Source organism: Malus sylvestris, chromosome 10 (genome assembly GCF_916048215.2).
Source record: "Malus sylvestris chromosome 10, drMalSylv7.2, whole genome shotgun sequence".
Lineage (NCBI taxonomy): Eukaryota > Viridiplantae > Streptophyta > Magnoliopsida > Rosales > Rosaceae > Malus > Malus sylvestris.
This window is the reverse complement of record NC_062269.1, coordinates 6,351,564-6,417,774: the sequence shown is the minus strand read 5'-3', so window position 1 is coordinate 6,417,774 and position 66,211 is coordinate 6,351,564. Positions and strand designations below refer to the sequence as shown.

The window sequence follows — 66,211 nt, the reverse complement described above, 5'->3', positions numbered from 1 at the left end:
GTTGCCTAAAAAGATAAGAGAGAGATATGGAAAATGGGTTTTCTGGAAAAGCCCAAATAGTGAGGTTTTCTAGGTTCTTGGGTTTCTGCATGTTCACGGCGGATGTGAAAAAATGAAAGAGAACCGACATAACTTTTTGTGTCGATTCCCAAAGACGGCGCCAAATGTTGATACACAAAACCGGAGGTCTTGGATCCGACCGTGAATCTACATGAAATGTAAATAACACAAGATGTATGTTGGTTCACCCCAAGGTTTGGGGCTACGTCCACACTGGTTATTTATTTATCTGAGGGAGAGAGAGCTCTGAGAGAGAGAGCTTTGAGAGGGGGTGAGGAGCCTTAGGAATTAGTCTCCCCTAATTATGAGGGTGAGGGGCCCTTTTATAGAATAAGGAATCCTCACTTATTACATATTTGCCCATTCCTTTATTACATAATTACATTTAAGTCCCCCGAGTATTTATATGAGGTCTAAATACGAGGTCCTAAATATGGTATAAACAAAAGTCATTCTCTCTTTCATGTTACCTACTTATCTTTCTCTTACATGTTCTTAGGGCTTTAAGCCATCTTTCACTGTATTTGTAAGTTTCTCATATATAGTGAAATACAATGAAAGTAAACCTAGTGGATGTAGTCGATTTGGCGAACCACTTAAATCTTGTGTTGTTTATGCATTTACATTTGGAGATCATTGCCATGAGAAGCACTTCCACCAAACTATCGAAAATCTATATTTATTTCCCTTGAGAATGATGTTCAAAAAGTGTGAGACAAATCCCAGAAAAATACATGAGACCTTACCCAACAAATATCTCCAACAAACTCACTGTCATTTTCATCTCTCCAACAAATCTCTCCAAAAGCACTGACAATTTGACAAACTGACAATCGAATCGAATGTGGTGGTGGTGGTGGTTGTGCGTTTTAAATGTGAAAGATGAGTTTATATGTTTATGTGGAGCCGAGGGGTACTGATATTTTCATAACTCTTATTTTATTTCTTGAGATATAAAATCAATAGTTTTGAGATTGTCGACTATCAATCATTTTAGTCTTTTTTGTAAAAAGTTTTGGTCTTAATTTAATGGAGATTTCTTACATAAAGACTAAAAATAATTGACTGCGGACAATCTAATGGTAAATTTCAGAGACAAAAGTGAGGAGTTATGTCAATCTTAAGGACTATTTTGGATAAAAGCCCGCCAACGAATTTGTTAACAAAATCAGGAATTACCCTTTTCCATAGATTTTGTTTTTTTCGAAAATTGATTAAAATAATTAGAAATTAAATTATAATTGTAGAACTGATCAAAATTAAATGTTGATTACAAATTAATTTATATTAACAACATAAAAATTAAATATTGACGACATACTCAAAACTGATCGGGAGTTAGGATTTGGAAACCTATCATTTTGACAAATTTATCAATTTCTAAGAAGATGGAGGAATTTGTTGTATTGCTTTTTAAATTGGGTTGCTTTATTCACACATCACATATTGTTGAATACACTTCACATGAATGTTGTTTACTCCCACGGATATCAAATGCAGAAAACATGACAAATGAGATATTTCATTTGATATTTCACAAATGCGAGATTTATGTCATCAATCATCAAATAAATACAAACAAAATAATAGGATGAATAATCATAAACGTGTAATTAATAATAAAAAACATGTGAAACAGCCTACAGCAAGAGAAACGAAAATTTCCTTCCATTTTTAAAAAAAATATCAAATGACTAGCCTAAATAATAATTCTTTTCAACCAAATAATAATAATAATCCTTAGATTTTTCTACACGTTTTGATTTCTGGCAATTTTAGGGTTTAGGTCCATCAATTTTGGGGTTCCACTGAATTAGGAGGTTAGGATTGAATTGATCACTGATGAATCAACCATGCCAACGTCACTTACATGTTGTTTGGAAAAATGTGTTAAAAAATAAAAAGGCAGATTTGGCTATTGCCTTTTTCATGGAATCAACAATGCCATTGACTAGATAACCAAAAAGCAGAGCATGATGAAAAATAGGATACAAATTGAACATGATTTGGGGTGTATTCATAAAATAATTTCTATTATAAAATTTATGGAGCCTAAATAGTTATTTTATATTAGAGTGTATAAATTATTTAATGTTGCAGTTCTATTTAGAATAGGAATGTGATTGTGTAAATCCTAGGAAATATGAGAATGTATCTTATATTCCTATTAGGATTAGATTACCTATTAAATGTTGTAATCCTAAAGGGAAATGTTTTACCCTTTCTACTACTATAAATAAAGGCACAATGGAGGAAGATAACACACCCACAATTACACATCTCTCTATTCTTCTCTCTATTGCCACACCCCCTCTCTCTCTAAGGCCTCCATAATTGTTCAATAAATTATGCATACAACACGTTATCAGTATGCTCTTGACGCTGTGCTGACAAGAGAGTTTGATCTTCAATCTGGGGAGTATTACGTTTTAATCATTCTTTTCATGATTAATTTATTATTTTATTAAATTGATCTACATGCTATTGATTCAATTTAATTTTTCTGTGTTGAACGTGATACAACGCATTGGAGAATTCCTGCTTTCAAGAAGGATCTTCTACAAATTCAAAGGCTTTTGTCGTTTTCTGCTACTCAGGTACGCTTAAAATAAAGGAAGATATTTGAAACGACCCATGAAGCATGAAAACATTTCCCATGATGCATGAACCCCCTACATTTATATTTACATTCCGATATATATATTGTATATGTTATAATATTTGTCAATATATATATATATTTGTTTCATGCATTACGCAATAATTGCCATGTGGAATTTGTGAGTCAAAGTATTAAATTAAATTAGAAGCATATTTAGGGTTTCCTAAACCCTAATGGATTTTGAAAAAAAAAAGAAGGGGAAATTGGACATTGCTTGGCACCCTCCTGCATAACCTTGGCAGCAGCCCTATGGGCTCTTGCTGCACCTAATAAGATCCCCAGGCCTTCGACCTGATTGAGTAGAAAGGGCCTGCAACCCTAGTTCTTCCTCTGTGGAAAGCCTGCAGCTTTCCTGGTCCCAAAACCGAACCCACATTAGGCCTCACTTGCTGGGTACTTGTCCCTGCGGCCGGTAGTCATCACGCCAGCCCATGAGGCTGGGACTTTTGTCCACCCATGCTAACCCACAAGCTAGCATCAACTGGGCTTGTCCCGTGCACCCTTCCCGCAGCCCAAAATCGAAACCCAGCTGCGGCTGGGGCTTCGTTCCCTCCCCGTATGGCCTGCAGCCTACCCCTTAACCCCTTGGGCCGTGTCTTATGCTTAAGACACCCACCCATGCCCAAATTATTTTTTGGGGCATCTTTTTTCAACCCAAATGCTATTATTTTAGCATTCTAAATAATTTAACATGTATATTAATATTATTTTACTTCTACGATCGACCCTGTATGGTCCCGACCTATTGAATTAATTAAAAGTGACTTGCAGTCCATTAATCTGATAATGAATCCAAAATTATTGACCTGAAGATCACTTTTGGACATTAACGATTCAATAATTTATTTTTATACTTTGAACCGTCACATACTTTCGTAGTAACGAAGCTCTCACACTTGAGTTCCCAAAGACAACTCAAATCCACTACACTAAGTTAGTATATTGCATTCTGAGTTTCTTGCAGGAACCTCTCTTTTATGAACTAAATGTTCATAAACTAAATCAAACCTGTAGTTTCGAATTTAGTGCCTTTGAAACCAGAAGTTTTCATAAAACAATACACCCATGAAAACCCGACGTTTTTCATGAAAACCATGTCTTAGAACTCGAATGTTCTAATTTTGATGCTTATGGATGATTCATTCCCATAGCACCAATCACAATCTTGTTCCCTCAAATTCAGTGAATTGTCGAACCGTCACAAGTTTGATTTTCCTGATTTGGACGTTTCTAATAGAAACCACTTTATGTGGGGTACAAGATGTGAATCTCCACATGACTATTAAGAAGCTGAGAAATCATTGAAGCCAACAATGGCATGGAAGAGCTGAATAATCCTCTGCCATGATCTTCATTCGAAGACTTATGCTCAAAGCATTACAAATGGAAGTACCTCCCGAACGAGGATTCCATGGCTCTTTGGCTCGCTTCTATAGACCGTCTAATCATGAAAGAAATTGCCCGAAGCAAACCATGATTACGTACATGAATAAGTACAATTCTGAAGGTTATAAATCCGATTGAATCTTGACTGGAGAATACTTTTTTCGTCATTCCATGTTCCTAACTCGCTCCTGAAGCAGTAGTGTAGAAAGTGGAAATTTACCAAATTCTCGGATCTGATTACTACCACACACGTGAGAGAAAGGTATGGACCCAGTTCAGCTAGAGTCTACCGAATGGCTCGACCCAGTTCGGTCAAAACCTAACCAAATGGTGATGCACTGCTTCGGCAGGGATACACTGAATGGCATATTCTTTCACAATACAATTTCAAGTTTGTGTTCACAAACATATAGTATAATCAGGGCCTGCCAAGGTGTGGCATCATGCCCGAAGCATGATCCTTGGTACATAAGACCTAAAACTTCAAGAATAAGGGCTAATATTCTCGAACCTCAACCTTGCAAGAATCTCCTCTTGTTTTGATGGAATAGATCATTGGTTATGCACATGTTCGTGCCCCTACCAATGTTGTTGAGGAGTACCATTCTAGTAGTCAATATGTGAAATTGATTTTGCTCCACCGAACATCGTTGGTAAAGCAAAATTTTGACATGGATGGCCTTATTGGCCAAATCCCCTTAGTACATTTACTTTGTGAACATTTTTCCATGTTCTTGGATTCAAGTTTAGTGTATGTTTTACTTATGGATAATCTTATTGATATTGTCCTCGAATATGAGTTAATTGAATCATGTTTCTTAATACATGTGACCAATTCAATTAACCAAGTGATTAGGTGGGAATGTGGGAAAGTTAGTTGTCTGGATGAATACGTACTACGCACACTAACTTTACACCTAAATCACATCTCTAACAACGACTTCAGGTCTATCCAACCTGATTAAGAGCATTGGCACGCTTCTCGTTGTATGAATGATATTGAATTATCATTTAAGAGACCTTAAATTCTTCCTGACGTTGAGTTTTTAAGGATATTTGAGATGACAATGATCATAAATGAAACCACTGAAAAAAATAGAGTGGAATATCTTTGCACCACCTCCAAAAATGCGCATGAAGCTTTGATTTGGGACCAATGGGTTGTCTCTCAACTGGGAATACACCACATGTGGCCGGCCTATAGCCTCGTGATTGAGCAGTTTACTTGCTTTGACATGACCTTTTGGGACACTTAGGTCGAACAATGATGCTACAACGCATCTCCTTATCTGAAGTAAGGATTTTGTGCCTACAAACACACTTTGCCAATCCTGCTCATTAGGGAAATTGATTTTCTATATCATTTCTTGCAAATATAGGACACGGCTCCATTTTCATAGTGGATTCAAGAGAATATATATGGACTAATCCAACCAAAATGCGGACCATATAAATATTTATGGTTTTGGTTGATGAATCGACAAATTGGTCACATGTTTGTCCACACACATTACTGCTAAACCTCTTGGCTGATTAAAGGTTCACCACCTTACTTATCCCTTAAGGTCTGGAAGACTGGATAATGTGAGAGAGTTTCTATCGATGGTTTTCGATAAAGTATTGCATGTCATTTTGGGTTTTTAATTGAACATCGCATTCCCATGTTCACCCCAAATAGCCTAGCTTAGAGATCATAAAACGCAATTTAAATGATCGTCCGAATTTTGGTAAACGTAGCAAGTTTTTGGTCTTTGCCTAGGGCTATACAATCTTGCACGCAACTATGTTGGCCTGCCTTGAGGCCCATTGCCACCCAACCTATATGACATTACAGTTGGTTACTGGGTACGAACCTGATGACTTTTGTATTTACGCATTTAGGTGTGCATTCCATGTGCCAAGTTGCGCCGCCGCAACGTACCACCATGGGTCCTCAAAGAAGGATGTGTATCTTTTGTCGATCATGATTCTCCTTCACACTAGCTATCTTCGAGCCCTTGCATGCGATCTCTTTACCGCTCATTTGCGGGTTGTCACTTTAATGAGATAATATTCCCGCCGTTAAAGGGAGATAAGAACGTCAACGTTCCTGTAGAACGACGCGAAATTGCGTGGACATTGCCCACTATGTCTCATCTCGATCCCCATACCGCACAAGTGTGATAAGCAAGTGCGACGAATTCTAGATTTCAGAATGTTGCTCCAGACGCATTTCTCTGATCTAGCTAAAGTGACGAGATCATATGCCAGTTGTAAACATGCCTGCAAGGATAGACGTATTTAACGGACGTCGAGTCAACATCCCTGGAGGGTGTGCCGCCCCTGTTGGACAGTTTGGACGCCCCTATTGGACGGTCTGGTACATCGGCGGATAGCCAATCAATATGTCTTGGCTTGGAGCACAACATATCATTTGGTTCGTAGGATTCACTTCCTTGGAAGAGGAAGACCAAGCACAACAATGAATCTAAACTCGATTGCTGTCTCAAATCATTTCCATCTCATGAGATTAATTCAGATTACTCCGGAGACTTGAAGTTCTTAGTCTAGTACACTAGTTTGGATGAGAAAATGGAATTGAAATGAGATTATCATCAATGATGTTTTCACTTATATGGTAGCTACCGACATAAATTAAAAACGACGATCTCGAACCGTATTCTGTTGATTAAGTGACAACGTAGAACTGATTGGACAACTAAAGTTACAATCCAGGTCAAATTCCTTACCAAAGTGTGTATTGGACCTGTCGTTCCTACACTGCCCAAGGTAACCCTGTTGAGTTACAAGTGGGAAAAGAAACGTTATGAGATGAATGAAATAGTGCGATATGATGCACGCCTTACGGCGCAAGGTTTCTCTCAAAACGTCCTGTGATTGATAGCAGCATTATGAAATGTGGTTAGTATTTCTCCATGGGGATATAAATACGGAGATTTACGTGTAAGTTCCTGAAGAATTACATGGACTGGTTCAAATAGTTCCAAACCACGGAACACCCTCTTAACTCGTTTTGAGGCGTTCACTTATGGATTGAAAAATCCGACAGATGTGGTATACTCGTCTAAGTGATTATCTGATCAGTCAAGGATATGAATTATGCCTTTACATGTTAAACTATGAAGTCTTATTCCAAATTGCTAGAGTTACAGTTTATGTCGTTAACACGAATCTCACTAAGACTCTGAAAGAGCTTGAGAAAACTGCCTCGCACCTGAAGATAGAATTTGAGATGAAGGATCTTGGGAAAACTCGTTTATGCCTTGACCTGAATTTGAAGCATTGTTCTGACGGTATTTTGGTCTACCAATCAAACTACACTAGGAATGTGTCACCTTTGAGTATACCCATGATCGTTCATACGTTATATGCAAATGAGACTCTTGAAGAGTTTATGGAATCCGAAATTCCATATCTAAAAGTTCAACTTTGCGCTTCGTTGTACTTAACTCATTGTATTTAGACAGGACATCTCATTCGCTGTTGATCTTGGTAAAGATGCAGCACGACGCCTACACGCAACCACTGAATTAGTAATAAAGACATACCCTGAAGGTATTACATGGGCAAATCCCAACGCATCTCAGCGAATCCAAACCCCCTGATCCTCGAAATGATGCTTGCCTTGTTTCTTATGCTGACGTTGGTTACTTATCAAACCCTTACAAGGCAAAATCCCCGAATGGTTATGTCTTTACCGTTAGGGATATCGCAATATCTTGGAGGTCCACGATATGACCTTAGTTGCGAAATCTTTGAATCGTTCCAAGACTCACCTTACTTCACTATGCCACAAGTGAGACATGGTTAAGAGTTCTTGTTGAGCATATTCGAAGTACTTGCTATATTTTCATCCATCGTTGAGTCCCAACGACGATCCATGAAGATTATGCCACATGTATCAACCCGACCAAGCCATGATACATCAACAAAGTCAACGCCAAGACATATTGCGTCTACATCTACATCAGCAAAGCATCAGGAGATTGAAGTCATGCAAACCGATTCCAGACAACCTTGCCGACCTCTACACGATGTCACTGTCGAAGTCAACTTTCCAGAGGCTTGTCCGAGGAATTGGTATGCCTAACTACTCATATGTAATGCTTGTAGTTCTCATTTGGAAGTTATGTCAAACTCAGGGGGAGTATCCATAAGTATACTCACTTGATCTTAATGTACTCTTTTTCCTTACGATTATGAGCATTTTTCCCACTGAGTTTTTGCTACCTAACTAGGTTTTAGGTTTTAACGAGGCACCCATCCTGGGCTGATCATACCCTTGAGAGCTCTTCTACTTGCGTCCAAAAGACGTATAGTTTTGACTTAATGCAACTTCTCACTTTTCTCCTTAGACTATGGGTTTTTCTCCCACCTTGGGTTTTACCATAGCGAGGTTTTGTGAGTTTTACTTTTTATGCATTATTCCGTTGATTTGAGACTCGCATTTGCACATTGTGCCGACGACTTCATCAACTGTACTTACTTCATCAATGAAGACTTGATGCGCCATTTACTTGAGTATTTACACACTCAAGGGGGAGTGTTGCAGTCCTATTTAGAATATGAATGTGATTGTGTATATCCTAAGAAATATGAGAATGTATCTTATATTCCTATTAGGATTAGATTACCTATTAAATGTTGTAATCCTAAAGGGAAAGGTTTTACCCTTCCTACTACTATAAATAAAGGCACAATGGGGTGAGATAACACACACCCACAATTACACATCTTTCTATTCTTCTCTTTATTGCCACACCCCCTCTCTCTCTAAGGCCTCCATAATTGTTCAATAAATTATCCCTACAACATTTAAGGCTTTTTAGCCAAAATGGTCCATGAGATTTGCATAACACATCACTTTGGTCTCTGAGATTTGAAATCAATAGAAGTGGTCCCTGAGATAACGAAATCATTTTAGTCTTTCCATGAAAAAAATTATGTTAAATAAGGGCCAAAGTAAAATGGTATCCTTGGTAGATGAATTATCTGGTTTTTGATGGGTAGGTTTAGGATAAAAGTAATTAGCCTTTTGATGATATTGTAAAGCTTTTGGGTTAATGGAACATTGCTATGTTGCACTAGGGTATGTTGTTCAATGTGGATTCAAATTTCACTCTTATTTTCTTTTAATTAAATTACATTGGTCTATGGTAATTAAGGGTGGTTTCAAAAAATCGAAAATCGAAAAAAATGGGACCGAACACCAAACTGAAACTGAAAAATTGAAAAAAAAAAAACAGAATCGAAAAAGAAGAAATCGAACCGAATCAGATCCCTTTACACTTTATGAATGTATGCCCATTTTGTGAATTTTTGTTGCCAAGTATGAAATTAAGCCTATGGCTTTTTCAAGAAGCATACTTCGTTTAATTAGGGAGGATATTTCATTGGTTATAGAGGAAAGTTTTGGAAGGCTTTGAAACTTGGAAGATATTATCTATTTGTTTGTTTTTTGAATGGATAAGGTGATTATTTTTCTTTGTAATTGAGGTTGTTGATAGCATATGATTGGTTTATATGATCTTGTATATGTACAACTACCTTCCCACTTTCCCACTTTCCCCATTTTCATATTATTAATATCCCAGCCCGGGCCCCCACCACATCCCGGGCTCGACTCCGTCATAGCACGATATTGTTCGCTTTAGGCCCCGACCACGCCCTCACGATTTTATTTTTGGGAACTCACACGAGAACCCATTTTCATATTATTAATATCCCAGCCCGGGCCTCCACCACATCCCGGGCTCGACTCCGTCATCGCACGATATTGTCCGCTTTAGGCCTTGACCACGCCCTCATGATTTTGTTTTTGGGAACTCACATGAGAACTTCCCAGTGGGTCACCCATCCTGGGATTGCTCTCGCGAACTTCCCAGTGGGTCACCCATCCTGGGATTGCTCTCGCGCAAACTCACACGAAAACTTCCCAGTGGGCCACCCATCATGGGATTGCTCTCGCGCGAACTCGCTTAACTTCGGAGTTCCGATGGAACCCGAAGCTATTGAGCTCATAAAATGCCTCGTGCTAGGTAGAGATGAGAATATACATATAAGGTTTACATGATCCACTCCCTTGGGCGATGTGGGATGTTACAATCCACCCCCTTTATGGGTCCGACATCCTCGTCGGCACATTTCCGGCCAGGGATTGGCTCTGATACCAAATTGTCATATCCCGGCCCGGGCCCCCACATCCCAGGCTCGACTCCACCGTAGCACGATATTGTCCGCTTTTGTGACATCCCACATCACCCATGGGAGTGGATCCTGTAATCCTTATATGTATATTCTCATCTCTACATAACATGAGGTATTTTGCGAGCTCACTGGCTTCGGGTTCCATCGGAACTCCGAAATTAAGTGAGTTCGTGCGAGAGCAATCTCAGAAACAAAATGGGACCGAACACTGAACCGAAACTGAAAAAAAAAAATTGAAAAAAAAAATAGAACCGAAAAAAAAAAATCGAACCGAATCAGAACCCTTTACACTTTATGAATGTATGCCCATTTTTGTGAAACTTTGTTGCCAAGTTTGAAATTAAGCCTATGACTTTTTCAAAAAGCATACTTCGTTCAATTAGGGATGATATTTCATTAGTTATAGAGAAGAATTTTGGAAGGCTTTGGAACTTAGAAGAGATTCTCTATTTGTTTGATTTTTGAATGGATAAGGTGATTATTTTTCTTTGCAAATGAGGTTGTTAATAGCATAGGATTGATTTATATGATCTTGTATATGTACAACTACCTTCCCACTTTCCCCGTTTTCATATTATTAATCTACCAATATAAGCCTATTTTCTAAATTTCATATTAAAAAATGATTAAGTTTTATAAAATAAAAAAAATCAAAACCGTACCGAAATCGAACCTAATAATAATAATAAAAAAAACTAAACTGAAAAAATCGAAAGAAAATTGAACCGAATCGAAACTTTGGTTCGGTTTTAGTTTTAACAAAAAAACCGGATCGAATAAAACTGACCTCACCCTTAGTAGTAATGGGAAGAAGATGAACATATCATTTTTATTTTATTTTTTAATTTTAATCCTACAAAAATAAAAATTATTATTTTTATTATTTAAATATTTTATCTCTATGTCAATATTTAATTAGATTTGTGAAATTCAACTATATGCCATATCAGAACATAACATAATTTTTAACAAAATTATAATGGAAGCATCATATTGATTTAGAACATTTGTTTTCAAAGACTAGTTGATCGATTTCCAATTTCAATAACTATCTTGACGGGTGAGTATTTTCGTACACTATTTGTGATGAAAACGGCCCCATATAAATTTTCTTACTTACATCTGTACAAGTTTGACTCTGACTCATTTAATCGGAATTATCGAATCCAAATGAATTGAAGGTAATAAAAAAACACAAATTAATAGGAAAATATGTGTGTGAATAGCAGACAGAACAAAACGTATGACTTAAAATAAAATCTACTTTGTATCAGCTCATCCTCAGCTCAGCTTCCTTGGCTTCAACTAGTCTTTCCATGGCGGAACGCGGATCGGACGCTCAGGGTCGTCGATTAGGTCAGATTTCCAATCTTTAATTACCCTTAATTATCTGGAACTTAAATTCCTGCTCTATCAGTTTCTGATTGGTTTGATTTCGTTCGTGTATGCAGACTTTCGGCAATTACTGGTTGAGGCCCAGCACCGATGGCTGCGCCCTGCCGAAATCTGTGAAATTCTTAGCAATTTTGACAAGTTCCATATTTCACCAGAGCCTCCGAACAAACCACTTAGTACGGTTCTTTGTTTATTGACCTTGTAATTAATTAACAATATATGTGTTTTTTTTTCTTTCAAATTTTATGTTTTGCTCATGTTTGCTTCTGCAAAGTTACATGTTATTTCCTCTTAATTGGTTTATTTAAAAAAATAAAATCTCCAATTTGTTAGGGTTTTAACAGATCAGCTATCTGCAGACTCGGGTGTAGCCAAGTTGGCTTAAAAAACGTAGTTTAGTTTAAATTAGATTAGATTAGAATGAATATTCAGTGCCCCCTGATGTCTCGGGATATCGTTTTCGTATGTTTTCTGTCGAACCTCTTGATCATGTTAGGCAAACTCACTAGCTCTTTCTGTACATAAAACGTGGTTACGGGTTGTTGTGTCAGTTGTAGTATTTACACACAGAACATTCTGGTGTGGAACTTTTTCTGCCATGCCAGGCGGTTCGCTTTATCTTTTTGACAGGAAGGTTCTGAGATACTTTAGGAAGGATGGACATAACTGGAGGAAGAAACGAGACGGCAAGACTGTGAAGGAGGCCCATGAGAAGCTAAAGGTATCTGGAGTTTGTGTGTTTGTAATAAATTTCCTCTTAAAGACGATACTTTTTCTGTATGTACTGAAAGAATGCTCATGTATAATTGGACCCAAACTTTTTTCTTTATCGGATGTTTTCTGAAGAGAAATATTAAAATCATCTTCAGTAAACTCAACAAAGAGTTACTGGAGTCTGCGAGGTAACACTCTTCAGTTTATTTCAGGTTGGCAGTGTAGATGTTCTACACTGCTACTATGCCCATGGAGAAGATGATGAAAAATTTCAAAGGCGCTGCTATTGGCTGCTCGAGCAGTAAGTCTGAGTTAGATACGTTTATTTATTTAAATGTGTTCTACGTTTTGGTCTAACATTTTGTATTTCACAGTTGACTGTTCATGCCTTTCCATAAAGCTCCAAATTTATCTGGTTATATTTCTTTTTGGAATGCATAAATATAGTTAGGTTTTGTACAGTTTTCTGCCTTTTAAAACTTTTCTTTTCTGTTTTCACGGTTTCTGTTTTTAATTTTATGTACTTGTTCAATTTGCAGGGATTTGATGCACATAGTTTTTGTTCATTACTTGCAAGTAAAGGTATTACTATTCTCCTCCTTGTTTTTTTATCTACTTTTCATGTCCTTTATTGTTTCTGTTATGTAGACCAACTTTCCTCCACTTAAAAGTACTTGCTCATGCTAGTCTCTCGAGTCTTTCTATTTCCTAACAGTTAATCTAAGGAATTAATAGCAGGGTTGCAACTTTACTTAATGTAAAAATAATCTTCTCGTCGAATATCGAAGTTTCAATCACTAGTTGCCAAACTTGCCACAATTTCCCTTCATTGACCTCTCCTTAAAGCATAAAATGTTGATTGAGCCACATTATTTTGGACGTAATCCTATATATATATGTGTATTTTTTTAATGTTTTTTTAGTTTTCTCAAATCTCTCTCTCTCTACTGGTGTGAATTAACGTAAAACGTGCCCTAGTCCCTGCTCACCATTTTTAATAAGCCGAGGCTCAGGTACTAAAATCAAATTGATATATTAATTTTGGAAGATCTGGAACAGTACAGAGTGGCTTAGAAAAAAATAATCAAACGGACTCCCTAGGTTGATTTGGAATGGCATTAGGGGTGAGTGACATGATCTAAAATTCCAAATAGCAGCAATTGTTGTAATCTTCACATTGTCAAGAAAGTAAGAAATTACAATAGGAGTGAAACTGCATGAAATATTCATCTGAAGGATAGGTTTATAGAAATAGAGGAAGTGTACAAAAGAAAAGGGTACAAGGAATGAGAGGAGGGCCTGTAGTTTCACAATTGCGGTTTGCATGATAAATGCCTTGCGCAGTTCAGATATTTGACCTTTGCCGCGTACTTTCTCAACTTTGCGATTTTGTGTTGGTAAGACATTGGGTGTAAGTTTCGTCAGAGTCAAGATTCAAGTTTGTCTAAGTTTCTCAACCCAGATTATCTCCGCTATGCATACTTCTTTTTTTATTGTTGCTGCTTTCTTCTGAATTTTTTTATGCATAAAATATATTTGTTTGTGATTTACCTTTTGGTTATTTTGTTATTAGGGTAATAGGGCAAATGTAGGAGGCATTATAGAGAATGATGAGGTTACACCGGATCTGAAAAGGGGCAGCCCCTGGACTTCTAGCCCTTCTAATAGTAATGGCAGAACACCTTCAGGATATACAGATCATGCAAGCCCAAGCAGCACTTCGACATCAGCATGTGAAGATGTTGATTCCGGTATTCTGTTTCTCTGACTTTGTTAAAAGAGGTCATCTTTTACTTGTCGGGTTTTCTCTTATTTTGGGTCGAGAACTTTTTGTCTTCATTTGAGACAAATTGATTTGCACACTTCTTAAATTTGCACTAGAATTTTCATTTAACATGTGAGTTGATGCAGGAGATAGTCGCCAAGCGAGTTCCTTATTTCACTCAGTTTTTGAGTCACCAAAAATGGGGAATGGTCCTCTCATGGACAACGCAGAGATTGATCCCTCACTGCATCCAAGTTCAAGTAATCTTCTTTCTTTCTTATTTTTTTTTGCCGCAGGGTTGGGGGAAAAGATCTTACTTGTTTATTATTCCTTGTTTGAATTGCTTCGTCCAGTAGCCTCTTATGTGGTGTAACACGGTGATTTGATTTTACAATCTTACCAGACAATCATGATGGCCAGTCATCAATTCATGGAGTCTACAGGCCACAATTTGAGAATGATCAACATTGTTTCAGTGCTGACTCTACTGGTGTGATTGATTGTCAAAAAACACTTGGCGCGGTATCATGGGAAGAAATTTTGGAACAATGCACCACAGGATTCCACACCGGAACTTCTCATGCATCAATGTCTACCACCCAAATTGGTTCTGGTGAAGTTCCTGTTGAACAACAAATTTTAGGGAATAGTTTTTTAAAGGAGGAGTTTGGGAGTTCTATGCCATTTCAAACAAATTGGCAGGTATTTAATAGCTTCTGTGGTTTTTTTGATCTGCGGTAGGCATGCTCCTTAGCTGTATATCATTTGGGCTTATTGATACAGATAATTGCTGAAATGAGGTGCAATGCTTCTTCCATGTGTATGTCCTGGGTTTTAATGTTTTGCTGAACTGCAGCACTTTCACTACTTAAGTTTTGTGTATTGATATCCAAAACAGCTGAGGTATTGAATTTTATAAGGTCCAAACAATACTATAAGTATACGGTAATAACATGGTGTATCAACAAAGAGCATCTCAGCTTGGTAACTGACTACCCAACAGTTTGGATTTCATTTTTTGATTTGTGTGATTTCATTTTTTGATTTGCATGATTTCATTTCATGGATTCTCTCATTTGCTACATATATTTATTTGTCACCTTTTGTATGTTATAAAACAGAACAGATTTCTCAAATTAAGAAATATGAATTACATTAGTTTTCTAATTCTTATATTCTTTATCCAGCTTCCTTTGGGAGACAATTCACTGCAGTTGCCTGAGTGTTCCCTGGACCAGTCAACGAATTTGCAAAGAACTCTTGATGCGAATCTGAGAAATACTCCTGACCTTGTTAGTGCTCATCTCAATCAGCGAAATGAGCAGCTTGTGCAGGACGACCTTCAAGCACAGCTTACAAATGCAGAATCTGAATGTTTAATCATATCAAGTTCTGAGCATGATGTTCCTAAAGATGGGAATGTCAACTATGCTTTCACTTTGAGACAGCAATTATTAGATCGAGAAGACGGTTTGAAGAAAGTTGACAGCTTTTCTAGGTGGGTTTCCAAGGAACTCGAAGAGGTAGATGATCTGCAGATGCAATCTTCATCTGGTATTCCATGGAGCACGGCTGAATATGGAGATGTAGTTGATGATTCCTCGTTGAGCCCCTCCGTCTCCCAGGACCAGCTTTTCAGCATAGTTGATTTTTCACCAAAGTGGGCGTATACAGACTCTGAAATTGAGGTACAAAATTGTGAACCATATAATCATACACCTTAAAGAAGAAAAATTAAAACATAGGGAAGAAAAATAGTAACTTGTATCTTAGACTGAGTTTCTTTCACATAAATACATCTTGTCAGAAGCTCACTAGAATTTGTTCTTAATGATTGTTTTTGCGCCAAATAATTTCTCCTTGATGAAAATGTATTTTATAACATGCCATTGTTTCATAAGCATGATTACTCTGAACAAGTCTGTAACTATTAGCTAGACTTTTGTACGTTGTGCTTAGAACTTCTTGCAATACTAACATATTCCACTTACGGAGAAGAAAAGAAAGACACCTACAATTTAATTTCCATTATTTTTATACTTGAGATTTTTGACATATTTTGGTTTTGCTTCTCCTCTGTCCCCATTTAAACTGATTGGTTAATCAATTTTGCTGTTATATTTATTCTTTGGTATCTGTTTTGCAACTCAATTTCAATAATTAGGGCTACTGAATATGTTGACATGTCTATTGCAGGTCAGATGGTTGTCGTTTATTTGTATATGTGCTAGATGTATTAGTTGTCATCTCATTCTTCTTAACGTGAAACAGGTTCTGGTTTTCGGAACATTCTTGGTAAGTCAAAAGGAGGTAACAAAATACAGCTGGTCTTGTATGTTCGGGGAGGTGGAGGTTCCAGCACAGGTTTTAGCCAGTGGAGTTCTTTTCTGTTTTGCTCCACCTCACAGTGCCGGGCAAGTCCCTTTCTATGTAACCTGTTCCAACAGGTTAGCTTGTAGTGAAGTAAGGGAGTTCAATTATCAAGTGGGCTCCACTAAAGGTTTTGATATGACAGATATAGGCGATGGTGCTGCACATGAAATGCATCTTCACTTACGTCTTGAGAGTTTACTGTCTCTGAGACCTTTAAGCCCTTCAGGTCAACCATTTGGAGGTGTTAAGGAGAATCGAAACCTAATTAGTAAAATCATATCACTCCAGGAGGAAGAGGATTATTTAGCAGAGCCGACAGTAGTGAATTATTTGCTCCAAAATGAAGGGATGGAACATCTTATAAAGCTGATGAAAGAGAAGTTGTACACATGGCTCCTTTATAAAGCAATAGAAGATGGTAAAGGACCAAGTGTATTAGATGCTGAGGGACAAGGTGTCCTACATTTAGCAGCTGCCCTTGGCTACGATTGGGCCATAAAACCCACTGTAACTGCGGGAGTTAGCATCAATTTTCGTGATGTTAATGGATGGACTGCCCTTCATTGGGCTGCATTCTGTGGCAGGCAAGGACATCAGAACCCTTTTCATTTTATTCTAGTCTAGCTTCTGTTGAATCTGCTCTACCTTTGTTGTATACTATGGGACTTGGCTTGTACTCTTTCCTCGGAGCCCATTAAAGCATCCCAAGTTTGTTTTACAACAACTTTTGCAATGCTAGATCTCATCTAAAATATGTGAGGTGGAGTGCTCTGCCACTAGTTAACTAGTGATCTTACAGTAACAAATGTCTAAAATTGCTTTTAACCCGCATCTTAAGCTCTAAGCTATATATGTCATTTAGATTTCACCATTATAAATTTCTTGCAAATTTCCAACACCACTCACATTTTACTCTTTTGTTTTTGTTTCTTGAACCTATGCCAAATTCAGAGAGCATACAGTTGCAGTCCTTGTATCTCTTGGTGCAGATCCGGGAGCACTGACTGATCCGTCTCCAGAGGTTCCTTTGGGTAGAACACCGGCGGATCTGGCATCTGTTAGCAGTCACAAAGGAATCTCAGGCTTCCTTGCTGAGTCTTCCCTGACCACTTACCTTAAATCCCTTACAATGAACGATGCAAAGGAAGATGGTGCTGCAGAAATATCTGGAACAAAAGTTGTCAAAACTTTTTCAGAGCGGATAGCTACACCTGTGAGTTACGGTGATATGCCCGATGCACTGTCACTGAAGGACTCACTTACTGCTATAACTAATGCTACCCAAGCTGCTGATCGGATACAGCAAATGCTCAGGATGCAGTCATTTGAGAGGAGACGGTTAACTGAGTATGACAGTGATGAGTTCGGAATGCCGGATGAGCGAGCAATTTCATTCATAACTTCCAAATCACACAAGGGACCGATCAACAGAAATGCTCATACTGCTGCAGTTCAGATACAGAAAAAGTTTCGTGGTTGGAAAAAGAGAAAAGAATTCTTGATAATTCGTCAGAGAATTGTTAAAATCCAGGTCCGTTGCAACTTTTTGACTGTTGATTATTATTTATTATCATTTTCAACTTATCATTATACACTATCATCATTAAAAAGAAAAAGAAAAAAAACAATCTTATCATGGATAGCCTCTACTGATGCCTCTAATTTTGGGTCACTAATGATCCATATAGAGCTCTCTATAAAAGTACTTTACCATCTGTTTCACATACAAAAATTCTACTTTTAGTTTTCTTAGACAAATGATGGAAAGGGTTGTAGACTTGTTAATTTTTGGACCACTTTTAAGAGTTCAGGGTTTGACTAGATCGCGGTCTGAATCTCCTCTTTTATTAACTATTTGATTTCAAGCGGAATCCTAATTGTATATTTTCCTCCATTTCCCATGCTGTTAACTTTTGCAGCAGTTCTGTGAATTTTTTTTATATGAACTTTCGAAAAACCCTCTTAATTTTCTGGGTATTGCTTCTCTGAAAGATTTGACCACGGAAGTGAATGTTAATTTCCCATTTTTCATTTTATGAAGGCCCATGTAAGGGGACACCAGGTAAGGAAACAATACAAGGCAATCACCTGGTCAGTTGGAATTCTGGAGAAAGTTATTTTGCGTTGGAGACGTAAGGGGACTGGTTTACGAGGATTCCGACCAGATGCAGTTGCCAAGATTCCGGACCCCCAAACTGTGGCCTCAACTGAGGATGATTATGATTTTCTCAAGAAAGGAAGAAAACAAACAGAGGAAAGATTACAAAAAGCACTTACCAGGGTAAAGTCTATGGTTCAATATCCAGAGGGAAGAGCTCAATACCGTAGACTGCTAAATGTTGTTGAAGGATTCGGTGAAACAAAGGTATTGATGGATCTTAACTTGTGCATTTCGCTTTCATATTATTATGTAAATTACTGTAGAACCAAAATTTTGATTGCGCTTCATTTTGGCTTTAGTTAGTTTACTTGTGTACTTGCTAATCCCCCATGATGGATTTAGTTTAGTGATACTATGTTATGATTCTCTTGCTAACGTTTTCACTTCTTGTCGATCATTAGTACCCACTAATTAACATGTTTGTATCGCTAGTTAACATGTTTGTTTTTGGTTCAGTTTTCTTATAGTCTTGCAGATATTTTGCTTTTCTACTTTGCAGTGTCTGAATCTGTTATAGAAAAACATGTTCATCTCCACGATGCTTATTGGACGTTGCTGTGTCATTTCTATTAGATGATTAATGGAACCGTTAGGCGATACTAAATAACAATAACTCACCCCACTTCGATAACACGTTTTGCATGTTTTGGACTAACGGCAGGTAAATGACATGGCTGTCGAGGTATCAGAAGAAAAGGCCGAGGGTGGAGATGAAAAGGCCGAGGGTGGCGATGATCTAATTGATATCGACAAGTTGTTGGATGATGACACTTTCATGTCTATAGCATTTGATTGAGCCGACTCTGAGTTGCTTGACCTGTACATTATACATGACTGGCATCCTTATCCTGGTTTGGAGATCCTGGTTCATCTGTGCATATGTTTGATGAATTTAAGGAATTGTATACGATATCCCGCTTTCTGCCGGAGCACGCCGGAGTGTAGTCGGGACATCTGAAATGTACTCCGGCTTACAGAATTTTAATGTGGTTGTAATTTCATGTATGTTTTTTTACCCTAGTGGAGGTAAATGTTTAGGTAAATGTGTAGTTTGTATACTGGTTCAATTTGTTTAGGAAAACATGTCTAGATTGATTTTCTATGTCGCATAAGACTTTGTAGTCACTAATTTATTTATGACCCGAAAATCTTTGCATAACTAAGCTCGGCAGATGAACTCATGCACCCAGATGAACTCATGCATCCATTGAAATCTAGTACCCAATCATCGTAGATATGTATATGCATCGGTGTGGCCGGATTCTACTAGCATTGTGCATCTCCAAAGATTCTAGGTTGAACTGAACGCGAGAGAGTTTATCACTAGACTAAGAACTAGTTGGTTTAAACGTACCGACATTCCATAGATACCGTTCCCGTTGCTAGAAAAAAGAATATACAGGAGAGATATTAAGTAAAGAATATACATGTATAATTGAACCGAAGCAGGTCACAGAATCATCCAACAAATTCAGTTTCAATATTGGCTCAAAAGGCAAATGGAGCTTTCAACTTATGGGTTGGTATTGATCAGAAACACGCCTCGGGGGCAGCTTTCGGAGGATGAAAAGCACCAAAGCCGATGGAACAATCTCCGCCGACTGCCAACAGAAGTGAAAGTAATTTACATCATAAATAAAAGCGCTTATATAACAAGCAGTAAAAAACACAAGTTGTCCATTGAGGTTTCGGTCCTTCCAGTTCACAAGTTCAGGATTTAAAACTTGCCATGTAATAAACAAGGTTGAGGATGGGATGACCAATGACATCGACATCTGCATCTTTGTCAAATGCAGAAACCGCGAGCTGCAATACAGTCACGAAAGAAGCCCTCAGAACTCAATAACTTTGCTGGTTACATGTGCTTCGCAATTGAAAGGGACTTACCACAATGCATCTTATCAAGAAACATGTGCAGCAAATGCCTGTGACCCATCCAACCTGCCACGTAAATAAGTTAGGCACCGTGCCTCCTTGCACAAATTGCAACAATTGCGCTTGAAAACTACCAGTAAGAGTACATCTCATATCTTCGGTTCGTTGAAGGCCATATAGAAAATGAGCGAAATATAAGCACAAACCTCCTCTAGCTTTTTTTGACGTCCTCTTGACTCAATGGGGAAGTGCCTTAGCATGATAAACAACCTAAATTCATAAACACGTCAAAGTAAACACTTGTTTTTATTAAAAGAAGAATAAAAAATACGAAAAACTCGGGTGCTTTCCCTGAGCTGACAAAAGTGCTTGCCTTCCACCATATATCAAGAATCCCAGAGCAGTACAGAATGAAATAACTGCAAACAAAACGAACATCAACGTATATAGTTTTAGTTATTCTGTCTGCATAACTGTTTATCTTGCAAATGTCACTATCGACTTCATGCGCTGACTAGGGATAATAATTGCCTACAGCAATGAACTTAGTATTCAAACTGCATAGATTGTGACAAGCACTTGAAATTAGAGGAAATAAATTAACCAAAGGCAAACAATTAATATATAGTATCGACTTTTACCTGAAAAGAAGAGTCTAGCAACTTCTACGGCAACAGGACTTCAGCTTAACCACAACAAAATCCAAATGCACACCTATCATCATAACACAATGACCAGGAAACAGTGATGCTCGCAGTGGAGTAGCAAATTAAAATTAATCCGACATTGCAAGCGTCTAACCATTTTCAACTGGAAAAACCTCATTTTGAGTTACCTGTGTGAAGTATACAAAACCGTTTATAACATAATATGCAGGTCTAAGTTTATCTGTCGGAAGACTTCTGGCCTGAAAAAATCATAAAACGAATTAGATGATAGTAATTAACAATGAACAATGATTATTTCACATTGGATCCAAAGGCAAAGAAACGTTGGTATATGTACCTGGTGATAGATCTCAGCCCAAAATAAGACAAGTAACGTATACGTGGAAAAAAATAGAAGTCCAGGAAGATCCATAAGCAGCATTTCAAGAGCCTAGGAAACATTTAGGCAGTGTAATCAGAAGATGTTATATTTTAAGATAATGCAAATCATCAGAACAAATTGATATTAGGGATCAAAAGTTATGATAAATCGAACTCCGCTTTCAAATCTAAGAAATGCTGATGTATGACTCATGAAGAGTAGAATACATGATGCATGCTACTGGAGAACAAAACCAAGGCTATTGAAGGCTCGTTATCATGCACTTCTAATTGAACTGCTCCACCAACAAAGGAACCTGGTCAAGCCCGAAGCCTACTTTCACAGTGTGGGAGAAACAAAAACTTATACATGCTTTGTCAATGCACTCACCATACAAGAGAGAAAAACTAAACAACGCCGTACTTAGTTGAAAATGTGGGAGAGCAATCACAATATACATGAGATTTTCTTACAAGTATTATATACCATCTTAATACTGCTTGTACAACTCTTCAGTATTCGTATTCTGATGACTCGAGAAGCTATGTTTTATCTTTTATTGCTCAACTCTTTTTGGAGGGTAGTATACATGCTAATATAAATTAATCTACTTATACAAGGTTGAAGGTTCATATTTCACCGGTCAAAAGGGAAACTCTACACGAAGTCGAAAAGATTTTCCAACATACTTAATTGATGAACCCTAAGCATTTTCAAGTATATCTTCCGGGTTCCACCCTAAAACCAATAAGCACTCGCAAAGTTTCTTAACTCTTTGAGGTGAGACAATTTTCACATCCTCGTGAGTCACGAGTGTTTACCTAAAATATGAACAATTGTTACTTAAACTGTTAAACATCATACACTCGTCCACTGCCTCTAGGGTTCAAACCGTCACCCCTCTCCTTAGTGTAGAGATTAGCATAGAATACCGATTGTACTTACATCATAGTACACTCACCAAAAACACATTTATTAATCCTAGAACAGGACAACGTTTATGTGTGCGTGTGCGTAAACATAAAAAATTGAGGAGTGCAAATCAAATATGCCATAGTATCATACCTTAGGTTTAATAAGGAAGACAGCCTTGTAGACACCAAATAGGAGAGCCCTCACTGCCCAAATGCATTTTCTTTTCAGAAAAAAACAGAAGCTTATCCAATGAATTAACACCAAAAAATAAAAATAAAAATAAACTAAAAGCTTACATCCATTCACTAGAAAGTTCATCAAATGGAAAACCTTTTGTATCGTCCACCCATATTCTGGCACTCTTAACTGAATGCGCCCAAGTTGTACCTGCAAATCACTTTTTTTATTATGATTCGAGCACACTGCTATAGTCAACTTGACTACCCTAAACGAGATTGATTTAAATTTTGCATCTATAATAACGAAAAAACGATAGAAATGAGAATAATAATGTTGTTAATTGTACCAGTGCAACAAGGGAAACCAATCCATAAGAAGCACACAAGATATAGTAAGTGCTGCTGCTGCCACCGCTACTCTCCCATTGTTTCTGATCCTGATTCCACCAATCATATGAGCCTCCGCCACCTCCCCCGCCACCGCTGTAATTAAACACCAAGCCCTTCCTGCTTATCATGATCACTACCACCACCACCTCTCAATTCTCTCAAACAAAACAAACAAACTATGTCGTCTTCTTTTTTGCTATTCACAGAGGAAACTATTTAGTTAGGAAAAACGATTTCTGTTTGGAGAAGCAGAGAAACTTGGCAAGATGACGGAGCCAAGGGAACTGACACGTGGAGAAAGGAGAACTAGGACACGTAGCTGGACTAGACCACGTGCGGGTCAGCCATGTTCATCGATTACGCAAAGGACTCATCCTCAATGAATCGGATATGAATTTTAACCGAGTGCATTTGCCATTTGATCTGCATGCATTTGATAGCATCTTCACCACCCAAATAATCCAACGGCCTCCCATACACCACATCACTACCAGCATGAGATTCCTATGCTGGTGAATAGCCCACAATCTTACGGTCAAATATGCTGGATTGACATACAACGATCATATATGGTCGTCAAAATAATTGCACTGCCTGCTTGTAAATATTGTAGCTAAATTTAAATCAGTAATGCTATACTTACTATGTTTTTATATCATACTTATATACCAACTTATGTGGCATTTGATGTGGACAACCACATTAATTAAATTAATAGAATTTAATTTAAATTAAAAACCATTTAATAAACCAATAATTAAAAAAAGCTGGAATTAAATAATGATTGTGGCATACGAGCATTCTTTCCGCATTCAATCATGCTTCTTCTCCCGTTTCTTCTTCCACGCTATTTTTTTCAGGTCAGTCAAATCCACCACATTCTAAATTAAATCTCATACAGTAAGGTTCATACGCTCCCCTATTTGGATTATTGGTATGCATCTATCATTTTTTTCAATGAATTTAATTTTTTTAGTCTGTTTATTTCTTCTTCTCTCTCAATCTCCATTGTGTAGCAAGATATATTCTTCTTTGGGTCTTGATCAGAGTTGATGTTAGTGGTGTCGTGATGAAGGGGTGGAGATTTCCTGACAACACGTACCTGAGATTCCTTTAATTTGATTATAGGTTCATGAATTAGAGGTTATATGTTCTTGCTTGAACTTTATATTGTATATATGCTCACAGTGGCAAGAAATATGATTATTTGAAGTGCATGTAAGCTAGAGAAAGACCAGTCGCTTTGAAAGAAAAAAGAAAAAGAATGGGAAACTGTAAAAATTACAAGTCTAGTTCCATGTGTTTAGTGGTTACATTTTGTGGTTTGATTATTGTTTGTTATGTTTTTTTATGAATGCCAAGATGGATCGGAGAAGAATTTCATCTGAAACATTACCATGTATGTACTACGTTTCTTGATATCGTGGGGATATTCTTCATCCAATCTTGTTTATTTGTATCATTTGATAACATTAATGTTTCCGCAAACAGAAACTGAAGCCTTTGGCGAGCACAACAAATCCTTCTTGTGGCCCTCGGAGATAATAGAGATGATGAAAAACAAACAAGAACAAGGACAAGAACATGGTCGAGTCCATATGGTAGAAACTAGGCTATATTCCTGAGATGGAGTCCATATAGTAGGAACAAGATGGAGTCCTTAATGACTCAAGAGTGTTAAACCTAGTTTCTTGGGAATTTTTGAATGGTTATTTCAAAAATGCAAGTATACTTTTTCAATTGTTACGATGGGTTTCATTGAATAGACAATTGAAAGTCATTAGCTGATCATTCTTGATTACATAGTAAAGAGTTCATATAACCGTTTATCGTTGACTTACATTTTTCGTTTATGAATTATTGTAAGAGAAGTGGCGTCCAGTTTATATAACCGTGTATCATTGACTTACATTTATCATTAATGCTCTCCTCCTACTCTTTAAATCTCAGAATTCAATTCGTATCAATTTTGTTGCAAATGGAAACATGAGACTGTTTAACGTCCTTGAATTGCAAGCACAATGTAAATGACTCCGGTTTCAGTACAACAAGAATTAAAGGAGTAACATGCTTGCATATTGGCTACTGTTACAAAATATTTGAAATGCATTGAAATCTATGTTTAGAAGAAATAGGATCCAAATCCACAAAAACTCAAACTACTAAAAAAATTTCTTTCATTTTTGCTTCCATTGCTTAGTTGAGCTCCTGGTCGTCGTTTCCTCTTGAAGTAGAGTCATGCATATTTTACATACTATAACCTCCATTCCACTAGTGAGAAAGGTTGACCCTAAATAAAGAGAAAAAAAAACATAAGAACAGTATTATACTATGTGATGTAAATAAATATTTTATTAATAACAATAAAAGAATTATATATAACTGCTTAATATTTACCTGGATATAATTTCCATGCATAGTAGGATAAGTTATATTTCCAATCTCAAACTCTTTGTACAACGGGTTTGGATGACCACCTTGACTGAGTTCCAATAACAAAGTCATGTTTTCCTACAATATGTAATATTTGTTCAATAGCTAACACAAAAGCAATTAAAAATCACTATCAATAGGATAAAATGCACAACTTACATTAGTATGGGGAAAAATTGGATATTGGTTGGTAAACATGCAAATTTGACCACCTTGTGTATGATGAGAATGCTAAATCCCAAAGAATAAAAGTAATTACAATTACAAGGAGTAAGTATGGTTATAATTGTAACTGCAATGACAATGATTATTAACTAAGAAAAAAGATAACAAGAAAAGATTAATATATTTATCGCATACCTTCACAATGACATTACTCTCTTGTGTTGCAACTATGTTATCACTTCTACAAGGAGGTAGACCATCAATATGGCATATTGCATCACTTTCTACGGATTTCTACAAAAGTTGCAAGTGAAACATATTATGATTTATCAACTTATTAGTTACATAAAACAAATATGTTTGTTACCTGTGTTCCTCCTCATTTGTATTGTCCTTATGAGATGTAGTCTTTTTCTGTCGTTTTTGTCTTCTTTTGATTACTTGCTCAGTCTTGGATGTTTCCTTTTGGATGGTGGACGAACTTTATCTCTAACCGACAATGGCATAAGTATACGCTGACTTGGGTTAGGGAGAGGATCAGAGTTATAATAGCAATAGGTGATTGTGATGTGCTACTAGCCGCTCCATCAGGTTTACATATTTTCTCCTTTAGTTTATGCATCCATCTCACCACAAGCATACACTTATCATCAAAATCATTGGCTAATTCCTTAATGTCATCAAAGGTTTTCTGCATCTTATCGGGATTTTGTGCTTCAGGTGTAGCAACCCAAAACTTATCATAACCCTTGTGAGGCATCTTTTCACATCCTTCTTCCATCTCCGAATGATATACTTATCTGGAATAAAGTCAATGTCATGATGAACTAAATCATAAACCGCGTGTCTACATAATATGCCTCTGAACTCAAACTTGCAACAATTGCAATTAACTTCAATGTCGTGCTCATTAACTGGACCTTGAAAATGACAGTCTTCTTTTTGTTCTCCTTGATCAGAATACACTAAGCTATTTGGTATTCCAAAATTGTATTATCAATTTCAACTAAAACCATGTGACAATACATTATACTTGTCAATTCCTTTTGGAACTCCTTGAATGTTGAAATCGTATTAACAACTTGAACTTGCTTTTCCATGTCATAATGAGTTGCACAACGAACATTTGAAGAGAAAGAATCAGAATCTGCAGAGGCCTCTTTTAGCACCTTACTCCTTAATGCATTCTCATATTGCTCCACAAATTGTTTTAAAGTAGTCTTGGAGTTCAGGTGGCCATAAAAAAATGCATTCATACCTTCACTCATTTGTGTCGTTGACATTCTAGCCCAAAATTTATTTTTCACATACACAGGGACCCAATGATGTCTCTCTGCATACAGGCTTCTTAACCATTTACGTGCTTGCTTTTTAAATTTATATTTTCCAATCATCTCAGCCCAACGTTCTTTGAAATCTTCAGAAGTCATTGAGTCATAAACAATGCTAAGTAAGAGCTCATGGACTCATATTCCTTATAACTTTTGAGCTTATCAGGAACCTTTTTTCATTATATGCCATAAGCATAACCGATGTCTAGTATTAGGAAAAACAACTTTAATCGCTTTTTTCATAGCTTTGTCTTAATCTCTAATTATTCCACTTGGAGCATGACCAAACATACAAGCAAGCAAGGTCTTAAACAACCAAATAAAGGAGTCGGTATCTTTTCTTGAAATCAGTCCACATCCCAATAAAATTGATTGCCCGTGATGATTAACACCCACAAATGGAGCAAATGGCATATTGTACTTATTAGTCAAGTACGTTGTGTCAAATGTTACAACATCACCGAATTCTTCATATGCTGCCCTACTCCTTGCATCTGCCCAAATACATTTCTTAAACGATCATTTTTGTCTAAATCAATTGCATGGAAGAAATTTGCATTCTAAGCTTGCATGCTTACAAAGTAGTTTTGAACTGCAGTGGCATCCCCTTCTCCAAGTTGTAAGCGCCTTACCTTTTCAATATAATTTCTACAGTCTTTTTTCTAAACACTTCATGTTGTCATGCCCCCTTAACTTCAACCACCACTGAATTATAACTTTTGTTGACCCTTATTCCGACTTTATCATTCACTTCAAGCTTCTTTGTTTAACAAAAGAACTAACTTCTCGAAAACATTTCCAATAACCAATTTTTGTTGGACTCAACCCATGATTATGATCAAGCTTTACAGAATTCACTCGCCACTTCTCACCCAAGTATAAACCTGTCCTTAGTTGAGCCTTGTAATCATTCTTTATACTTGGATATGGTTTAAAAAGATTACTTGAAATACTTTTTGATGTACCCAATAGAATGCAACACATAGTAATAAACCTCAATTTCCCATCATCTCCCTTCATTGATGATCGCTTTTTCACTGGAAATCCTGATTGTCTCCCATATTTCTTGTAACATGTAGCCACTTGATCTGCGTTGTCAAAGATCATTCCAACTTGAGGCTATTAGACCTTTTCTTCCACATTCATTGTGTTCTCCATGTTAGTCCCATTATTTTCCATTGCATGAACCCCATTACTTTCTGCTTCAGTGGCATCAGAAGTTGCTTCAATTACATCATATTCTTCAATACTTTCGTTAAAAGTTTCTATTGTATAAACCCCATCGCTTCCTGTTTCACTACAAGAACTCACTTCAACTACATCATCTTCTTCAGTAAATTCATTAGAAGAACTCTTTGTTCCTAAAACATAAAACATAATTATACAAGTTTATATATTACACCACACTATCAATGCAAATACACTAGCCATATGTGCAAGTCTCTTAATTCTAGTGTATGCACTGCAATGGCTGAAAAAATAAACCCCACAACAAAATATCTTTTATCCCTAACAATAAGTGATGTATAATGTCGATCACAACAATATTACAATATGTATTACTATTTCTTTGATCTTTGATGTAAAGGTTAGGTTTTCTCAAGTGATCAGAAAACCTAATTTGAAAGTGATCAGAAGGCCTAATCTAAATGTGATAAAATGTCTCTTTATTTGTTTGCCATTAATAATGTCTCTAATGCATTATTGAAGAAATAAGCCAATTATAGATACTAACCTTCATCCCGACACCACTAACCTTCATCCCATCATTGTAACTTGCTTAAAATTATTATGCAGTAGAAACTGAATGCCAATAAATAATAAAAATAATTACCTTCATATATTGGGCTGCTAATAACCATCATGTGGTTAGTGTCCTTCAAATTTTCGGGTTCTTCTTCAACCTCCAGTGTCATTTTTCTATGAACAAAAAGGTTTATGTAAATAGTCCAATAGAGATGGAGAGAAAGAAGAAGAATAAAACAGACTAAAAAAATATGAACTCATTGAAAAATAATAGTAAATGCTTACCAATAATCTAAATAGGGGAGTGTTTATGAACTTTTGCCGTATGAGAATTAGTTGAGATTACTACATTAATGTGAAAAAAAATGGGGTAAAAAAATGGCGTGAAAGAACTGGCGTGGAAGAAGAAATGGGAGAAGAAGCAGGATTGAATACGGAAGGAAGAAGAAGACTCCTCATACGCCACAATCACCATTTAATTCCAATTTTTTTTTAATTATTGGTTTATTAAATGGTTTTAGTTTAAATTAAATTATAATTAATTTAAATGATGTGGCTGTCCATATCAGATCCCACGTAAAGTGATATATAAATGTGGTATAAAAACTGAGAAGTATGGGAGCATTTTTGCTCACCACCATAAACTATGGTGTATGCTCACCATACACCTAATCAATTGACACGTGTCATTTCACTTAATCTTGGTTAATTTTTTTCAAAATTGAAAAACTAACATTTAATGTGAAAGTTAACTAGAGTTAAGTGAAATGACATGTGTCAATTGATTAGGTGTATGGTGAGCATACACCATAGTTTATGGTGGTGAGCAAAAATGCACTCGAGAAGTATAAGTTGCTGATTGTAGATGATTAATACACGTGGCAGCATTATGGTGGCTATTGACATGTCAGCATAGGTGGTTGCGATGTGTTGATTTAGTTAGAAATGTTGTTAGGTGGTTGAAAATGTAAGAAGAATATAGGCAAATGTAAGGGATTACTATATTAACTCAACAATTAAATACAATAGTGATTTGGACCCGGCTTCTTTGCCCTTCTAGTTCTCATACACTCCCATCCCCTCCTATTTTGTGTGATCACGTTTAAGTCACGTCAACATTTTAAATTGATTTTTTTATAAAGATAAAAAGACAAAAAGCAATAATGATATAAAATATTGATGTGACTTAACCATGATCGCACAAATAGAAGGGGATGAGAGTGTATGAGAACTGAGAGGGCAGAGAAGCCAGGTCCTAGTGATCTCTCTCTCTCTCTCTCTTCTCTCGATTCATTTTCTTTCTTCGAGCTCTGCACTTCTTAGTTTCTTCATCGTTTTCATACTGTTAATAAAAACATGGTAAGAATAGTATTACTGAATTTAAATAAATGAAAGGAATAAAAATAATAATACTACTAAAAAATGGTCGACTCATGTCGGGTTTTAAAATTCTTTTAATACAATCGCAATTCTACATCAAATTCATTTAAGTTAGAAAGATGAAGTTTTGAACTTGAGAACAGAGATGAGAACCCACTGCCCTATCCAATTCGGCTAAACCTAAACGTACAAATGTCACCTGTACATTAGCTTGAAAATTTGGGGGTTTTTCTTTGCAAATGACTTGCCCTTAAGGAGCTAACGACAGTTGACAAATCTCAGGTTATTACAACATGAGAACCGTCTCTCTTAAAATTTTCTTTTAAGGTGACAAATTCTCAGGTCACATTTTGGGACTTCGAAAAGATGGAGATTTAGGTAACTTTGGTCTTCAAGCTGCCCGTAAGTCACCTTCCGGAAACTCGACCAGGCGACAACCAGCTGCTGTGAGCACTATTTAAATTCTTGTCCATGAACTGGATCTGTCACCTCTATTAAAGGTTAAAAGCAAACAAAAATCACACTTTGGATCTGTCATGAATCCGAAAAAACACAGCACTTCGCATTCACCCGCGGTGCTTTAGGTCCGCTCACTGAACTGATGGTTAAGCTACATCATACATCCATTAAACCTAAAAGACGTTATGCTACTCAGCTAGTCAAACTGCTGCCGAAGATGCATTTCAGTTTCACTTTTCCATGTAGCATGAGACGACTGTCCCTTCATCCTCTTACTCTTCTCCTTATCTTTCACCGTAGATCCCTTCTTCTTGGAATCATTGGTTGGATCTACAGGACGATCTCCGCATGTTGGGCAGACCATTCCCCTTGCATTGGAGTAGGTCTTGGGTATTCCACATTGCAAACACATCCTATCAAGAGAAATATTTAAATTTAGGCAATTACATGTACTCCAACCAAATTACCTACTTCCTAAACAAAAATATCTCAACCAGTCATTGTCTCTCAGCACAAGCAGGAATCATGAAAGTTTTCTTTTCTAAGGAAAAAAGGGTCGGGGAGAGGGAGATATAGCGATATGTACCTAAGAAGCGCTGCAGCATCTTCTGCACTAGGATTTGTTGCAGTTGGCACACGCTTGGCACCTTCCGCGGTGCTCGTAACCACTGATGTTGGAGGTTGCTTACCCTCAAAATCACTTCTTACTCGTTCATGAATTCCAACTAAATGAGCTTTGGACTCCACTACAGCACCTGTACACAAATTTAACAAGAGTGAATTCTTTTACAGTATACTTATGCAGAAAGTAAAAAACCAGATAATTATTAGACAAACTCAAAGTACTATATGCATAACCACTTAATTGTAAAATTTTATCGACATTTAACCAATTCCTCTTCCATATCTTTCTAATTAGTTTATTGACTGTGCAAAAAGTCTTCATGTTCCCGCTGAAGAAAACACAGACATGAGCATCCAAAACACAGATAACGTCCATCAGTTTGACATAATGGGGCAATTAACAGTTCTATACATATTTTGGAATTCTTGTTCCAAGAGAATTGAGATTAAAGTCGGATAGACATGGCTTTATAACACAAATCCAAGACACCACAAAATTTAATGTTGATATTGCATAGACAGCTATGCTTTTCCTGACTTAAGAATTCTAATTACAAAATAAAGCATATCATATTGAAGAAGTCCTCTCTAAGCAACACGGCTCAAGAAAACTCAGGAGAAAACTTAGTATCATCTACTCTACTCCAATAAGTATATGATTTCAACTCAAGTTTGAAACTTGTAGAAAATACATCTCTAATAAGCATCATAGTATAATGTCTACTTCCATAATCACCTCCATTATAAGAACTACAGGTTCGGATCTAACAAGGACCTAAGTTCAGGACATGCATCTCAACCATAGATGTACGGAGATAAGATGCGTATCTAGTAGATAATTAACCTCAATTGTTCCTAGACAGAATATAAATTCGTATTCTAACATCAATTTTTTCCACCGTGCCTAGCATAAAAATTGTATTTACTGATAATCATGATGTTGTTAGCCGCTGCTATAACTTGAAACTAATTTTTCTATGACTTAAAATAGAGTAACTCTGACTGCAGTAACACAATTTTAGGTGAATCTTATGCATAATAAGAGAACCAAATACTAACTGATAAATTGTATAACATTGATAAATAAATGAAATAGTACCAACCAGAAGGTAAATCTTTCTTTTCCTTCTGAAGTTTGCCGTTGCGGACACCATGCCTCCCTCGCTGAGGACCTGCATCCCTTGTGGAAGGCTCTTCTTGTACGCAGTTGTTGAGAAACTCGGGTGGTCCGGAAATCTCAATTAATCCAAACCAATAAACAAAATTAACCCAAAAAAATCAGCAAAAGAGAGATTCAAATTCAAAGTGTATGGTTAGTTGCAAAGAATTGAAAGAAAAATGGGGTGAATCAGGGTAAAATGGTACCTCAGAAAAGACGTCGGATGCAGAAGGGAGGGTAGAAACAACGGAGGAGGAGGGTTTTGGAAAGTCAAAGAAGGATGTGGCTTTGTGGGCTTGGTCATCCCCGTCGTCGTTATCATCATCGTCAGTGGAGCTCGAGCCATGGTAATGGAGGCGGTGATCTTGCTCGTCTTCTTCAGGGGAAGAGTAGCCCTGGAGGAACGCCAAGCTCATTGCTTAATGCAGGGACGGATCGAGGAAGGGAAAATGGGGTGGGAAATCGCCGCTGAAATATGAAAAATAATATCAAATTTAGTAAAACGCCCACAAATCTAAGATCTTGAGCTGCAAAACCCTAAAATTGAATCCATAAAAACCCTAAAAGATTGAATCTTTAAATCCCTAAAACCTGTCAAATCCTAATTTCCTAGAGGGAGCATGGATTCGAAAACCCTAATTCCATTTGTAGAGAAGCTTACAAATTAAATTAGAGGGAAAAGAAGAGGACGGAGAAGCTGGAGAAGCAGTGACCTCACCTGCAAGCGAGGACGGAGAACCCAGTCGCCACCAAGTCGGACTGAAAGAGGAGACCCTATCATTACGCCAATTATTTTTCTATTTATTAAAAGAAAAAGGAAAAAAAAGAAAAAGAGAAAAAGGGGAAAAAAAAAAAACATAGAAAAAAGGAAAAAAGAAGAAAGAGAAGGACTCGCGCGTCAAACGCACGGTCGCAGGTTGCCATGTAAAACCCTGCCAAACCCCAAACCCCCAAAACCCCTTGCTGCTGCTGGCTGCTGGGCTCACTGCTGTCCTTGTCTCGATCGTTTATCGTTGATCATGTGGAAGCTTCAGCCGCAGCCTCTGCAGGCGATCAAGGCCAATGTCTCCTCCAACCCAAAAACCTGGATCGTCATCGGTCTCACCATCGCAGGGATCGTGGTCATGGCCGAGACCCACAGGCGAAGACGAGGCCGAGCCGGAACCCAAATCCTTCTATCCGAACCATTTATGGAGCCTCGATTCCAGCTCATCCCCTTCCCTCAGCCCCCTCCCCCCGCCGCCACTCAGCCCCTCGCCTCTCTCTCCTTCGCCATCTCCGACATGTCTCTCTCTCGCTCTATCAGTTATTTTTGCATTTACTTTCATTCTTTTTTTGTGTGTGATTCTTTCTGATTTGGTTTCTGATTTGGTTTATGGGTGGATGGGTTTGTTTCAGATTTGATGTGAAGGGAAATGTGACGGGGTTTGGGAGTCCCGATTGGGCGCGAACGCATGAAGCGGCGACCAAGACGGCGTTTGTGGTGACGACTCTGCTAAAAAATGGGGCTACGTGCCATGGCCACACCGTCATGGACGAGCTCAGCTTTGGGTACTCATCATTTTTCTGTTACTTTGTGTATTCCCTTTCAAAATAAAAAATACGAAAACAATTAACAATATATAAAAGTAACGAACTTTTGATACCTAGTTGTTGTTTGTAGGATTACTGGTGAGAATGTGCATTACGGAACGCCTGTGAATCCCCAATTACAATCCCATATTCCGGGAGGTTCTTCCAGTGGTTCTGCCGTGGCTGTTGCAGCTGGTCTGGTTGACTTTGCTCTTGGTAAGCTCCTCCGAGGATTTCTACTTCATTTTACTGTCGTTGCAGAATTTCTATTTCATTTTACTCTTGGTTCGGTTAAAATTCTGCCTATATTTTAGAATTAGATTCATACTCTTATGTTTTGTCTCAAGTCGCAATGAAAAAAGGTTGTAGCTATCAAATCACCTGCTCGGGCACTGAGATCGGGCTAACTATGTAATCATGCACATAAAAACTTACCCTCGTGGTTTGGCTTTTTTATAGTATCAGCTGATCCTTTCAAGTTCTTGTACTTTTATAGGAACTGATACAACTGGATGTGTTAGAATTCCAGCATCATTTTGTGGTGTCATTGGGTACCGACCATCCCATGGGGCTGTATCTATGCTTGGAGTTTTGCCAAATTCACAAAGTTTAGACGCTGTTGGTATGCTTGGGAAATTCTACTTCTGGTTTATGGTTTCTCTTTTATATTTCTTTCACCTTCTTTAATTTGATATTGTGATCTTTTAGGAATCTTTGCCCGCGATCCATCTATTCTACATCGTGTTGGACATGTTTTGCTTCAACTGAATTCTGTGGAACCTAAAAGGGCGAGACACCTTATTTTTGCAGATGATCTCTTTCAGCTTTCTAAAGTTCCTACTGAGAAGACAGTACATGTTGTCAGCAAAGCAATCGAACATCTATCCAGGTGTAAGTTACCTCACTTGAGAATATGTACACACACACATATAGAGCTCCATAGTAATTGCCATTTCTTTTAATCTTTATAGATCAATGTTAAAGTCAGCTATGCAGTCTCTCTATTGTCATAATGCGTTGGGAGTTCGTACACAAGTAAACCAACTATAACTATGTTGAAGTGACTTCTTTTACTGCCTCTGCAGACCAACCTCCAAGGCATATGAATTTTAGTCAGTATATTGCTTCAAATGTACCCAGTTTAAAAGGATTTTGTGAAGAATCCACAAAACATCAAAATGGAGTATTTACTTTGAAAGCTCTCTCTTCTGTGATGCTTTTGATACAGAGGTATTCTAAGATTATTCAGGTCAATTAAATCTTCTCAAATTCCTTTGAGTTACCTTTATGGGAAAGGAAATTTGATAAGCTCTCTCTGTCTCTCTCTGTCTCTCTCTGTCTCTCTCTCTCTCGCTCTCTCTCTCTCTACTAATTTGACATCTATAAATTTGTTTCAGTTGTGAATTCAAAACCAATCATGAAGAGTGGGTTAAATCAGCGAAACCAAAGCTAGGGCCTGATGTATCAGATCGTGTTCGTGCAGCAATTAACTTTACAAATGAAAACATGAAGACCCTATATAAAGTATGGACTGAGATGAGAGCTGCCCTTCAAAGTCTTTTAAAGGTATCCCAACTCCGTACAGATTGTTATATTTATTTGGCTTCTATCGATATATATTTCACTGGTGTTAGGTAGTAATAAAGTGACTCCCATAAAGAAATTTTATCAAGGTTAGAAATGTTTTAATTGTCACTAAATTGTAAACTGCATGAAATGTACTTCTTTTTCTGTTGCGGTATCTTTCTCAAAATATAAATATTCTTTTATTACTGTTGTTTGTTATGGTATTCTAAGAAGATCAAATCTAGCAAGTCTTTAATCTGAGGCAGGAGAGTTGGTTGTGAAAACTTCAACATAGTGTGTATATCAGTATATGGAGTGAGCCGGAATATTTCTCTGATAAGTTGATTCCAAAGTATGCGTTTAGGTTTTAGGATAAGAAATATCAAGTCTGATTGAATAAAGTGAAGCTGAAAAGGATTTTTGTTGATTTGGAGTCAACTTGAATAGTCTTTGATGCTTTTGGTTTCTCCCTCTTCTTCTCTTTCATGTATTGCTTCGGTTGGACAATTAGATATAGGAACTATATTTAAACCTTAGTTCCCAGTTTAGTCACTTTAGTTAACATATCTGTGAATCTTTCCAACATTGTACAAATAATAATAGAAGTCAGCTAAGTTTGTTCCTTTGATTTGTTTTGCCCAACAATTTGAAAAATACAAATATTGAAGGGGTGGGTCAGCTTTAGCTTTCTTGTCTACTTTCACTGGCGTATTGAGCTCCAACAACCTGAGCTCTCTAATATTGTTATTCCTCCCACCCCTCCTTCCTTCTGAAACCAGAAAAGGGGGAATAACTGTCTGCAGCTCCAGTACTCCTGCATAGTTTACATTTTAAATTGTTTTGAACAAAATTATTATATGAAAATATTGAGTTGGCCTTGCTTTATTGTTATTCTTCTTCAATTTCTTTCAAACCGATTGTTTATATGTACAATACCTCATTTTATGTCTATATTTCTTACAACCTCTTGGTGTCCCAGGATGACGGAATATTAGTGATTCCCACAATTGCAGATCCTCCGTTAAAGCTTAATACAAAGAAAGGGTGGTCATCTGAGTTTAACGATAGAACATTAGCATTAACAAGCATTGCCAGCATGTCTGGGTGCTGTCAGGTAACCGAGTACTTTCAAGTTTGAACATTCAAATTTATCTTTGAGTATCTGTAGCTTGGAAACTTATTTTCATGATTATATTTGCACATGGCCAGGTTACAGTACCAGTAGGAAAGCACAATGACTGCCCTATCTCTGTTTCATTCATTGCGTTCCATGGTGCCGATAAATTTCTCCTTGATATAGTCTTGGACATGTACTCTTCAGTTCAGTTGAAAGTCAGCATTGCATCCCATTCATCGCCATTGCCAGATACCAATGGTAACATGGATGCTTCAGAACTCTTAAAAGAGAAGGTTTGTTCACCGCTAAAATCTCTTCATCTTAGTTTTCAATGCTTCATTTTGTCAAGTCCTCTTCAATATGTTATGATTTTTTTGTCATCTTTACACATTCTCTGCATGAATAGTACTTCCAACCTTTATAGGATGATATATTGGGTCTGAATCTTTGTCCTTTCCTGTTAACGATACCCTTTAGTGTGCATAACGTCTCATTTTCCATTGGCATAAAATATGGACAAAAGTGAGACAAGGGATCAGGAGGTGTTGTTCTTCCCCTTTTGCTATGTCGAATATTTTGCTCAGTTCTGTTAATTTCATTTTCTACCAGCAAAAGAATTTTGAAACCACTGTATCACTTAGTATTATTTTGTCATATCAATTTCTATGTTTACTCAACTTTTTCCAGGGAAATGCTGCATTTAAGGGAAGGCAATGGAATAAGGCTGTCAACTATTATACTGAAGCTATCAAATTGAACATGATGAGCGCAACTTACTACTCCAACAGGGCAGCTGCTTACTTGGAGTTGGGGTGGTAAGAAATGCCCATTTGATATGTCAATTTGTCCTTCTGTTGCATTTCATTTGTATCTATGTGCTTATCAATTTCAATCATGCAGCTTCCAGCAAGCTGAAGAGGACTGCAGCAAGGCAATATCACTTGACAAAAAGGTAATAAAGTCATTCTATTGCATGCATATTCTTAGATTCTTTGTTTCTATAACTACTGGTCAAAGCACTACAAACCAAATCATGTTATGCTTATTGTCAATGTCATCAATTCTGTTAGTGCAGTTGGGAGTTCAATTTACCTCCTCCTGATGGTTACCACTAAGTCATTTAGGGATTTACTTTGTTCAACAATATTATGTTACCACAGTCATTTAGGGATTTCCTTTGTTCAACAGTATTCTATAGTGGAGTAAGCTAGCAAAACTGTATGAGCAACAATCATTAGGGAAATTCATTTTATTTGTTTGATTGTGGTTCTTTACTCTTCAACGCTCACTGTTTCCAGGAGCATCCTTTCAATAGAATAGAAAAATACCAATTCAAGCTAATCGATGAAATTCATAGACCTCCCCAGTACACACCTGGCCATGGTGGAAATTTGGGCTCTATTGAATTCTTAAATCACTTGTGTTGAGAATAGAAATCTCACATAGAGAATTTGAAGCCTTGCTTCACAAATTCATAAAATTCTGGGATTCTCCACTGAATGCCAATTGGTCGAGTTAGATGCTCTAAGTTTCATATGGTAGGGAGCATATCATTTACATGGCATATCCGGCCCAATTTGACCACACAAGTTTATGTCAATCAGTATAGTTGATCCATGTGTTCTGCTCAGTCTGGCCACCTGTGCCGGGACTGGAACAGGAAAGTGTTGTGAACTAGAGATTGAAGCGAAAGTAGTTATTAATGACTTATAGACAGTTCTTTGTGTAATAGGCCGACAGTTGATCAACGTGTTCAGCTCAGTCATAGTTGTTTTTATCTAATCTCATGTATTACTTGCGATCCTTTATTGAGTATGCCTACTGCATGAGGGTCGACTCCTAGTTCTAACAGAATTTGCGCTGTGTGTATAGTTGTGAATGCAAATTGTCTCTTCGAAACTGTACAAACTTTTCATTGTTTGTGACCTTTTTTATCTTTTCATTTTTCAACATTATTGCAGAATGTGAAGGCATACCTTAGACGTGGAACAGCGAGAGAATCACTTCTTTGTTATAAGGATGCTGCTCAAGGTCAGAACCCATTCATATGCTTTGTTGCGTTCTGCTGCTTCTTCAATATTTATGAAAGCTGCTCTGATATATGACATATCTTGTATCATCACTTGAGCTCAATCGTATGATTATAAGACGAACTACTTGAGCTCAGTCGAAAAATATGCAATTATGGTTGGTTTAGCTTGTTTCTTATTTTCTTGTTTGGCATTTGAAGATTTCAAGCATGCCCTTGTTCTTGAACCTCAAAATAAGGTTGCCAATCTCGCTGAAAAAAGACTAAGGAAACTGATGACTTGAGTCCCTGCCAGCAACAATTATGCGTCGTAATACTCGTGCAGAAGAAAATTAAGGGAAAGAGGTGATGTTTTGTTTAGCGGCCGCGCCAAGTTTTTGTTCCTCTTATGTGCATATTATTTATCTTTTGTAATTAATCTGTCAATTAATCTGTTTGGGATTGATGTTGAGAGGCCTCTATATACTTAATATATCATCCCCTTTTGAGAAATGAAAAGCACATTGTTTATCTCACAGGAAAATCATTATAGGGAAAAGAAAAAAAAAAAAAAAACAAAAATCCCAAGAAAGAGCCAGTGTTGTACCCGTTAATTTTTCTTTAGGTAATTTTCACTTTACTACTCTCAAGTTTCCCAAAATTCTGACTTTACTACGTTAGTTTTTTCATATCACTTTTATACTTAAAGTTTGATTTTTCTACAACTTTTATATTTCTGTTAGTCTTTCCGTCAAGTGCTGAGTGCTCCATTAATTGATGATGTGGTGTAGCCTTGGCTCACCTTGCCATGTCATCATCAACAACAACAAAACATTTTCTCACGAAGTGGGGTTGGCTGTATGAATCCTACAATGTCATTGCGCTCTCTTTTGTGCCACGTCTTCCGTTAGATCTAAGTAGTTCAAGTCTTTTCCTAGAGCTTCTTCCAAAGCCTTCCTAGGTCTCCCTCTAGCCTTTTGGCCCTGAACTTCTATCTCGTAATTACATCTTTTAACCGGAGCATCAACAGGCCTTCGTTTCATATGTCCAAACCACTGTAACCGATTTTCTCTTATCTTTCCTTCAATTTCGGCTACTCCTACTCTACCTCGAATAATCGTCTCAGCCATCTTGGAAAAATTATTGATTTTGATTAAATCTCTAAGGAGATTAGTAATAAGAAAGTGATAGGCAGTCATTGGATAAGCTTGAACCAGGAACAATTGAGCTAAATAGTATTTCATGTCGTAGCATACTGATGTATACATTGCTCTTCAATTACATAATGAGAAGAAGTTGCGTGCCAGTGAGAAGAAGCTAGAGATTGCGCGCTAGCTAGAGAATAAGCTCGGTAAGCAGCCGTGCACTACTGAGAGAGGGCCTACTGCGGAGGCCCAAGCATCCCACCAGCCACCTCAGCAGCCACCCCAATTAGTTTAGTATTTTTAACATACAATTATATGAAGACTTTATTTTGTAACATAATTAAATAAATTTCTTTAATATTGTGATTATTTTTTGAACAAAATATTGTGATTTATTTTAACTATTTAGATTAATATAATTTATTTATTTAAAAGGAATTGTTATTTGCACTCGAAAAATCTCATTCTACAGTCCTCACAAGTGTTATTTTCTTTCTAATTATAGAAAGTTTGGAGTGTAAAATGAGATTTTTGAAGTGCCAATAACAATTCCCTATTTAAATTAACTATTATTTTAATTACGAACTTCTGAAAAACATCAAACACTTTGCAACACATAGCATGTATTTATTGTATTTTTTTTATTTAAGTTTATTACCCAAGGAATATTTCGTGGGGCAACTTTTTTTATTTCTAGAAACCCGAAGAAATAATGGTATTGGAAAATATTCATTCGTTTGGCCAAGTCAGTCAATGCACTTTGCTTGACGAGATTATTTCGTCAGGTCGTCGGGCAAACATTTGGGCGAAAGATTTTGAGTGACGAACATTGTCCGACGTAATGTTATTTGGCCTGACAAAATAATTTCAAAAGAGTTAATTTTTTGTATTATTTACAAATGTAGCACAATTGGTTCATATTTAGGTCACACATTGAGTGTTGCCTTTGGGATTACATAGTAGTTTAATTACGTATACACACCCAGTGGGCCTATAGCTTCAACCTCTTTTGGCCAACCAAAGTTTTGGAGTTTGTCTACTTTCTTGTGGTGACGTGTCTCCATTTCCCTTACCTTTTTGTTGTTGTTCTGTAGCCGAAATCCTTATCGGGGAAGTTTAATCCAAATTACTCTTTTTAAAAAGGAACTCCCAAAATATAAAGATATAAAATATTAGTTTGATATAAACCATAATACTTCTATTCTTTTATAGACTAGTGGTATTTACGCATCAATTTTTACTTTTAACATACTCTTGTAAATTTTTATCTATTAGTCTTCTTCTTTATTCGATTTTACAACAAAAAATTAAAATAAGTATATAAAAGGTAAAAATGTGTCTTGAATAGCACCATTCCATTCCATAGCCCCTTGTCTCACTTCCTCTTCTGCCGCACTTCACTTTTTTCTGTTTTATTTTCCCTTTTTATCTTCTGCTTCTTCCTCCTACCACTCTCAAGTTCAAATATTGAAGCCTTTTCTCTCCTGTCCAATATTTTGAGTTTTCTCCTTCGGTCGACATAACCGAAAAAGAAAAATACGGGAAAGAAAAATGCAGAAAGTTGAATAAATTAAGGTAAATTCGTATCATTTTATTGCTAGTTCATACAACTGAAGCTCATGGTCTTAAAAACCACCGGAAACAAACTGGAAACTTCTTACCTAACTTAGCGGCCTTTTACACTTGGTGTGGCCAACACCAATAGCATCATGCTTAAAGGCCACTGATGGGTGAACTTTGGCACAACTGTGGCCATTGTGATTAGTAGCCACAAAGTTTAGTAATGTTCATAGAAACGCATAATTAGAAGTCAAATTAGTATCATCCAACTCATGCTTCTTTAAGCGATGAGAGATTCATACTTTCTACACGTTTTTTTATATGTGGCCAATTTTTAAACCTACTATGCGGACTACACAACTTGAATAATGTAGAGCAAGTGTGGATGATGGGCTTCGCACACAGAACTAGGCTATGATATCATAAAAAAATTATGATTCCACCATAATACTAATTAACAATATGCAGAGTAGCTCAATTATATATCACACTCTCAACGAATGGTAATGCCCGCCAGTGCAAGTGTGACGGACGGCACACAAAGGGATTAAGAATTGGCATTTGGTGCAACATTTGATGTTGAGTAATGTTATTCATACAATGTTTTTATACCATATTTCTATATCACCTTAGGTAGCATCTGATGTGGATCACATCATTTGAAAAATTTGCAAAACCAAAGGAAATGAAGGAGAAAAGATTCCTCGTATACCACACTCATCATTTAATTAACTAGTTTTTTTTAATTATTAGTTTATTAAATAATAAACTAAATTTAAAAATCTAGTTAATTCAAATGATGTGGCTGTCTACATCAAATGTCATATAAGATGATATGAAAATATAGTACAAAAATATGGTATGAATAACATTATTATTTAATGTTGACGAGGAGTGCGGACACAGGAAAGCAACAGAACCACGTAACAAAACAAAATGAAATGGGCTTAGAATTGACTAGAAAACATAATTGTCGTCGTCATGGTTCAACAACTGGCCGGATCATAGACCACCACCCATTTTTAATCCCTCCACTCGATCCTCATTCATTTTCTTCCTCTCAAGTTTACACCACACACCTTACCTTCCTTGTATATACTCACGCAAGCAATCTGAACCCCAACAACCTTTCTAACCAAACAAACAAAAAAGAACAGAAAAACCCTAATTTAGGAGGATGGTGATGATGGAAGGCTGGTCTCCAACCACCGTATCTCCTTTGCTTCTTCGCAACCTCGTAGCCTCCGTCTTTATCTTCGCAGACAAATCCTTCCTAAACTTGTCTCAGAAATCCAAACTCCTCCAACTCCTTCGCTACGTTTTCGTCACTTCCTTCATCTTCCTCCTCCGTTTGCTTCCTTCTCTAAACAATACCCAACCCTATCACTATAAGCCTCCCACTTTCAACAAGTCTAGTAACCACAGCACTACTCATGATCATTACGATTACACTCCCGCCTCAAGCGGCAGTGCTGCTACTATTACTTCCGGCGGCGACTCTGCCATCGGCCGAGCGCTTTCGCAGCTGTTGTCCCTCGTCAACGACATCCCCGTAACCTCCCGCAAGTACCAAGTGGTTCGATCTTTAGCAGAAAGCCTCATCGACGACAACCAAAAAGAGGGCGTTGAGGCTTTACGTCAAGTCACCCGTACTGTTCTCTCCGCGGCTTTTTCCACTACTCTCAGCCAGCTTGAAGCCGTCGCCGCCCTAAAACAAGGAGATGTGTCGGGAGGTGATGGCGTTGATTTGTTGGGGCCCGCTCGACCGGCAGAGTACCGGTTGAGCTGGGTTCTACGGGCGGTTCGATCGATTGGGGACGTGACGTGGATAAGAGGGGCGAGGGCGAGCGGGACGAGGAGCTCGGCGGAGAAACTGGCGGCTGAGGTGCTTTGGTTGGCTGAGAAGCTGGCAGCTTGTGACTCGGCTGATGAAGCTGTGCGGAGATGGGCTGCGGCCCTTAATTTAGCTTGGCTCTCTCTTTCGGTTGAGCCGCGCTTACAAGCATCCTTGGTCAAGGTTTCGGGTAAGTTCTTCTACACAATCATTTTAATTTTCAAGTTTTTCTTCCTTCATTTTTTTTTAAATATAGCGATAGAGATTATTTTTTCCATTTAAGAGAAACACAAAAAATTGAAGGGAAAAACTTAAATTACTAATATTATTTCGTATTACTTACTGTTGAAAAAAAAAATTACATATTCAAGTCCTAACTCCTAACGAGGATGGAAATCATATACAAATCAATCTACATTAAATACAATATATTTAGCTAAAGGAGGAAATCTGGAATCTTCATTAGCGAATGATAGTGGACTTGCATCCTCGGTCAAAAATTATGATTTTCTGCTGGCGTGGGAGCACTACATTTTTGAATATCTGTTCTCTTTTGTTATATATTTGTCAGTATTGATGATTGAGAATTTGAAATCGCCATTTAAGGAGATATTTTTCAATGTGACTGTCATATGAGGTGATACAACATGTGTCTCTAGATAAATGGTGTGAGTTATGTGTGTGTTAAATGATTAATAACTTAAAAATTAAAAAATTTCACACCACTTGCATAAAAACACGTGATGTACCATATGTGTTCCCATCACAACTAAAAATTTCTCCCTTTAAGATTTGGAGTGGTAGATGGAAAATTTCATAAATTACGTACGGCTATCTCCCCCTCTGTTTGACTTTTCAATTTGTGAAAATAAGCATTCTTGATGTCAGAGTAACTCTAGTATGATTAAAATTTATAGAATTTTCACAGTTAATGGAGTACATTTAAAAAAAAATTATAGGTGATGTTAGGAAGATTAAAATTTTAATTATATTTTGTAAACTACATGATGTGACGATTGATATTTGGATTTATTATTTAAATTATTAAAAAATAAGTTCAATCATCAACCGCCACATCATGTGGATGATTTAAAATTTTGATATTCCTAACATTTTTTTTTCTTTACACAAACAATAAGGAGTGTGAGGAATCAGACTCGTTAATTCGAGTACAATTTACTTAATTGAGCTACAAATGTTTTGCATTTTTTAACCATCTTTAATCCCATATTTAGTCATTATGGAGTTAAATCCAAAGTTATAAGAAAAAATTCTATAAGCTTGTACATTCTTAATTTTCACGTGTCATTGTTAATCTGTAAAACAGTCTATTATCGAGTATTCCATATGGCTATTTTATTTATGTTTTTGAAATAAGCCATGCTTTTGAAACACCGCACGCCGTGCACCCATCAGATGTTATCTTGAATGACCTCCAGTGTGCTTAAGGCTGTAAATGAGTCAAATCAAACCGAATATTACCTTACTCAAGTTTGGCTTGTTTAGTGTTTTTTGAGCTCAAACTAAGTTTGGCTTGCTTCTCATATGGGCGGAGCAAGATTATAAACTTTGAGCTCAATACTGAGCTGAGCTCAAACTGTTTCGAGTTAATGACTGCAATAAGTTAGTCTACCCTTGTTAACATAGTCACATAAACGTCCGTTTCCTTTTTCATGCGTGTAGTTTATTTAGTAACAAAAGAAAGATGGAGTGATAAAGTACCAATCTCCGTCTTAAATACCAATTTTCAACCTTGGCTTGTTTTTTATTGAGCCAAATATAGGCTTGACTTGTTTCTTATGGAGGCAAATATAACCCTAATAAACCCTTTCGTGCAGCATTGTTGTTCAAGCATGCCAAACACTTGGGAATGGATGAAACTGACGACGAAAGTAAGAAAGAGCAACACAAGCAAACAAAGATGCAGATGTTAATGTCGTGGCTGCCATTGCTATGCAGAGCCAGCAACGGAACCGATGTCCCGGTATTGAGCATCGGAGAAAGGGCCGAGCTGGAGAGAGTATTGGAAGAGACGATAGAGATGCTGGAAGAGGAGGAGGATCAAGAGAAAGTGCTGTCGTTGTGGCTTCACCACTTCACACATTGCTCGTCATCTGATTGGCCCAACCTCCATGCCTCCTATGCTCGCTGGTGTAACGCTTCTCGGAAGCTTTTGCTGCACCACCATGAATGATGTATAATTAACGACGTCAGTAATAGTACGTAAGGGTAGGGCAGGTACTAGGTAGTGAATCATTTAAAAGCTTCTGGTCTTCTCCTTCCACAGTATATCATACGAAATTGAATTGTATTTTTATTTTTGGTTTGCTTAATTGTTGTGTGTTTTTTTGTTTTTGGGGGGGGGGGGGGGGCGCTAAACAAGAAAAAAGGAAAAACTGCTTGATCCACCATTAATCAAATTTTATGTTTAGAAGAACACACTTCTGTTTTTAAAGTACCTTGAGTCCTATAAGCTGTCCATTTAAACAAGTCCTGTAGAGAATATCAATTTCGTACAAGACATCACTTCATTCACGAATTCTATACTGGAAACTGCTTGGCTCTTTATGTGTAAGGAGGGAGGGAGGCGTTCCTCCTTCAACAACGACATGACATAACTTTGATATACAAATTATAATTGGGATCGTTAGTGCACTCAACTGAGCATTACCTTACTCGAGTTTGGCTTGTTTAGTGTTTTTTGCACTCAAGTGAAGCTTGGTATGCTTCTCATATACATATAGGCAAAGCAAGCTTAAAAACTTGAAGCTCGATACTGAGCTCAAGTTGTTTCGAGTTAGTCACTGCAATAAATTAGTCTGTTCTTGTTAACAGTCACATAAACGTCCTTTTATTTTTTCACGCATGTAGTTTATTTAGTAACAAAAGAAGATGGAGTGACAAAGTACCAATCTCCATCTTAAATACCAATTTTCAAGCTTGAATTGTTTTTATTGAGCTAAATATAGGCTTGACTTGTTTTACATTGAGCCAAATATAACCCTAGCTGCTAAACCCTTTCGTGCAGCACTGTTGTTTAAGCAGGCCAAACACTTGGGAATGGATGAAACTGACAACGAAAGCAAGAAAGAGCAACACAAGCAAACAGAGGTGCAGACGTTAAACTCGTGGCTGCCATTGCTATGCCGAGCCAGCAATGGAACCGATGTCCCGGTTTTGAGCATCGGTGGAAGGGCTGAGCTGGATAGAGTATTGGAAGCGACGATAGAGATGCTGGAAGAGGAAAAGGATCAAGAGAAAGTGCTATCGTTGTGGCTTCACCACTTATTGAAACAAACTGAATACTAGTTGCTAGTTGCTTGTATATGTCACAAGTATGGTTGTAAAGCAAATATCACAAGTATGGTTGTAAACATCACTTTAGCTAAGTCATGGGTTAAAGTGATTTTCTCAACCATACTCTAGTCTTGCAGGCCTTGTCACTCACTTAGGTCTTTTGTCAATCTTTCTTCCTTGTTTCTAGGAACCACTTTGCTTGTTATTAATATTTGTCTTGTCCACTTGTTAGGACTGATTTTGTAGTGAGGTATGGCTGTTAACCTTCCTCTTGTAGTCTTCTTTTCGGCTCTCTATAAGTGTTGCCTTTCACTCTTGTAAAGATGATGAGGAATACAATACAAGATTTAAAACTAAAACAAACTCAACATGGTATCAGAGCAGGAACCATAGGGTCCTGACTCTGTTTGTTTTTTTTTCTCCTTTTTTCTTCTTCGTTTCCTCATCATTGAAATAGATGGTAGAAGAAAATGTCTCTAGTGCTCATAGCTCCTTATCTTCACCCTCCAACTTAACTCAAGGGGGTGAGAACAACCCAAATCAACGACTATGATCGGTGCTATTGAACGAGTTCAGCTACCTACCTTGGTCAAGAGCTGTGTCGCTTGCTTTAGGAGGAAGATCGAAACTAAGGTTTATCAATGGAAGCTTGGAGGCTCCATAATCCACTTCATCTACCTATGATGCATGGCACGCTTCAACATCTTGGAAGCTTGAAATCCATATGGAATGAACTCGATATGTACCGTCCATACATGACTGATTCTGGTGTGCTTCTGAAGAGGGCTGATGAAGACAAGGTGTTTCAACTCTTGGCAAGCTTGGGAGTTGAGTATGAAGACCTACGTAGTCATTTGTTAATGACTCCAGAGCTGCCCTCATTTACCAGTGTGTGTCATGCAGTCCATAGAGAGGAAACTCGATGAAGAGTGGTGAATGTTGAGCCCAAATCCCACTATGAGACTAGGGTTTTCACAACCAATCACAAGACAACTGGTGATATAGAGCTTGGGAAGAAAGCAGATTGGAAATGTTCTTATTGTAACATGAAGGTACATTTGAGAGAAAATGTTGGATCCTACATCCAGAGTTAAAACCTAAGTTTGATAAGGAAGGTCGGATGATCAAAGATGTGAAGGGAGTCACTCCAAAAGCCTTTCACCCAGCTTGTTCCTTAGCTGATAAGATGGAAAATTTCTCAACAAACCCCATTTCCTTGATAAGTGAGTTTGCAGTCTTTCTTTAAAAGAAGCAAGGAAGCATTGAGCATGAGGAAGTGATGACTGAAAACCCTACTGCAATACTAGGGAAATTTGTTGGCTTCTTGGCTGACTCGAAGAACACATTGAAAGGCAATATTCCAGGTATAATCAGTGCCATTTCCACTGCTCTTAATGCTAATGTTACACATGATTTTTGGATTATTGACTTAGGTGCCACTGATCATATAACTAATAAATCCTCTAGTCTACATGAATTTCAAAAAACTAGTGATCTAATTCATGTGTCTGTTACAAATGGGAAAGGAAAACCTATTCTAGGGAAAGGGAAAGTTAGATTGCTGAGTGAGCATACTGATTCTACTGCCTTCTATGTACATTCCTTTCCTTTTCAGCTCTTGTCTATAAGAAGAATCACAAAAACTTTAGACTGTCTTGTCATATTTTCCCCTCACAATGTTATGTTTCAAGATCGAGTTACACATAAGAAGATTGGTGAATGGTTCTTCTTAAATGGACTTTACTACCTCTTAAAGGAGTCCAAATTTGTCAAAAAAACTTAGTCTCAACCTAAGTCACGCTCAGGAACACCAACTATGGCAGCAACGTCTTGCCCATCCCTCAGAACCTGTGATGACCAAGTTGTTTCCCATTTTTTGTAAAAACACACTTGAGTGTGAAACTTGTCAAATGTCAAAAGCCACTAGGCTTCCTTTTGTTTCCTTTAATTCTAGAACTAGTAGACTTTTTGAGGTTGTTCACTCAGATATCTAGGGTCCTTCTCGTGTAGAATCCTTTGATGGGTATATCTATTATGTTACATTTGTTGATGACTATTATAGAGTGACCTGGTTGTATCTTTTAAAGTTTAAAAGTGAGTTGTTGATGCTTTTAAAGACTTTCACAACCTAATCACAAATCATTTCTCATCTAAGTTATATATGTTAAGATCAGATAATGGCACCGAGTACATTTCCAATAACATGAGTAGTTACTTGAGCAATCATGACATTTTGCATCAAACTACCTGTGTTGGTATTCCACAACAAAAACGGTGTGGCAGAGAGAAAGAATCGAGACTTATTGGAAAAGACTCGATTACTTATGATCTTGTTCCCAAGAAATTTTTGTCTCAAGCCCTACTCACTGCCACTTACATCATTAACAGACTGCCAACTCATGTTTTGAATACTAAATCTTCCTTTGAAGTCATAAAGGGCAGGTCTATAGACTTGTCTCACCTTAGGACCTTTGGTTACACCTGTTATGTGCACATTCAAGCTTCCCATCGTGATAAACTCGACCCTTGGGCTGTCAAATATGTGTTTATGGGATACTCGAGTTCTCAAAAGGGTTACAAAGTGTACAATCCTAATACTGGGAAGCTGGCAGTCTGTAGAGATGTTCGATTTGATGAATATTCACCTTATTTCCACAAAGGTTTGGAGACTAATTCCAATAGGGAAGATCTTATTGACCTATTTCCACTGCCTACTCTAGCAAAAGTTCATGAAGTCACTCCTGCTCATACCAACACTGAGAATTCTCACCCCACTAAGAGTGTAAGTGAGGGCATGCCTAGCTCCTCAGGACCATTAGAACCTGAACCAAGGAGAAATCCTGCACGAGATAGACATCCACCAGTAAGGTTGCAAAAGTACATTACTTACAGTGTAAGACATTCTATTTATGCATCCATTTCTTATCACAGATTCTCACCATCTTATGCTTCTTTTCTTAACAAATTATCCAACACTTTTGAACCAAGGAGTTTTCATAAAGCCTTATGCATGCATAAGTGGCAAGATTCTATGACTCAAGAGCTCCAAGCTTTGAATGACAACCAGACATGGAGTACAATGGATCTTCCAAAGGGCAAGAAGGCAATAAGAAGTAGGTGGATATATAAGACCAAGTTCAACTCCAATGGAAGCGTTGAGAGACATAAGGCATATATAGTAGCTCAAGGTTTTACACAAACCTATTACATTGACTACAAGGAGACCTTTGCTCCAGTTGCCAAAATGAACACTGTGAGGGTATTGTTATATGTGGCAGTCAATAATGCATGGCCCTTATTCCATATGGATGTGAAGAATGCATTTCTTCATGGGGAGCTTGAAAAAGAAGTGTACATGAAGTTGCCTCCAGGTCATCCAAGAGAAAAGGAATCCAACAAGGTCTGTAGACTTCACAAAGCCATATATGGTCTCAAACAGTCCCCTAGAGCTTGGTATTCGAAGCTCAGTTCAATTCTTGAAGCTGCAGGGTTCAAAAGGAGTCATGTTGACTCATCCTTGTTTGTTTGAAGTGGTAATACTGGGAAAGTAGTGGTACTTATATATGTTGATGATCTTATTATTACATGTGATATATGTTGATGATCTTATTATTACATGTGACAATATGAGTGAAATCATGACTCTTAAGCAATCACTTCATAAAAAATAATTGCCATTAAAGACTTGGAGACCTTGAAATACTTTCTTGGAATTAAGGTGGCCACCTCTTCAAAGGGGTTATTCTTGAATCAAAGAAAGTATGTTCTAGATCTTCTGGATGAAGCTACCATGATGGAGTGCAAGCCAGCTTGGACACCCCTAGCTAGCAAACTTAAGTTGCATGAAAAAGGTGATCCTCTCTCGGATCCTAGTGTTTATCAGCGAGTGGTTGGGAAACTCATTTATCTCACTATTACTAGGCCTGATATTTCTTATTTAGTAAGCCTAGCCAATCAGTTAATGCACTCTTCTACACTAGTTCACTGGGAAATTGTTAAAAGAATACTTTGTTATCTCAAGAGCTCAGTAGGTAGAGGAATACTTATGAAGAACAATGATTCAAATCACATCATGGCTTACACCGATGTTGACTGGGCTGGAAATGCCATTGATTGAAAGTTTACCACAAATTTTTGCACATTTGTTGGAGGCAATCTTGTCACTTGGAAGAGTAAGAAGCAAACCGTAATTGCACGGTCCAGTGCATAAGCTAAGTAGAGGGCCATGACAGCGACAACATGTTAACTTATATGGATGAAAAGTCTTCTCTCTGATCTCGGTTTCACAAGCAACACACCAATGTCTTTGTTTTGTGTCAACCAAGCTACCATGCACATTGCCTCTAATCCAGTGTTTCATGAGAGGACTAAACATATTGGAGTTGATTGCCATTACATTCGTGATCAGGTTCAATCCAAGGTGATCGACACGGTGTTCACACGAAGCCATGATCAACTGGTTGATTTGTTCACAAAAACCCTAGATTCTACTCAATTCCAGCGTTTGTTGTGCAAGCTTGGATCAATTGACCCCCTTGATCCAGCTTGAGGGGGAGTATTGAAACAAACCGAATACTAGTTGCTAGTTGCTTATATATGTCACAAGTATGGTTGTAAAGCAAATGTCACAAGTATGGTTGTAAACATCACTCTAGCTAAGTCATGGGTTAAAGTGATTTTCTCAACCATACTCTAGTCTTGTAGGCCTTGTCACTCACTTAGGTCTTTTGTCAATCTTTCTTCCTTGTTTCTAGGAACCACTTTACTTGTTATTAATATTTGTCTTGTCCACTTGTTAGGACTGATTTGGTAGTGAGGTATGGCTGTTAACCTTCCTCTTGTAGTCTTCTTTTCGGCTCTCTATAAGAGTTGTCTTTCACTCTTGTAAAGATGATGAGAAATACAATACAAGATTTAAAACAAAAACTCAACACCACTTCACACATTGCTCGTCTTCTGATTGCCCCAACCTCCATGCCTCCTATGCTCGCTGGTGTAACGCTTCTCGGAAACTTTGGGTGCACCACCATGCATGATGTATAATTAACGACGTCAGTAATAGTACGTAAGGGGTAGGGCAGGTGCTAGGAAGTGAATCATATAAAAGCTTCTGGTCTTCTCCTTCCACATTATATTATACGAAATTGTATTTTATTTTATTTTATTTTTATTTTTGGTTTGCTTAGGGCGGAGCATGCCTTAAACAAGAAAAGGGGAAACCCTGCACTGGTTTGATCCACCAAATGGGTAGGGCTGTTGGAGCACTACTCCAACGATGAATCAAATTTTATGCTTAGAAGAACAAACAGAAGTGTTGAAAGTAGCTTGAGTCCTATAAGCTGTCCATTTAAACAAGTCCACATTTCCTCTGGAGAATATCAATTTCGTACAAAACATCACTTCATTCAGGAATTCTATACTGGAAACTGCTTGACTATGTGTAAGGGAGGCATTCCTTCTTCAACAACGACGTTTATTTTCTTTTCATCATTCAAGATCAACTTTAAAAAGATCCCTCGATTTGGAGACCATTTATTCTTCCGTATGCATCAAACAAATTGATGATTCATAATAAAGTTGTTACTTGTTACCATAAACGTCAATTTGTTCGAGACATATGCATTCTTAAATGGTCTATGAATTGAATGAACTTTATAGATGATCTTTCGATTATAATAGAAAGAATGAACAATTTCAACTATAACTAGAAAGGTGAAATGATATCACGTCATCATTGAATCAGAGAAATTACTCTTTACGTGTAATGAGTCAAGTTTTATGTTTTTTGTATTACTCAGTGCGGAAACAAATAAGTTCATCATAAATCAAGGTCATGGGTGTCGGGACTTTTATTATAAAATGCTCAATCTTGGCCGGCTGGACACGTGCGTATGTAATCACTTACACGTGCTAGTATGCAATCACTTTTAGTTTAAACCTCATGAAATTACTGCACCAACTTAGCAACTTCAATCAAACATAGAGTTACTATTTACAAGGCACAAGTGGTGGACTAGCTGTATCTATAAGTGCTTGTGACGATCTGAGTTGCTTGCTCAACTCGAACCATACATATATATCACCCAAAAATTACTTTAAACGCAAAGTAAAAGCAGACCGAATCGGGCTCTCCACTACTCCCCAAAGTCATCGAATATAAGCTATAGTTGACAAAAAATAACTTGGACAAATCCCACCAATGCCACCACATAAGGCACTCAACTATTGTTCCATGCATGAATCAGAATATTAATTGAAGTAATCCTCTCTATTAAGTTCTTGGCATTCCAGTTGATAAACATGTATAATTAGCACCTTCATTCCCTAAGTGTGATATATACACAGAAGCTAGGAATTGCGATGGCAGGTAGGAGAGAGAGGTGCAATGGGTGCGGAGTACAACTTGTAGTGCCTCCAAAAGCACAGATAATTCGCTGTAGTGTGTGTCAAGGCGTCACCCATGTTAATCGAACCTCCATCAATCCTTATATTCAAGCGAGCCATGATTCAATAAACCAAGCCACTGACCTTTTTAAATCCCTAATGACTACTGTGATTACCACGGTCTCCTCCACGAGTACTGGCCACCCGTTTAATCATCAATACCATTATCAGCCTCCCCAGCCTTCAGTACCAAAACCCTTGATGCCTCCTTCACAGCATGGAAGACAGCGTGCGGTGCTTTGTGGAGTAAGTTACCGTGGGCGGAGTTACAAGCTCAAAGGAACTGTGAATGATGTTCAGTGCATGAGATACTTTCTTGTTGACAGATTAGGCTTTCCAAATGATTCCATACTCATGCTCACAGGTATTGTTAATTACTTCCACACTTCAATCACAAAACAAATACTAATATTTTCTCAAATGTCATTTCTTTAGATTTAACAACTGTCAATTCACAAACCTCTTGCAGTAAGTTGAGACCAAATTCTACTAGAATATCATTATTTGACCTGTTTTACCAATGTCATGATCATCTAAACCATGTAGTATATATACGACTTGATGTTGTCTTGGTGCAGAAAATGAGACAGACCCTTTTAAGATCCCAACAAAACAAAACATACGATTGGCGTTACAGTGGTTGGTGCAGGGCTGCCAATCAGGAGACTCGTTGGTGTTCCACTTCTCTGGCCATGGATCAAGGCAGCGCGACTATAAGATGGATGAGATTGATGGCTACGATGAAACACTGTGCCCTGTTGACTATGAGACCCAGGGGATGCTCCTTGATGATGAAATAAATGCCACAATTGTTAGGCCACTGCCCCATGGCGCCAAACTTCATGCCATTATCGATGCCTGCCATAGTGGAACTGTTCTTGATCTACCATTTGTGTGCAGGATCAACAGGTAATGGTTAAGAGTACCTATATGCCCAGCTACGTCTTAATTAAACGCCTACAAATTGTGAAATTTGTTCAATGTAGGGAAGGATACTATAAATGGGAAGATCATCGATGCTCACCTATTTATAAAGGCACAAATGGTGGACTAGCTGTATCTATTAGTGCTTGTGATGATCACCAAACCTCTTCAGACACTACGGTGAGTATTTTTGATATATGCAAAAATCAACCAATAACTAGTTCTTAACTCATAGGTATTTTTCTTTCACAACGTTGAACAAGGTCCGAAGTTTAAATCTCTCTCACCCATATCAATAAAATATACTTATGTATATATATGTATCATTAATCTTATGTGCGCATTCGTGAAGAATAATCCATCACTATCTGAACAAGTTGATAATCAAAATACATAAATAAAGAATTTATTCTCTTGGTATAGCATATATTCATCATGTTCTTACTCACTATTTAGTTGGTAAATAAGAATAGCATAGGTTTATATTACCATTACTGTGTTTGAATTTTGTATTAGTACCATAGCAGCTGGGAGAGGAGATCTTTCTTCCACAAATGAATTGAATTTAAATAAAAAACAAATGCAAGGTAAAATGACACAAATTTGATGGGATTGTTCAGGCTTTATCGGGATACATTTCAACCGGCGCCTTGACTTATAGCTTTATCCAAGCAATGGAAAATGATCCCGGATTGACGTACGGCTATCTGCTGAATGTTATGCGCCAAATAATTCGTGAAGCAAGAACTGGCATACGCCTAAAAGGGCCAATCGCAGCTCTTGTAAATAAAGTACTTCGGACCGGATTATCACAAGTAAGTATATTTACATTTACATTTTGGAGACAATTTTCGACGTATCTGGAACACCAGCTAAGGATTTACAGCCCCCACTAATAGACGTTTCACACGTGGCTAATATGCTTTTTAAATGACACCAGAATTCTCTTGAAAGATAAAGACCTAAACCTCTCATCTTCAACAATCTATGAATAAACACTTTAAAGGCCAAAACATGACAAGTAGCTCATAAAATACTTCAAAATAACAAACATGCACCACATTTAGAGGCAAGCTCAATACAAGGTGGGGACGCAATCTGGTTCCCTAAGCTCTTGAAACCATGAATCGAACAAGATATTCATATATGATCTGGTTCGGTTCATAAAACCAAAATATTATCAAGTAAATTGATACAATCCAGACCTACTCACTTATTGTTCAGTTGTACCGGTTAGCGGATCTAGGTTATACTATGATGGTGGTGCTTAAACCCGGAATTTGAGCAGTATCCACTGATCATACCAGCCATGAAAGTACGTAGCTGGTACTTCGCCACCTAAACCAGTCCATGAAGTTCGCCAAGATCTAATTCAACATTTGCCTTCTCACCTTCGTTTTCTTGTAAACCATCTCTCTCCTCAGATTTAGAAGCTTTTCGTGGGTTTACTATCTTACGAGCTTATTCAAAGAGCCTATTCAAGATACTCTGAATAAGAATATGACGACAGAATACATATATTTTTCTATATGAAATATAAAAAAAAAAAAAACTTTTAGAAAACACTACAATCAACTAACTCAAGCTCTCAAATAAAGATATTGTTCAACAAAACCAAATAGGATTGATCTAATATTGTTGTTTGAAATTACAAATATGTATGTACCTCTTTTAGAACAATATCAAAATAGTACAAACAAGTGTTATACGCGTTATTATAGCATAAATAAATTAATATAGTTATACTTGCATTCAACTTAATGTCCCATAAACTGCAGAGTTCTCTATGTTTTATAACTTAATAAAAGGTTTTTTTTTTTGTTTTTTTTTCAGGAGCCTCAGCTGTCATCATCTGAACAATTTGACATTTATTCAAAACAATTGGTGTTGTAACATGGAAATTAAGTTTATACCACTAATAATCCACCCCAGCTGGATTGGTGTCTTCTCAAATTGAGTCCTAATTAAGTTACTTTTATACATGAGCTTTTCCTCAACTCTCATGTTTTTTTACTTTGTTAAAAAACAACAAATATTACATAAGATGAATTAGTTTCGCGTTTTTCCTCAACGTTCTTCCCATGCTTACTTTTCAAGACCATTCACCTGTGCCTACCTCATTATGTGTTGAGAAAATTTCTCACATCTTGTCATTTTATTAGTTTTTCACCATTTTGATGCAATCTATGTGGGTTGGATCTTGTACATACACGCTTTATATTTCAGTAAATTCGTGGGCATGTACTTACACCCCGAACGCACCCGCAGCTCACCCCGCTCCCCACCCCGTCCCCTTTCCCGACCCCTTTCCCGTCCCGTATATTCAATTCACAGATTCACATATTCAAGTATTCAGAAAGTGTTTAATACCGAAAAAATTAAATTCGAAAAAGGAGACGAACATACTTATGTGAGAGCTTGAAAATAAGAGAAGGGGCAAAGAGAGAGAGAGAGAGAGAGAGAGAGAGAGAGAGAGAGAGAGAGAGAGAGAGAGTAGAGATGGAGAGTGAGAGAGAGAGAGAGAGAGAGAGAGAGAGAGTAGGGGGGGAGGAAGATAAAAGAAGGCTTTTGGCCTGCTATAAAAATCATGACATTTGCCCAAGGAATCCATTCGTCGGGCAAACCTTAAACACTCGACGGGCAAATTTAAAAAATGTGACACGTGTATTGTGAACTCGTTATTTCATCGAGCAAAATGACCAACGCGTAGGGCAAAGGTTGCATAGAAATGTCGGCCCAATTTAATTTTTGGAGAAAAAAATGGTGGGAACATGCCTTTGCCAGACCAAATTTACAATACTTCGTCGGGCAACCATTTTAATCTGGGAGAAAGTTTAATTTTTCGAGAAAAAGTTGGGGGAATTTGAAAGTTTGCCTGATGAATTTAGTATTGTTGCCTGACGACGTTGTTAAGTTTTTTGACGAAATTCCACAATACTGGGCTGCTGAAAATTCAACAGCCATTCCTACTTTCATCCAATTAGATTTGGACACGTGTCCAATTTGTGTTTATAATTTCAATTATTTAGACATGTGTCAAAATTTGATTGGTTGAAAGCAAGAATGACTGCTGAATTTTCAGTAGCCAAGTATTGTTTGACGAAATTTACCAACTTTAGGGCGAACACCAAAAATTCAATTTTCCCTATTTTTTTATTCATTTTCAAATGGTTAAAAGATGATCAAATTTGATCATTAAGTCAATTCAGTGTGTGGTTTTACCTTCAATTAGCGTCCTTACAAAAAAATCATCAAAATCAAAGGTTCTATAGCTATTAAATTGTCATCATACATTTGTAACCGTCTAACCTTTCGTCTCGTTACCTAATCTCTGAAAGTTATTGGCATATGCGATCTCTTACTACATTCAAACAAGTTTGACGGTTGGATCGTGAAAATTGGTTTCGTTGACTGTGTATCCGTCAAAACAGTAGATTTAACAAACGCTTAATTGGAGTTTATTTTATACTTCTATTAAGTAGTATGTAATATTGTGTAGCAACCACTAGTGTACATATTTTACATTGACGATGGGGGTGAGTTCGTTGTATTCTTCTTGGATCAAGAAGTGTAGTTATGAAAAATCACCAAAATCGGAGCTAATATAACTCTTTAACCTTGATGATACGTTTCTAACCGTCGAAGAATTTTGTCATGTTAGATAATCTTAGAAACTTGCATTGGGTGAATTTTGGCACATGTCATCTCAAAGTATATACCAACTATAGCGACGTTTGAATTGTTGAAATAATTTCGCATACTGCAAAAATCATCAAAGGAATTGAATATGCGAAAATGTCCCTCACCTTTACCCAAAGAACTGTAACCCTAAACACTAATATACACCCCGGTGAATTTCTTTCTGTCGAGCAAAACATGGCTTGATATGTGCCAATTTTTTCTCTTGACGTGAAAGCTTTGTCTGACGTCGTTTATTTCTTTGTCCATCGAAACGTTTCGTCACCTAAAGTCTTTAAAACATTCAAAACGACGACTTTTGCCCGATTAATTTTTTTTTTTCATTTGGCATTGTGTTCGATGAAACTTGATTAGTCAAACTCTCGTCTGGCAAATGATTTTTTGGTTGTGAATCGATTGTATTCCTGAATGACCAAATTAAAAATTCCACAACACTGAGTTAAGGCTAGTTTTGAATACAATAGAATCCAGGAGTTAACCGACTACATAATAATTATTAGTTGGAAAGTTTCTTGTGTCCATATGTAGAGAAATTGATTTTTTAATTGCTAGATTATTGTGGGGATAGAAACATGATGAATGGAAAAATTCATTGGGTTAATTGGGAGACCAAGGGTTTGCCAAAAACTGATGGGGGTATGGGTTTCAGGAATCTACAAGAGTTCAACGCTGCCGTACTTGCTAAACAATGTTGGAGAATTATTAAGGAGCTGGATTCTCTCTGGGTTAAGGTTCTTAAAGCCAGGTACTTCCCTTCCACCTCGTTCCTTGACACTATACAAGGATGCGAGGCGTCATGGGCTTGGGCCAGTCTGTTAGACGGGAGAGAGATTCTTCTAGATAGCGCCCATTGACAGATTATAAATGGTTCCAACGTTAGGATCTGGTTTGACAGGTGGATCCCTTCTCTCCCCAATGGCCATTGTTGATGCACAAAACCAAAAGGTCTTGGAACAACATAAATCCAACCGTGAATCTGCAAGAAAGTAAATAACACAAGATGTGTCGTGGTTCACCCCAAGGTTTGGGCTACGTCCACACTGATATTGTATTTATGAGGAAGAAAGTGCTCTGAATATGAGAGTGAGAGCTTTGAGAGGATGAGGGGGGCTTAAGGCCTAAGAATTGGCCTCTAGAAGTGAGGAGGCCCCCATAATTGTGAGGGTGAGGGGTCCTTTTATAGAATAAGGGCTTCTCACTTATTACATATTTGCCCCTTTCTTTATTACATAATTACATTTAAGTCCCCCAAGTATTTATACGAGATATAAATACGGAGGCCCTAAGTATGGTATAAATAGTAGTCCCCCAAGTTTTCAGTCAAGAGAATCTTTTGGCTGGAGACTTGAAATTCAGTTCATGTGTGGGTCGAAGTAACTAGATGTCATCTTGAACTGATACTTGATATGAGACGGTGCTCAAAGAGAAATGATGCTCAACTAGAAGTAGCACATGTTGCGAGACTGCTTAGCTTGTGGCTTATGTTGCCTTGGTTGGCTCGGCTTGTGGCGTTGAATGTGAGGGAGCCCCTTTTATAGAATAAGGGCTCGCTCCTCATTACAAAAAATGATGGGCTAGAGTTGATGCTCGCAGCGAGGTGGTTGCTTGTAGGGTTGGGCACTTGGAACTGAAAACCGAAACCGAAACACGAATCGAATCAAACCGCACCAAACGGTTTGGTTTTGCGGTTTTGAAACGGTTTCGGTTTCAAAACCGAACTGCGGCACACAAAACGGTTTGGTTTCGGTTTTGGGTTTTGGGTGCAATTTTGTGCAGTTTTGGTGGAGTTTTGTGCAGTTTTTGGTGCTGTTTTTTATTCAGTTTTGCTGCATTTATATTTTTTTTTGCAGTTTTGACTCTTTTTTTCTGCAGTTTTGCTACAATTTTACTGCATATTCATTAATTAATATATGAGGAAAATAAAACCGTCTTATGCATAAATAGGTTTATATTTTAAATTGTACATTTTTTTTCTCAAAAACCAAATCGAAACCATTTGAAACCGCACCACACCGAACCGAACAGTTTGGTTTCATTTCGGTTTTGACTTCAAAACCGCACCGCACCGCATCGCAAAATGTTTCGGTTTCGGTTGTGGTTTCACTCGAAACCGCACGAAACCGCACCGCGCCCACCCCTAGTTGCTCGGCAGGCGGCAATGCTCTTTAATGATGGTGAGGGAGTCCTTTTTATAGAACAAGGGCTCGCTCCTCAATACATGAATAATAGGTGTTCTCTAATGAAAGTGAGGGAGTCTCTTTTATAAAATAAGGGCTCACTCCTCAATACATGAATAATGGGCTAAGTCCCCCAAGTATTTTTTATGAGGCCCAATATATGGTACATAGTGTAGTCCCTCAAGTCTTCGGTCAATAGAGTCTGTTGGCTGGAGACTTCAAATTGAATCCATGTATGGGCCAAAGTGGCAGTTGTTCAGAGGCGGTATTTGTATACCCTGCACTGAAGCTTTGTAGGTGAAGCCTTGCAAGTGAAGCTCTGTAAATGAAGCTCTGTAAATGAAGCTTTTGAAGCTAGAGCTTTTGTAAATGAAGTTTTTGAATCTGGAGCTCTGTAAATGAAACTTTCGAAGCTAGAGCTCTGTAAATGAAGCTCTTGAAGTTAGAGCTCTGTAAATGAAGCTTTTGAAGTTGATTGACATGAGTGATGCTTATGAATGTTTATGTTGATTGACATGAGTGATGCTCATGAATGTTGACATGAGTGATGCTCATGAATGTTGACATGAGTGATGCTCATGAATGTTTATGTATGATTGACATGAGTAATGCTTATGTATAACTTGAAGTACTGGGCATACTTTTGATCACCTGGTTAGTGATAATAGCGGCAGGCTGCCGAATAATTTTGGAGTACTGGACGTACTTTTGATCACCTGGTTGGTGATAATAGCGGCGGGATGCCGAATAATTTTTTGTAGTACTGGGCGTACTTTTGGTCACCTGGTTGGTGATAATAGCGGCAGGGTGCCGAATAATTTTTTGTAGTACTAGATGTACTTTTGGTCACCTAGTTGGTGCTATTTTGGGCTTATGGGCTTTCGCCTTCCACATAACATTCTAGCCCATTTATTTTGGGCTTTGCCGCTTTTTTTTTATTTTTTTTATTTTTTTTATTACCCTCTAATGGGGTTTATACAGATGTTTCTGAAAGATAAGAAAAATAAATTACATCATTTAAAAATAAATCCGACCCTCTGCTCAATGGGTCACGCCCATAATTCTCAGTTTAAGGGTATCTTTTTTCGACCTTGCCTCATGTATCTTGCTTTTTAAAAGCCGTGTATTAGACACAAGATTATCAATAACAGTTTTTTGTTGATCAAGTTGAGATTTCAAAATATTACCACTATCAGCAAAAGATTTATGCCTTTTCAGAGCCTCACGTGCAAGATCATTCTCTCCTTTACACAAGTTAATCACGTGCATGGTGTCGGAAAGGTTTCAAAATATTTAACAAGATGCTGATCACCTCTCCCTCTTTCTCCATCACCACTTTTTTACTCAATTCTTTTCCTCCCTTTATTCCTTGCTTTTCTTTTTGCTTTTACTTTTGCTTTATTGGTGGTCTCAGCAAGCAACATGATGTCTTGTTGGGTGTCTTCATCTCAAAGAATGTGCCGGTAATTGTGAGGACCCCGACCATGCAGGCTGTAGAAACAAGGTTTTCGATTGTCTTGATGGTTGCCCAGTATTTCTGATTCCAACTTATCTCGCAGTTCCCTGGCCTGAACTTTCAATGTCTGCATTTCACCGAACAATTGGTGTGCAACCATTTTAATCTTCTTCTCTATTGTAACAATTATGCCCAGATTCCCATCACTCACCATGGCATCGACCCCATTAACTATTTTGCTGAAAGACAGCCAAGACTGAAAGCTCTTGCTTCCAAAATTACAACTGACTCAGGAAATGAAGCTTCCCATCCATTGAATGAAGAGGTTTCATGACAGTGTCAATGCTAAACATCCGTTGAAGGAACTAAAAGTTGAGCTGGAAGCTGTATCAGAGCTCAGGGTTGATCTCAGTGAGAGAATCTTGATTGTCTTGGTCTTGAGAGCGCTTGGTTTTCTTACGAGAGACGTGCATGGTTAGAGTCAACCATGGCTGGCTCGTCACTTTTAGCTTCCCTTCTGGGAATTCAGCTTCCGCCTCTTCTTCCACCCTCCACGGAGTTGATGACATCAATTGTTTCTTCGTCTTCGACAAGGTCGGCACTCTCTCTATACTACCTTGGCGGAGAGCCTTAATCTTACGGTCCAGCCCTCGAGTTATAAGCACCGAGTGTAAGTTCTGCATTGCTTGGACCAGAGCTGCTGGGTCCAATGGGTTTGGGTCTTTCTCATCTTTTCTTGCGGTAGCACCAGTTGTTAAGTACTCGTTTCATACGGCAATGACAATGATGAAAATGGCGGGAATGAATGGCAGGACGCGAGTGGCAAACCATTCGTCCGCGGCGGCCACTTTCGTGATGATGTTGGTGACATGGTTGTTCTCCATAGCGACAATGAGGTCGATCCCGGTGTTGGGAAAGGCCTGGAGGATTTCAGGGTTGGTGTCGTAGATTTTAGCCTTGTCTATGAGAGTGGCTTGGAGGAGCTGAGCCACTATCTTTGGAGGTGGTAGGTTGTTTCCGAGAGTGCCGTAGTTTATGCCTACAGCTGAAACAATGACGTTCAGGAATGGGTTGAAAATTAAAGGGTGGAGAAGGATGAGGAGGAAGAACGAGAGAAAGGTGGCCATGGCGGTTCAAGTTCAAACAAGTACTGTGTTTAGGCGCTGCCGCCATCACCGGGAGCTAAAGCGGAAGACATGGGTCTTACAGTGACTGTGCAGGTGTTTGGTTCTTTGGTTTATGCAGATTCACGGCGGAGGTGAAAAAATGAAAGAGAACCTACACAACTTTTCGTATCGTTTCCCATAAACGGCGTCAACTGTTGACATGAGTGATGCTCATTCATAGTAAGGTTCTATTTATGTCAGTCAAAATCAAAAAGTTGAATTTTTAATCGACTGTGGTACTCGACAATGAGAGCTTGAATTTATAAGACCTTTTATTACAAACCATGAATATTTAGTGATAAATGATACGCACATTGGTGATCCACGGAGCATGATAGGCTTGTATAGCTGCTGGTAAAGAACGAGCTGTATAATGTACGATTGGGCTACCATTGGAGGTTTCTATCAGATTGCAACGTCCCTCATCTTCTATGTGCCAAGCAGTCAAGTTTGGAAATATATTTGGAATCTGAAGACGCCTCCAAAAATTAAAAATTTCTTATGGAAAACTTTACCTAGGGCCCTTGCAACTATGGCGGATCTATTCAAACAAAGGTCATCACCTTCTTCAATCTTCCCAATCTACAATGACAATGAGGAATTATTGGAACATTTTCTACTCTTCTGTCCGTGGGTGGAGCCTATTTGGTGGCGGGCAACTAAACTACAAGATAAATAAAGATGAAACCACTACTTTTGGCTCTTGGTTACATTCATTAATTAGTTCTCATATGGGTTTCATGTTGGAGAAATCCACACTGATGCCTCAAGTGGCTTTTACTTGCTGGCACATATGGAAGGCCAGGTGTGATGTTGTCTTCAACCATAAACCAATATCTCTTACACATGCAACTCAAGCTATTTCTTGTGCTTTGGTAGTTTTTGAACAAGCTCTGGAAAGAAATCCTGAAAGCAATCTAGCGGGGCAGCGTGATTCTTCCCAACATATTGTTTGGTCTCCTTTTGATTCAGAGTGTGTTAAGATCAACGTGGATGCTAGTTGGAACTCCAGTACTCAAAATGGGTATGTTGGAATTGTAATTCGAGATCAAAATTCTATGTTTGTTGTTGCTAGAAAATCCCCAATCAAGGCTTTTAAGGTTGTTGTGGCAGAGGCATTAGCGGTGTTGGAAAGATGTATGTTTGCTAAGCAGTTGGGTTTAAATAAGGTGATCGTGGAGTCAGACTCAAAGGAAACAATCTTGTGCTTAAGGAAATCCATTCAAAATAGCAGTTAGGAAGTTTTCCCCACCCTTACGAAAATTGCTCAATTAGGGGAGTCTTTCCAAGTTTGTCGCTGGTCTTGGGTTCCAAGAACAGCTAATATGGTGGTTGATCATTTGGCATCTTTCACATCTCCGAACATGAGCATTCAATCTTGGATCGACAGACCACCATCTTCGTTGGTTCATGTTCTCAACAAAGATGGTCTGCTTTGTCCTCTTTCAAGTTAAGGTTTTGAGTGATGTAGGAGGGGAGACGCTTAGCACCAAGTGCAGCTAGGCCTGGCAATTCCCGACACGACCCGATAACCCGACACGACACGACACGAAATTAACAGGTGTTCAGGTCGACACGATAACAAATTGGGTGTTATCGGGTAACCCGATAAGCACCTGTTAAGATAACGGGTTGGTTCAGGTATACACGTGGGTGACACGATACACGATAAGCAGAATATTAATTTTATAATTTTATAACCCTAAAAAATACTATAATAATTATATATATTAATTTAACAATTTTATACCCCTAAAAAGTTTAAAACTATAATAATTATATATATATATATATATATATATATATATATATATTAAGTTTTAAATTAAATTTTATACCCCTAAAAACTATAATAATTATACGTAAAAAATAAATAGATTTAAATCTACATAATATATATATACACACACACACACACACACCATTGAACTTGATGGGATACACGAAACTAATTTCAACAATCCAACCGTTAAACTTGTTTGTATATGCTTCGAGATCGCATCAGTAAAAAACAAACATTCAGAGATCAAGTAATGGGACAAAACTTTTCGACGGTTTTAAAACAAAAAATCACAATTTAACGGTTATTTTAACTCCGATTTTGATGATTTTTTACAGCTACACTTGTTGACCCTATATGAATACAATGAATGAATTCGATTTTCAATTTAAAATATTTACACTATTGGATACCACAAAATCTTATGTTATACTTAATGAAAGTATAAATAAACTCTAAGTGTTAGTGAATCTATCGTTTTGATGGGATACGAATTCTATGAAACTAATTTCAACGATCCAACTGTCAAACTTGTTTGTATATGCTTCGAGATCGCATATGCCCAAAATCACAAAAAACAAACATTCAGAGATCAAGTAATGAGACAAAACTTTTCGACGGTTATAAAACAAAAAATCACCATTTAACGGTTATTTTAACTCCGATTTTCATGATTTTTTACAACTACACTCCTTGACCCTATATGAATACAATGAATGAAATCGATTTTCAATTTAAAATATTTACACTAGTGGATACCACAAAAATCTTATGTTATACTTAATGAAAGTATAAATAAGCTCTAAGTGTTAGTGAATATCGTTTTGATGGGATACGGATTCTATGAAACTAATTTCAACGATCCAACGTCAAACTTGTTTGTATATGCTTCGAGATTGCATACACCAAAAATCACAAAAAAAAAACATTCAGAGATCAAGTAATGAGACAAAACTTTTCGATGGTTATAAAACAAAAAATCACGATTTAATGGTTATTTTAACTCCGATTTTGATGATTTTTTACAACTACACTCCTTGACCCTATATGAATACAATGAATGAATTCTATTTTCAATTTAAAATATTTACACTAGTGGATACCACAAAATCTTATGTTATACTTAATGAAAGTATAAATAAACTCTAAGTGTTGGTGAATATCGTTTTGATAGGTTACGAATTCTATGAAACTAATTTCAACGATCCAACCGTCAAACGTGTTTGTATATGCTTCGAGATCGCATACGCCAAAAATCACAAAAAAACAAACATTCATAGATTAAGTAATGAGACAAAACTTTTTGACAGTTATAAAACAAAAAATCACGATTTAACGGTTATTTTAACTCCGATTTTGATAATTTTTTACAACTACACTCCTTCACCCTATACGAATACAATGAATGAATTTGATCGTCAATTTAAAATATTTACACAAGTGGATACCACAAAATCTTATGTTATACTTAATGAAAATATAAATAAACTCTAAGTGTTAGTGAATCTATCGTTTTGATGGGATACGAATTCTATGAAACTAATTTTAACGATCCAGCCGTCAAACTTGTTTGTATATGCTTCGAGATCGCATACGCCAAAAATCACAAAAAACAAACATTTAGAGATCAAGTAATTAGACAAAACTTTTCGACGATTATAAAACAAAAAATCACGATTTAATGGTTATTTTAACTCCGATTTTGATGATTTTTTACAACTACACTCCTTGACCCTATACGAATACAATGAATGAATTTGTTTGTCAATTTAAAATATTTACACAAGTGAATATCACAAAATCTTATGTTATACCTAATGAAAATATAAATAAACTCTAAATGTTAGTGAATCTATCGTTTTGATGGGATACGAATTCTATGAAACCAATTTTAACAATCCAACCATCAAACTTGTTTGTATATGCTTCGAGATTGCATACGCCAAAAATCACAAAAAACAAGCATTCAGAGATCAAGTAATGAGACAAAACTTTTCGACGGTTATAAAACAAAAAATCACGATTTAGCGGTTATTTTAACTCCGATTTTGATGATTT

General features: G+C 37.4%; 7 protein-coding genes, 1 long non-coding RNA gene and 1 pseudogene across 11 annotated transcripts; 5 read left to right on the top strand and 4 right to left on the bottom strand.

Annotated features, from left to right (window-relative positions):
- The first annotated feature begins 11,519 nt into the window (after positions 1–11,519).
- LOC126585698 (calmodulin-binding transcription activator 2-like) lies at positions 11,520–19,882 on the top strand. Its single transcript, XM_050250178.1, has 13 exons — positions 11,520–11,671; positions 11,767–11,886; positions 12,316–12,431; positions 12,637–12,725; positions 12,964–13,006; positions 13,998–14,175; positions 14,336–14,449; positions 14,593–14,891; positions 15,377–15,877; positions 16,461–17,146; positions 17,514–18,093; positions 18,604–18,927; positions 19,385–19,882. The coding sequence occupies exons 1-13, from the start codon at positions 11,632–11,634 to the stop codon at positions 19,517–19,519; spliced, it is 3,225 nt and encodes a 1,074-aa protein (XP_050106135.1). The 5' UTR covers positions 11,520–11,631; the 3' UTR covers positions 19,520–19,882.
- A 137-nt stretch (positions 19,883–20,019) lies between these two features.
- LOC126585711 (tobamovirus multiplication protein 1-like) lies at positions 20,020–23,302 on the bottom strand (annotated as a pseudogene).
- Positions 23,303–25,507: 2,205 nt separating this feature from the next.
- On the bottom strand, positions 25,508–26,170 carry LOC126585719 (uncharacterized). Its single transcript, XR_007610630.1, has 3 exons — positions 25,905–26,170; positions 25,704–25,775; positions 25,508–25,622 (listed from the first exon to the last, which is right to left on the bottom strand). It is a non-coding gene; the product is annotated as an uncharacterized LOC126585719 (long non-coding RNA).
- Positions 26,171–27,381: 1,211 nt separating this feature from the next.
- Positions 27,382–29,189, bottom strand: LOC126585716 (uncharacterized). Of its 3 annotated transcripts, none has more exons than XR_007610626.1 (3): positions 29,072–29,189; positions 28,875–28,960; positions 27,382–28,329 (listed from the first exon to the last, which is right to left on the bottom strand). XR_007610626.1 is itself a non-coding variant. In XM_050250212.1 (3 exons), exons 2-3 carry the CDS (start codon positions 28,954–28,956, stop codon positions 28,163–28,165), a joined length of 321 nt encoding a protein of 106 aa, XP_050106169.1. In that variant the 5' UTR covers positions 28,957–28,960; positions 29,072–29,189; the 3' UTR covers positions 27,382–28,162. The 3 variants fall into 3 exon arrangements, 2 of the variants coding, with proteins under 2 accessions (XP_050106169.1, XP_050106170.1); XM_050250212.1 differs by having other exon boundaries at positions 27,382–28,401; XM_050250213.1 differs by lacking the exon at positions 29,072–29,189 and having other exon boundaries at positions 27,382–28,401; positions 28,875–29,033.
- Positions 29,190–30,196: 1,007 nt separating this feature from the next.
- On the bottom strand, positions 30,197–33,228 carry LOC126585714 (uncharacterized). Of its 2 annotated transcripts, none has more exons than XM_050250207.1 (5): positions 33,127–33,228; positions 32,615–32,876; positions 32,353–32,485; positions 31,212–31,380; positions 30,197–31,038 (listed from the first exon to the last, which is right to left on the bottom strand). In XM_050250207.1, exons 2-5 carry the CDS (start codon positions 32,822–32,824, stop codon positions 30,822–30,824), a joined length of 729 nt encoding a protein of 242 aa, XP_050106164.1. In that variant the 5' UTR covers positions 32,825–32,876; positions 33,127–33,228; the 3' UTR covers positions 30,197–30,821. The 2 variants fall into 2 exon arrangements, with proteins under 2 accessions (XP_050106164.1, XP_050106166.1); XM_050250209.1 differs by having other exon boundaries at positions 33,070–33,213.
- A 65-nt stretch (positions 33,229–33,293) lies between these two features.
- LOC126585702 (outer envelope protein 64, mitochondrial-like) lies at positions 33,294–39,202 on the top strand. The gene is made up of 13 exons (XM_050250187.1): positions 33,294–33,693; positions 33,807–33,959; positions 34,072–34,196; positions 34,477–34,602; positions 34,689–34,871; positions 35,066–35,210; positions 35,378–35,546; positions 36,526–36,660; positions 36,756–36,956; positions 37,351–37,478; positions 37,564–37,615; positions 38,625–38,694; positions 38,894–39,202. The coding sequence occupies exons 1-13, from the start codon at positions 33,428–33,430 to the stop codon at positions 38,974–38,976; spliced, it is 1,836 nt and encodes a 611-aa protein (XP_050106144.1). The 5' UTR covers positions 33,294–33,427; the 3' UTR covers positions 38,977–39,202.
- Positions 39,203–42,409: 3,207 nt separating this feature from the next.
- Positions 42,410–45,543, top strand: LOC126585707 (uncharacterized). Its single transcript, XM_050250194.1, has 2 exons — positions 42,410–43,400; positions 45,049–45,543. Exons 1-2 carry the CDS (start codon positions 42,554–42,556, stop codon positions 45,402–45,404), a joined length of 1,203 nt encoding a protein of 400 aa, XP_050106151.1. The 5' UTR covers positions 42,410–42,553; the 3' UTR covers positions 45,405–45,543.
- Positions 45,544–52,708: 7,165 nt separating this feature from the next.
- On the top strand, positions 52,709–55,946 carry LOC126585710 (metacaspase-1-like). The gene is made up of 5 exons (XM_050250196.1): positions 52,709–53,315; positions 53,530–53,860; positions 53,938–54,055; positions 54,496–54,690; positions 55,709–55,946. Exons 1-5 carry the CDS (start codon positions 52,868–52,870, stop codon positions 55,766–55,768), a joined length of 1,152 nt encoding a protein of 383 aa, XP_050106153.1. The 5' UTR covers positions 52,709–52,867; the 3' UTR covers positions 55,769–55,946.
- A 7,158-nt stretch (positions 55,947–63,104) lies between these two features.
- LOC126584175 (uncharacterized) lies at positions 63,105–63,611 on the top strand. Its single transcript, XM_050248642.1, has one exon. The coding sequence runs from the start codon at positions 63,105–63,107 to the stop codon at positions 63,609–63,611; it is 507 nt and encodes a 168-aa protein (XP_050104599.1).
- Positions 63,612–66,211: the final 2,600 nt, after the last annotated feature.

Coding starts and splice junctions, on each gene's coding strand:
- LOC126585698 (XM_050250178.1), top strand. CDS start 11,632: ATGGCGGAACGCGGATCGGACGCTCAGGGTCGTCGATTAG. Junction 14,176..14,335: donor ATGTGAAGATGTTGATTCCG/GTATTCTGTTTC, acceptor GAGTTGATGCAG/GAGATAGTCGCCAAGCGAGT. Junction 15,878..16,460: donor ATACAGACTCTGAAATTGAG/GTACAAAATTGT, acceptor AACGTGAAACAG/GTTCTGGTTTTCGGAACATT.
- LOC126585716 (XM_050250212.1), bottom strand. CDS start 28,956: ATGACACTGGAGGTTGAAGAAGAACCCGAAAATTTGAAGGACACTAAC. Junction 28,402..28,874: donor TAGCAGCCCAATATATGAAG/GTAATTATTTTT, acceptor TTTATGTTTTAG/GAACAAAGAGTTCTTCTAAT.
- LOC126585714 (XM_050250207.1), bottom strand. CDS start 32,824: ATGAGCTTGGCGTTCCTCCAGGGCTACTCTTCCCCTGAAGAAGACGAG. Junction 32,486..32,614: donor CATCCGACGTCTTTTCTGAG/GTACCATTTTAC, acceptor GGATTAATTGAG/ATTTCCGGACCACCCGAGTT. Junction 31,381..32,352: donor AAAGAAAGATTTACCTTCTG/GTTGGTACTATT, acceptor ATTTGTGTACAG/GTGCTGTAGTGGAGTCCAAA.
- LOC126585702 (XM_050250187.1), top strand. CDS start 33,428: ATGTGGAAGCTTCAGCCGCAGCCTCTGCAGGCGATCAAGGCCAATGTC. Junction 36,957..37,350: donor CAGAACTCTTAAAAGAGAAG/GTTTGTTCACCG, acceptor AACTTTTTCCAG/GGAAATGCTGCATTTAAGGG. Junction 37,616..38,624: donor CAATATCACTTGACAAAAAG/GTAATAAAGTCA, acceptor ACATTATTGCAG/AATGTGAAGGCATACCTTAG.
- LOC126585707 (XM_050250194.1), top strand. CDS start 42,554: ATGGTGATGATGGAAGGCTGGTCTCCAACCACCGTATCTCCTTTGCTT. Junction 43,401..45,048: donor ATCCTTGGTCAAGGTTTCGG/GTAAGTTCTTCT, acceptor CCTTTCGTGCAG/CATTGTTGTTCAAGCATGCC.
- LOC126585710 (XM_050250196.1), top strand. CDS start 52,868: ATGGCAGGTAGGAGAGAGAGGTGCAATGGGTGCGGAGTACAACTTGTA. Junction 53,316..53,529: donor TTCCATACTCATGCTCACAG/GTATTGTTAATT, acceptor GTCTTGGTGCAG/AAAATGAGACAGACCCTTTT. Junction 53,861..53,937: donor TTTGTGTGCAGGATCAACAG/GTAATGGTTAAG, acceptor TGTTCAATGTAG/GGAAGGATACTATAAATGGG.
- LOC126584175 (XM_050248642.1), top strand. CDS start 63,105: ATGGGTTTCATGTTGGAGAAATCCACACTGATGCCTCAAGTGGCTTTT.